The sequence below is a fragment of the Vigna angularis genome, chromosome 1 (genome assembly GCF_016808095.1).
Source record: "Vigna angularis cultivar LongXiaoDou No.4 chromosome 1, ASM1680809v1, whole genome shotgun sequence".
Taxonomy (NCBI): domain Eukaryota; kingdom Viridiplantae; phylum Streptophyta; class Magnoliopsida; order Fabales; family Fabaceae; genus Vigna; species Vigna angularis.
The window spans coordinates 55206800-55278262 of NC_068970.1; the positions used below are offsets into that span (position 1 = coordinate 55206800).

Sequence of the window (71463 nt, forward strand, 5' to 3'; positions counted from 1 at the left end):
CTTCAGCTAATGAACGTGAGAGGACTCAGCATTGCTCATGTCAAGAGTCATTTGCAGGTAACAACAAAACTGAGGTTTTGATAAGATTACAGTTTTTCCCTGGAAAGATATTTCATGTTTAATTGCCATAAATAATAATTCGTATTATGCTTTTATTCATTTTAGATGTACCGGAGCAAGAAACTCGATGAGGCTGGCCAAGGTAAGATCTATCTAAATCTTGCAAAGCATGCTAATGCAATTTAATCCTTTTTTTTATTAATTACATTAGAATCTTTTTTAGTAAATATTAATATATTTATTTATCTGACTTAAACTTTTTAATCACATTTCGATAAGCTTGGGATATAATTTAATTAGTGTGCTCTATTGTATGTCTCTCTCTCATGTTTTGTTGGATACCGTATCAAAATTCACAACTCTTACACTGACAATGTTAATCACACTTGTTATAGTCTCTAATAAGTTGAATAAATGTTTGATATAGCATTTGAATTTTAAGATTGATCTTTCACTTAATAATCAATATTTTGTAGTGAATTCTTCTTATACATAAATTTAAATAGATATTCTTATATTTAAAATTAAACTACAAAAATAACTATTTTATGCTTAATTATAAGGTGTAATATCAAATACTTTTTTTTTCTTGGAGAGAAAACATTTTTTTTTAAATAAGAAGGCTAAACTAAAGCACGATAATATTAAAAGATCTGCTGAAAAAATCTCTTATAAAATTAGAACAATACAAATAATAGATGAATGAATTTATTAAAAAAACACCAACCTTTTAAAGAAAGTAAAAGTTTTAAGAGTTTCACGTTAATTAAAATAAATAAAAAATGGTATATGATTCTTAAACCTGAAGGCTAGTTTTTAGATTGATTTTTTCTTCTTTACAATTAATGAGAATAATGTCACATATACTCAGACTTTGACATGCTCACTACTAATTCCATTTCAATTATCATGAAACTTGGTTAAATAATTCTATTATAATCAGTACATTCATTATCAAATATAATGCTCAACCGTTGTTTAATAATTAGAAGTTTTCAGCAACAATGTGTCATTTGGAAAAGGGATCCCCACTAGTTGGAAAGTTATAACACAAGAACAGAATAAAATTCTGATGAAGAATACAAATTCCAAATTAACACCCTCCTCTAGAAAATATAAATAAGGGTGATAAAAAAAACGGAGAACATGGAAACAATACTCACTCAGCTTAGATATCACACATTCATTAATGGGTTAAAACAAATTAAATACATTATTGATAAATTGGACATGTATATTGAAAAATATAATTCTTGAAAACATCAAGGAATTAAATGCATGATACATAGAAACATTAGTATGGAATTAATATACATGAACTAAATTTATATAGATAATTGTTCACAATGAAGAAAATGTTTACACTGATAGTAGTACTCTATTTTACAACACTAGGCGTCTTCTACAAATTTAAAATGGATGCAAATTTGACCATTTTCATTATTCAAACAAAGAAAATTGAAGTGTGATTTAGATCGAACCATTATCTGAATTGAAATTAACAAATTGTTGTGGACAGGGTGTCGTACTTGTATTCTTTTTATATTTTATTATATTTTTCACGTAGCAACTAGGATATGAAAACTAAACATTGGTGTCATCGAAGTTGGAACTACTGGTCTATGGAGGCAAAATCAACTACAGCATTTAAGTAATGCATGTTTGTGTACCCAAACAAGTAAGCACTAACGAAAAGAGAAAAAGAGATAGAGATAGACAGAGAGAGAGAAATATAGTTATACTTTAAAAGTTAGATTTTTAACATATAATGTTTTTTCAATAGGAAATGTGGCTATAAAATAAAATTGCATAGATAAATATAAATATTTAAATTATCTCAAATGTAACATACATGGTCATGAAAGTAAATCATACGATTCAAATATTATATCTGTTAAATTTAAATTCTATAAAAGTTATTACTTAATTAGAGTTAAACTTACTCATTAAGTAAGTGAGTATATTTCTTGAGAAATAAAGCTAGTCCTTAGGCTTTTCTTAACTTATAAGTATAATCTTTACTAGGAAATAGAAATGGTAGTTTAAACAATGTCAGAATTAATTTAATGCATTGTACTGAAACTATTTTATGCAGACATTGTATAGTTCAATATTTCCTATTCAAAACTATATTAATTTAACTAAGCAGAATGTTTATATTAAGAATTCAAATTTGCTTTAAAAATATTATACTTAGGGAAACTGATGGTCTTATTTTCATTATCCGTGTGTATTCATAATACGCCATGCTTTTTAAGAAGCTCAAAAAAAGCATCCAAAAGAAATTATTGAACGAAGTGATTTCAAATGATGTTGGTCAAATTTATTTTGGGTCTCTCTTTTCAGGAGCAGTTGAGTCAAACAAAGTTGTAAGGTAAATGTCTTAAAAATTATTTTTTATGGAGAAAGTTTTAATTTTGAAAATAGCCAGTTTTAGAATATTTTGATATCTGTTATCTCTATCTTTTTGAAATTTTAAGATTAAAAATCATCGTAGTACTGGAATTATAGGTAACGTGCTTACATGAAAAACCTATTTATAAATAATAAATTTTATCTTTATTTTTTATTTTCCCTTCAACTTCAAAGTAACATTAAAATCAAGATAATCCATATAAATGTTCTCTTATTGTGCTTCCTTCAATTATAATAGCATTGATTTCATTCTCTTTAATTTCAAGATAAAACAATAATATCATATTTCTTTTGAAGATAGAAAAATAATTTACAAAAGAGAATATTAAAGGAAAATTTAATTTTTCTCACTTTTTTTTTCTCAAACATTAAAGAAAAGAAATAGATTTTGATATATATATATCTACTAATGAAACATTATATTTGTGTTATAACATGGTGAACATCAAAGTAAATTTTATCCGAACATGAGACTTCTCTTCTGACAATGATGTCTTTATTTATTAAGTTTTTGGTCAGAAATTGTATGTTAGTGAGATTCTGGTTACCAAGGGTTGGATATGTTTTAGGTATTGTTATTTTAACTTTTTTACTATATATTCATCGACATTCACTTTGCAGTATTAAGTGAAACATACAAATCATCCCACGAACTTGGTCGTATTTCTCATGTGACCCATCCTCGTCAACATTTTAAGATGGGAAATGGTGGAATTATTCTAGCAAGTGATTACACCGATCACAGTTATTACCATGGTCTCTTGCATCCTTCAAACCTATCACACTCACATTCAAAAGCCATCGATTCAAGGTAACCATGCAAACATTTTAAGTCCTTTTCATTCCAAATGTTTTCCAATCTAATCCAATCTGCAATATATCTATCACCAGACACCAACAATGGTTCTTCAACAATCATCAACCTTTTAGAAAACCAAGTTACTTTAGCAACGAAGTTGGCTCAGCAACCTTACAAACGCAAGCAAGATCAATGTCTTCAAACCAAATTCAAGTAATGGATGCTACCAGCATTGCACCCATGAGACCAAGCCAATTTCTTGAAGAGAAAAGATGGCCTCCATTGGAAATCATGAACAATCACCCCTGGAAGAAAAGGTTACCTTCTAATACTGACTCAAAATCTGTTCTGCTTCATCAATTTGGCTCCACAACTTCACCATCTCTTAGACCAACTGAGTTAAACTTCCCAAACAAAACAAGAATCAGGGAACATCTATCTAACTCCGATGAGCATCGCAGCTATTCCAACGCTTTCAATCCTGAATTTGAACCTCCCTTTCGGATTAAGGTAACATCAATCGCATATATTTTCTTCTTGAAAATGTCATTTTCTATTTCGATTTTTAATCTTAATTCCATACAATTACTGATTTTTTTTAATCTTTTTGAAACATAAAAACTTGCTTTTACCATTTTTTAAAAATTGTTATAGACTAGAAACTAGTAAGAGAAAAGTTAAACTCTAAAATTTGAAAAAATCTATCACTAAGATGTAATATAAGCATTTTTTTTTTCTTACTAAACCATTGATAGAATTTGGTTTGATGAAATGCAGTCGAATCAAGAAAAAATGCAGAAAGAGAAGCAGTGGGTGCCTGATCTGCGACTGAGTTTAAGTCAGAGAGATGGCAACAGTGATGGGAAGAATGATCATTGCAGAGAAACCCAAGAAATCAACACGAAACTTTCACTTTCATAGAATCTATAGCCAAGTCAATGTATAATGCAAATACCACAGCCTAGCCGTTCATACAGTCTGAGTGAAGATATATATCGATACTAAAACAAAATTACACAATTATATATCGCTACAACACTGAATTGTGTGGGCTGGCAAGTACATAGGGTTTCTCCTCACACCCGAAAAAACCAATAAAAAATGGGATTTGAGTGTAAAATTAATATGGTGATCGTCGTGATTACGAGAGTGAGTTTGTAAGAGAGTTTTTTCTTGTGCAATATTTGGTTTGATTAGGCACAAAGTAAAAGGAAAGAGAGAGAAGAAAATAACAAATATTGCAACATGTTTTTGCTTTAAGTTTTGTGTGAATACATGCAGTGAATTAAGTTTAGTTCAGCAAGACTGAGAATATGGCAATCAGATCTTTAATGCAAGAGCTACTTCTACCTACCGAGAAGAAGATTAAAGTAGGAAAATGCATGGATTTAAGTTTAGTATTGAGTTGCACACAAGCTGAGTTTTATGATGAGCGTGGAATTTTTTTCCTTAGTAGTGCATTGTGATTTTAGTTTGTTGAATGATACTGTGTAGTATTCTTTTGAGGGTGAATATTACTGTGTAGTTGAGATTAAGTTTTAAGATTATTTTACGTTTTATAAAAGGGAGCATATTACTTGAATTATTTATTCTCTCTCTCCAATATATATAGCAAGGCAATCTCACCCATTCCTATGTCAATCTAAGAATTCAGTTGAATTTTATATACAAACGTAACATTAAACACTATGGGTTGAACACGGATTCTTAAAAAGAAATAAACATTTAGTCTTACTTAAGAATCAATCTTTATAAATAAAAGTCAAATAATGTTGAATTTATATCACAAGGTTCCTAAAATCATATAATTAATTTATTAGTGTCGACTTTTTGAAGATCAATATTCTAACTAGTCCGAGCTTAATTCACACAAATTCATCACTAACTTTTAACTTGAATTTTAATCAAAACAATTTAATGTCAGTCAAGATGATGGTAATACATTTTTATTTTAAATTTATATTCTAATTTAGAATTAATTAATAGATGTTAATTTAAATAAATATTACAAAAATATATTATATTAATGTTATTTTAATCAATACTAATTTAAATAAATAATAAAATTAGTATTTATATAATTGACACTAATTTAAATAAATATAAATAATATTAAATTATGACAATTAAGATGTCACTAACTTTATTTATTTTCAATATTTATTTAATTAATGTCAACCAATACAAATTTTTTTCTTTTTTCAAAATGTTAAAAATAGTTTTGGTCGCCTTATAATATGATATGATCTTAAAAGAAAATATTGAAATTAGTTTATTAGATATTAGACTTCTAACTAATCGGTTATTCATTAAACTTTTTTAAGTAAATGAGTCATTAAGAAAATTATTTACTGATATCTTACTATATATATGAGAAGATTTTGCTTTTCATCATATACAGTGTCTTTCTTTATGAGAGGATTTTGCTTTTCATCATACAGTGTCTTTCTTTATGAGAGGATTGTGTAAAATTTTATAAAATTGGGATCAATGTAATTTATTTAAATTTAATTTATAAGTATACTTTTAATAAATTGTACTTTAAGTTTTTAATGATATTTTAATTCAGTGAATATATAAACAATTTGAAACAAAATTAAAAATTGTATTACACTTCGTCAAATCTATAGTTTATTCTTTAACTATTTTTTGTGAGTGATTTCGTGTATGGACGTGTATACGTAAGTGTGTGACGTAAAATAATTATATAAAAAATTAGGTTTATATATTACTCATTTGTTCATCTTTACAGAAGAACAAAAATCAAGTAATACTGATGTTCTTATATCACATCTAATTTAAAACGGTATTTTATTAAAGTCCCAATGTTGAGTGGATAATTCTTTCATCTTGTTTATGATAAGTGACATAACATTTAATGTGTATGCTTGTTCTCTTAAGGGGATCTATATTCTTTTAGAGAATAAACTCTTACTTTCTTGCAAAAAAAGGGAAGTTGTATTGAATAGAAATAATTGCAAAGAAAATTTAAAACAATTGTAATTCAATTAATGAAGGCTCATTTAATATCTCATTTACATGTTTTGTATTATTCTTATTAATAAAAAGAATAATTAATCATAAAATATTTCAATGAGGAAATTCATTGGGAAAGATATAACAACATCTTAATCCAATCACACAAGGGATTAACACCCTTCTTTACCCAAAACCTTAAATCAATGGATGGTTTTCACCTTTATATAATGTTCTAATTTCTCATTTCTATCCAATGTGAGATTTAGACTTACACTTGTTCTAACAATCTCCCCCTTCAAGGGTGAATCTTTTCCAGATTGGTATACTTCCAGGTTAGACTCAACTGATTACAATGATCTCTGTATCAAAAGTCTTTCTGACAAAGACTTTCAGGTAAGCGTGTCCTATTAAAATAAATTGTAGTACAAAGAAGTACTCGAATACTTTTGCTGAAAAATTGTTAGTATTGTAGAACTTATTTTAGTCTCACATCGCTTAATATTGTGATATTGTTTTTTTATTTAGCTATACTTAACCAAAATATAAATATACTTCATAGTCGTAAACGTAATTATTTGTACTCTGAACCACACTTATGAGACATATGCAAGTCCAATCCAACAAAATAAAATAACATTATACATAAATTCCTCTAACCCTCCATGTTGTTGAGAAAAATACTTTTGTTCAAATTCCACTAGAGAGTTAATTCATGTGATCTATAAATGGAAATCCAGTTCATCAATGTTATAGAAATTATCATGAGCTTCTTTGTATTTTTCTTTTGGCACCATTCAAAATAGTCTTTTGAAAGGTCATAAAGATTCCATAGCAAATAGTATAAGAAAAGTAGCTTCTACAACATCAAGATAACAGCTCAAGGTGCATCTAAGAAAGGTTATAGTATTATTTGCTTCAATACCTCCTATAAGCTCTTGGTCGAGGATTTCTCTTTCCAACATATAATTCTCTTAATCTTGTTGTCTATGTTGACGTTAGTTGCTTAGATAAAAAAAAAAAGTCAAATAAGTTTTATGTTTTTCTAAGAAATGCTTTATTATTGTGGAAGACAAAGAAACAATCTACTATTTTCAAATCTATTATAGATAATGTGTCTTATCCTCAATGACCAATGAAACATTTTGGCTTATATCTTTATCGTAACATTCTGTGATTCAAATTTCCTCCACCACTATACTTTTATGTAATAATCAGTGATTTTTCTATCTTCATCTAATCCTACTCATAATCATGAACATTCAAAACATGTTCACATCAACCATCACTTCATCACAGTATTGATTCAATGTAATATCATCAAACTAGATCATATCAAAAATCATTACTAGTTGGCTGACCTTTTCACCAATGCATTGAAGACTTCATAATTTTTCACTCACGCACAAATGGGAAATATACAAAACCACATGTTTTCTCCCGCTTGAAGAAGGGTATTATAAATTAGAAGTTTTTATGTTTGTTAAATATCTGTCACAAACTAGCCGTAGTTGAATAGTATTAAGTACCATTCCTTTTCTGTATAAACATATCTCTTGTACCAATCTTTTCAATAAGTTTTTCCTTTTAACTTATTATACATAATCAAGCTTGTGATATGTACTCTAGCTCCCTAAATCAGAAATACTTTGATTTTCATACTTGGCAATGAGTTTAAGAAACTGGAAGAAAAGACAGATTAAATGCTAATAAGAAGATTTTTGCATGAAATGTTGTATGTAAAGAAGAAACAATTCAACATCAATAACAGCAATGACTAATATAATTTATATATATACATTCCCTTATATAAAATACCGGTTTTAAGATTGGCTCAGATAAAAAAAACCAAAGGTTCGTTAGTCTGAGCAAGCTGTCAGGAAGAACCACAAGGAAGACACTACAGTAGTGCGAATGAACCTCTGGAGGTTGCTTATCAAATTTTGAATTCACCTAAAGTACCACTAGTCCAAAGAAGCTTTGTTTGCTTTTATTTATCACCAAAAGTTATATTAATTCCTGTGCAAAATCTGACATGAAGAAAATGAAAAAGGTATGAGGAATCAAGTTTAAGAAGTCAACCAACGAAAACAAAATTCAAAAGAAGATGAGAACTAAGATATGAAAGTTTATGAGAGGCCAAAATCTAACCTATGCTGTCATGCAAACAAGCAATAGGAGGAGAACCAAATCCCATGAGGCTGAAAAAATAAAGGTCATAAAAAGCTTTGGATCATAACATGGTATAAACGCCAGCGTTCCACGCCTAAGATTTCGAATGATGAGATCTATACACGACTAGTTCCTGTAGAGAAAAGCTAAATGTGAGTTTTCATTCTTTTGGTAACTCAACCATTGATTAAGGCCTCGAGGGATTAAAGAGTTTACCTTAGAACAGGTTACTTGATCATGATTCACGTTCGAAGATTTCACTATTGTTTCCCACTTAGTATAGCTTGATGCTCTACTAAAACCCTGTCTTTTAGACTTGGATTGTGTACCTTGATTTTTATGAGGGAATGAATTCTTAGAAGAAACTAGAGGCAGGGCACGACAAAGCCAGGACTCAGAAGGTGACTTTGGCAATGGAGGGGCAAGAGGATGCAGAACGTATTCGGTGCCAACATTTCCTTGATCATCAATTGCTACAATTTGTTGGTTGTTGATCTCTGCATCTTTGTCAAATGAACCTGGCACAAGTTGCAAGGACGTGGATTCTTGATTAATTTCTTGATCAGCTGTCATTCTTTCAGCTTTATCTTCTTTGGCCATGAGATATACCATTCTTGGTAAAGTTGAAGAATTGACATCCACAGAATTCAACTCTTGAGAACCCAAATTCTCGTCCAAAGCATGTAGATGTTTAGTATCTCGAAAAGAATCTAGTAAGGAATTTCTTTCTTTTCCTGCCACTGTTGCGCTTCCTAGTGAACGTGAACTAGAGCATGACGATTTTAGAGTACTCGCAGTATCTATGTACAGTGTCTTTTCAACAGTAAAGCTCCCAGAACTTGAGCTTCTTTTGGCTCCTTGTGATAGCATGTCTTGAATACTTGCAGATCCTCTGCTAGGATATTTTAATTTGTCAGAAAGATTACTATTAGCTTGTTTGGAATCACTGAACGATTTCACTCCAGGAAGGAGAGGTTGAGATTTACTTGGAAAAGGAGATATGTCAGTAGCACTAGCAGCTCTTGAACGACGAAAGGGAGAGAGCTTATCCAACTGTTTCATTTCGCCAGAGTAAGTATACCTGCTTGATTCACTGGTCCATTTTTTCCTTAGATCCTGCTTATTGGGTGATGCAGCTCTTGAGCTTGATTTCCTCATATTAATAGCATCCCAAGCCTGCAGCAAAAGTTCATGATTCAATTACCACAGAAGTATGCAATGGATGAACAGGGAATAAATGTTATTTAGTTCATACCTTCTTTATAACTGGAGCTGGTCTGTGAGAGCGAATATGAGAACTTTTATCAGGTTTTCCAACCTCATAGGCAGAATACAATGATAACTGATTCCCCATTTTTGTCCCGGTCACTGGATTTAGCATGCACAATGAATTTCTAACACATAATCGAGGAAGCAATCCGCAACCTTTAGATGAAATATTTGCATAATCATTAGTTTCATCTCCACTTTCCTCTTCCTCATCTTCTTGACATTGACCATTATATGGTACAATGTCGGTGATATATCTATTAACAAATGACTTCTTTTGCTCAGGAACCAATTTGATGAACTCCCTAGGTTGTTCAGCCAGAACAGATTGTTTTCTAGAAGAAATATATTGAGGAGGCTGGATTGTCACAGCCTTTGCTGCATGTAAAAACCGGCTCATCATGAAATCATGAGCTTGTTTATCGGTAGAAGAGGCTCCACACATATTTGAATCCAAATTATCTAAGCCACTAACACCACTTACACTACAATTCATGGACAATGGCTCAGTAGGTGACAGTGTTTCAAGGGCATCAGAAAAAACATCGTCATCATTATCATAGTCATCGTTATCTTCCACCTTTTCTGTTTTCACATTTTTACCTTCTCTGTCCCATTGTATTTTCTCACTAAAAGAATTTGATGTGTTTGGGGATCTAAAGTTATTTGCAACATTAGTGTCCTTTTTCAATGATCGTTTGGCATGATTTATGGACTTTCCAGGAGGAAGAGTTGGGGTTGGGACAATTGAAGCCTGTTCAGGAGGTTGAAGTTCAGATCCATCATAATCCTTCGACCTTCCAGGAATATGCTCCCAGTTGAAAGGCACTGCAACAGGGTCTGTTACCTGATCCAAAGTGGTGTCTGATTCACAGAGTGGAAGTGTTTGTGGCTTCTCTAACATCCTTCTAGTTGTTTCAGTTAAGGATGGAGGTGTACCAAAAGAGCGTCTCACCGACATAAGAGGAGCATCAATGTTCAACTTCCTTTCATCCATCATGTTCCACACCAACATCAACTGAACACTTTCTTTCTTTCTTTTATGCAATCACTCTCATTAATAAGTTCAAGAATCACGGGAATATCACATAATACTAATTTCAGCATAAAAAGGATGCGATATCCAAATCCTTCTATTCGATCAAGAAAATCTGGAAAATAGAAGATGAAAGAACCAGATCATTACACTTTAAATTACAATTTAAACAGAAAATTCTCTGGTTCAAATTTTCATCCAACGGTACTTAAACCGAGACCAGAGGAGCACAGTGATGCAACCAGTAAGAAAAATTTGAACCAAAATGAACCCACGATAACAGCTATAGATAACTCAAATGACTTTCCAAATTCTCAGCCTTTAACCAGAGAAGAAAATTCCGTAATGGTCTATTGAGCGAGTGAGACGGGAAAAACAAACATTCCACTGATTCTAGTTATATAAGTTTTGATTTTTGTTGCTTAGGAAACCAATGGGACAATAAAACTCCTGTAAAAACCCCACTTTCCTCTTCTGAATAAGCGAAATATATAAATATTTAACAGTCAAAATTCTTTAAAAACAAGAGAGGCAACAAAGTATGGTTAATAAACGAAACAGAGAAAGCAAGACAATCTTCATGGATCATTATATGATAACAAGCATAGCTTAAGGTCCCACTAGAGTAATAATTCAAGTGCAAGAGAAAAAACAATGAAGAAAAATGATACCAATTTAATAACAGCATGAAACATGGGAGGAATTTTGAGTGGAAGGCAATTTGAAGAAAGTGTCTGTAGTGTGTATTTTTGTCATGTTCATGTGGCGTTATGCAGCTGAATTGGCCATATAAAACTGAAGAAATGGATAGCAGGGAATCGTCAAATAAGTAGTGAGTGAACATCACTTGGTGAGAGAGTTCAGTCGGACGAAAGATGAAATGAGTGAGTAAGTGGGGGGAATGAGTAAGCACAAAGGAAAGCAGAGATAATGACAGAAAGATTGGGTATTTGCTCTTCTTTTGCTTTCTGCGAAATTTCGGATTTTACAATGTGTCTGTAAGATACTGACCAAGATAACGTTACAGAATGGACTAAATATTCCACTACAATGCTGTTACACTTTTTTTCACTGTGATACAGTGCTGTTCAAACCACGCGCTTCCTTTTTCAACTACCTTCTTTCTACTTCGTCAATTGCAATTTTATTTTGATTTTGTGTAAGCAAGTTTTTCCTTGTCGCTTTCATGCAACACACTACACGTGGCTTCAACGTTAAGCTGAAGAATCCCCTAAAGTAATTTTATTTTAAAAATCAATGATTAGGGGCATGTGTATAATTTTAAATATATTATAATTTTATTTGACAAATAAATATTTTTCATTTATCCACCAGCACTTTAAATATTCCATTATACTGCTTTTTATATATTTAGAAATTTGAATCATAAAATTTTGTTAAATTTTTAAAGTTTCTTACATCGAGCGAGTTGTTTCTTTTTGTCCTCTTACCAAAAAGGACACCATTAGATTAAAGATTTACAATTTCAAGTTTAAAATAATAATATTAAACATGACTCATAAATAAAATATTAGAAAATGGATTTCAAGCCTAATTCAGTCTCACAAAATCGGCTTGTAAGGTGAGATTTGTATCTCACTTATATATTATAATTTGGTCTTATCTCTAGTCGATGTGAGACTTCCAACACACCCATTCACGCTGAGATATAGACATCTCGTGCGTGATACTAAAAATTAATGGGTGGTTCGATAACGGCCCGAGAACGGATGGAAACATAAATGCCCACTTAGAACTCGCTAGGATACGCTCTAAACATGGCTCGGATACCATATTATAAATGGACTTTAAGTCTAACTCAACCCCACAAAACCGGCTAGTAAGGTGAGGTTTACACCTCACTTATATATTATATTTTGGTCTTATCTCTAGTCGATGTGAGACTTCCAACACACCCCTTTACGATGTGAGACTTCCAACACACCCATTTACGCCGAGGTATAGACATCTCGTGTGTAATAGTAGAACTTAGGTGGTCCGATAACGACTCGATAGCGGATGGAATAGAAGAATAGAATGCCTACATAGAACTCGCTACAATAGGCTCCAACTATGGCTTTGATACCATATTAAGAAGTGGGCTTTAAGCCTAACTCAACCCTACAAAACCAGCTTTTAAGGTGAGGTTTACACCTCACTTATATATTATAAATTGGCCTTATCTCTAGTCGATGTGGGACTTCCAACACACCCCCTTCACGCTGAGGTATAGACATATCGTGCGTGATAATAGAAATTAATGGGTGGTCCAATAGCGGTCCGACAACAGGTGGAAACAGAAATGTCTACTTAGAACTCACTAGGATAGGCTCTAACCATGGCTCTGATACCATATTAAGAAGTGGGCTTTAAGCCTAACTCAACCCTACAAAACTGGCTTGTAAGGTGAGGTTTGCACCTCACTTGTATATTATAAATTTGCCTTATCTCTAGTCGATGTGAGACTTCTAACATAAAATTACTAACGAATAATTTTATAATAATATTTTAGAATTTTTGTAATTGTCATTGATAGACTGATGGAGACTATATAATGGTAAATGAGATGACTTTATATTGATCAAGTGTGACTCTATGGGCAACTTTGTTATTAAATCTAATGGTCAACCAAAAACAAACAACTCATTTGATGTGGCATTTTTTAAACTTAATTATGAAAAGAAATAGTTAGCTTTACACGTAAGTTAACATTATTTATATTCTTCATTATATGATGTTTTAGAAAAAAAATTAATCCGAAAATTAGCTCTTATTTATTAAACCAATTATGCTTTAATTTCTTTTCAAAATTATTCTTGAAGGACTACAAAAATGACACAACATTATTATGTTTAGTGCATTTATTTATAAATTGTAAAATAAAAATACTTGAAAAAAAAACAATGTAATACCTACAGTCAGAAAAAGTATGACCACATCATATTTTTAGGCCAAGCTATAAATTTGTCAATGGCCTCCCTTACTAATTAAACCTCTAAAGTTTGTAAAGGCACTCAAGCATTAAGATCTTGAGCTTTAACAATTGGCACATGCATGTAGTCGAGCTTTAGAGAAACACCATGGATTGTTTCTCCTCCTTCAATTTATCGTCATATTACAACTACTCACAAAGGATCTTCATCAACATATAACTCCTACTCACTTTTTTTATCAATATGATATGTAGTACAACATAAGCCTTTTGTGCTCACTCAATGTCGGTCAAAAACTTCAATTGCTACTTCCTAAGTTTATTATTGTTACCTACCCATGGACTGAAGCTTTTCTTTTGAGTCTTCGTTCTAACTATTCTTGAAGATTTTGGTAACACCTTTACTCCAAGGGTGACATCTTTTATTAAATTTTTCTTCAAATTGCATCTCCATCTTCTTTATGGCATATTGACTTAAGGATTTGATACTTCGTTGTGGTAGACCAAAGTAATCTCAAAGTCTAAATGAACAATTTCAAAGTAAATATAAACAAATTCTGGCTGTAAAAAAATTTGTCGATAAAAATGAAATTGTGTCTTCTTCCTCCTCTTCCTCTTCACCTTCTTTTTCCTTTTTTCTCTTCTTCTTCCTCCTTTCCTCTTCACAATGCCTCCATCATGGTTATGATTGTCATCGCATCCACCTCTGTCACCTTCAACTTATCCTTTTCCTCATTTCATCCTCATTTTTCTCTTCCTCCTCCTCCTCCTACCCTCCTCCTCTAACTCTGGCAGCCACTGTCGTCGTACCTTTGTGTCACCACTAAGCAGCCGCCACACCTCCATTACTCCCATCGACTCTGACCCCCTTCACTTCCTTTTCTCCTCCTTATCTTCTTCTCTTCTTTTTCACACCCATCACACTACAAAAATGACATATAAAATTGGTTACATAGGACATATTACATCTTTATAAATTAATGTTGTCTAAGACGATGTAATAAGTGAACACATATAACATCGATTTCTGAGAAGCAATGTTATATGTCTTGATTTCTTTTTTAAAAACAGCAAGATATTGCGAAACAAGCTAAGGTTCAAGCGACTACGACTAGGGTTCAATGTCAGCTAGCGATGGAATTTATGGTTCAATAAAAAAGTAGTGACAACGACTAGGGTGTTGTGAAACCTCTTTTGTAACACAAGAACAACATCGTGGTGTGTAGAGCCTACACAGTGAAACGAGTGTGAGGAGGGACGATGAAACTAAAACTAGTGTTGACGAGATAAAGTCTTATCAACAACGATAGAGGAAAAATGCTTCTTGCATGCACCTCCTCCGCACAACAGCGATGACAACTCTTTCGCACGACCGAGGTGAAGACTAGGGTTCAACTTAAAGTAGTGGTCACATCTGCTCACACTATGACACCTTCTTCACACCAAAATAATGGCATGGTGTGGAGAGTTCTCAAAGCTAAAGGGTGGCGTTAGTGAAACTAGCGGGAAGAACGAAACCAACAAAGTTTTTCTAAACAGTAGGAATAAAGCTTTTCAACGGCGACGAGGGCTCCGTTCTTCTAGAATGCAACTACAATAATTGTGGGTTAGGGCAAGAATGGAAGGCCAAAACGTAAGGCTTAGTGGAGGTTCTTATGAAGAGAGAAAACGAAAATGAGAGAGGCATGAGAATGGACAAGAGAAGACAAGAGCAAAAAAGGATGAAAAGTTGTGGAAATGAAAGGAAAGAGAGCACAAATGCATTAAAAGGTATATTACATCAATTATGTTGAACAACTGATGTAATATCATGTTTTTCTATTAAAAATACATATTAATAAAAAAAATTCAAGAAATATTACATTGATTGGACCTAAAAACCTATGATTTTCAATATTTACAAAAACTATCACCGTGCAATTTCTCACATAAGTTTTTTAGGAATGATGTAATATCTTGTTATAATATCTCTATTATGCACTAATGCATCTTTCCTTAATATATAAAAACTTCAATCGGACTTGCGAAAAAAATTCATTAATAATTGAAATTATAAGTTATTGACAAAATGTATCAACATAATTAACCATTGAATAAGTTATAGATAAGAATATTTATCGTTAATACAAATTCTAATTTATCGATTGATCTTGTCAATGGATTTGTTATTGACATATTCATTATCTTTAAAAATATTTATCGATAATTGAAATTTTAAAATTTATTGATAATATTTGTCATTAAATTCAGATTTACTGACATATTTATTTTTGCTAGTGAAAATCTATCAATAATTTCAAATAATCTTATAATGTTTATCTTTACATATTGAAAAAATGAGATTAGAAAAAAATGATGTGATTAACATAAAAAAATATTATAATAAATAACTTTTATTGTTTTTATAAAAATGGTGGATAACATAAATATCTCATCAATTGTGATGATAAGAACATTCCTTCAGGGATTACGTCGAAACCATTATAGAGTTATCCAATATTTGGATTAATAGACATAATATTTGTGAAGGGTAAGATCTAAAATCGATTTTGACAAAAAAAAAAAGTTTATAAAACCTAATTTACATCATACCAATGTTTTTCTAACTTATCTCAAAAGAATTAATATGATTGTCTTTAAATATTGCATACATCAAATTTAATTTAACCTTAATTACCAAAAAAATTATTTCAATAGAATGTTTCACACTAGTGCAAAAAAGACCTTTAACGTCACCCTTCAGACGTCTGATCCTCAAATATCCAACGTAAAAAATGACCGGTGGCATTTTTCGTAAATAAAACAACTCTTTAGACGCCGGATATGGAAGGGTGGCATTTTCCGTTTAGACGTCTGATCCCGCCACTCCGACTTCTGAAGCACTTTAGACGTCTGTTAATTGGGAGAACCGACGTCTAAACCCTAAATCCAGAAATTTAAAAAGTTACTTTTTGACTCCGTTTAGACGTCTGATTCCGCTACTCAGACTTCTGAAGCACTTTAGACGTCTATTAATTAGGGGAACCGACGTCTAAACCCTAAATCCAAAAATTTTAAAAAGTCACTTTTTGACTCCATTTAGACGTCTGATCCCGCCACTCCGACTTCTGAAGCACTTTAGACGTCTGTTAATTGGGGGAATCAACGTCTAAACCCTAAATCCAGAAATTTAAAAAGTTACTTTTTGACTCCGTTTAGACGTCTGATCCCGCCACTCCGACTTCTGAAGCACTTTAGACGTCTGTTAAGTGGGGGAACCGACGTCTAAATTTTGGCATTAAAACACCGTGAACGCGAGACAACCGTTACGCGCACTCATTGTCCATCATCTTCGTCGCGTTTTCTCTCTACGGGTTACGCTTTTCAGGTTCGTTTTCTCACTTTTGCACCGTTTTAAATTAATTTTACTCCGATTACATCACTCTTTGATGCATTATCTTTCATTTGAACCGATTAAAATGTGTTTTCGTTGGATTTTGGTGCAGTTAATCTCGTGTCTTTAGGCCGCGATTTCTTGCGTTTTGTACTCCTCTAATTACCTCCAGTATGTTTTTAAAACCATCCAATAAAAAAAATTACAATACATTCTCTTCAACTAAAATATAAAGTTGTAAACTCGAATCACCATGAGTCAGGAGCAACCTCAGAGACGTCTAACCTGTATGGATCGGACGTGTATATAGACGTCAGACCTATATAGGTCCGACGTCTATAGAGAGGTCTGACGTCTATAGAGACGTCTGACCTAAAGGGTCCGACGTTTCATTAACGTCACCCATATAGACGACGGACAGAGATCAGACGTTAAAAGGCCAAAATAACATACGTCTAAAGTCCTTTTTGCACTAGTGTCATTTAGTTTTTCATCGAATATATTTTTGTTTTTAATATTTTAGGTTTGAGAATACAATTTTAATAAAAAAAAATACACAGTATAATGTACATATGTGATTAAAATTGATTCGATTAAATAACAATAAGTTGTATGGTTCCTTAATTATAAAAATGTTAGGCTTTCCGTATGTTCAACCACATCTATCACGTTTGTCTCATTTCAAGAAGATGGATAAACATCAGATGCAATTAGTTGCACTACTATAAACTCTCTAGATTATTTATTAAATGATTTAAATATCTCTATTGTCACTATAACAATATAATGAATAGCCATTAAGCATACTTGATCAGAAAAATAATTTTCCTATTTATATTTATTTATTTGGTGCTAAAAATATCATAAAAGAATACTAATTATAAAAATAGTGATATATGACACTCACAACACATTATCAACTTAGTTCAAAATCACATTGTTGTGACAATAACATGATTGTTGCCACTTGAAATAGCTTTCATTGGTATTTATTTGATGCTCAGAATATCTGACTTCTCATTCACGGGTTTGGCCGTATAGTAATGTACTCGGAGAAACGCCACCCATTCTATATGCCTTTTCACTTCTTTCTCCGCAGGAAATTATCTTTTAAAAACCAAGTTTTCATATATCATGAAAATTTTACTTTAATAATGAAATATTATACTTAAATCAGGCGACAAAGACACCAAGAAAAATGTTGTTTAAGATTTTGAGTCAATTGTATAATGATTATATAAAATAAGTTGATTGTGAAAATATCATAACTCTTTTCTCTGCAATTATTTGCAAAAGAACACACGTGATCCACATTAGTTTCTGTGTATTGTCTTCAACGTTTTATTATCACCATTATATATATAATATCATTTGGAGCCTGGCTAGAACGAAAAGATAAGATGACACGAAGGGAATAAAACTACATATATGACAAATTTGGTGGTATATGAGAAGAATGATTAATAATACGTACGTCTTCATTCAAACAATTTGATCGGACCACCTAAAAATCCATCACAAAAACCAAACGAATTAAACGTGGGTATCAATAATTCACCAAGGTGTCACATGAAGCAATCTCATCACGACTCACTATATATGTTACTCAGATACACAAGAACTGTATGATTCAACACAGTTGCTTACTGGTTTGTGAGTGATGAGTTTGAAGATGACCAAGTTGTTTCTTCTTTTCCTCGTCCTGGTTTCCTTCACTTGTCTCTCCTTTGCTTTTCCGAGTGACAAGTTGGACAGGTTTTCTTGGGAGGAAGAAGTGTTGCAACTGTTCCAAGTGTGGCAGAAAGAGCACGGTCGTGAATACAGCAACCCAGAGGAGAAGGGAAAAAGGTTCCACATTTTCCAAAGGAATCTGAGGTATATCAATGAGATGAATGCAAAGAGAAAGTCAGGGACGCAGCATCGTTTGGGTCTGAACAAGTTTGCCGATATGAGTCCTGAGGAGTTCGCGGAAACCCACTTGAAAGAAATAGAGATGCTCTCCAACATGGAGAGTAGGAAGATTCAGGATGATGACGACTGTGGAAACCATCCTGTTTCTGTAGATTGGAGGGAGAAGGGTGCTGTGACCGAAGTTAGAGATCAAGGAGAATGCCGTAATTAAGACTTCACCTATATTAACATAGCATCGTTCAAAAATTGTTTTTACATATTACTACCATTTCCTTTCTTTAGTTTCTTCATTTCACTGCATATACGTAGTTTGTAGTTTTGAAGGTAAGAGTAAATGTAGGTATTGTATTTTCATAAACTTTTATCTCTTCAATATTTTCATTTTGCAACATGCTGATTTATCATGTTACACTCTGTTATCAGAGAGCCACTGGGCTTTCAGTGTGACCGGGGCCATTGAAGGAATAAACAAAATAGTTACTGGGGATCTTGTCACCCTCTCTGCACAAGAACTTGTGGACTGTGACCCTGCCAGCCATGGCTGTGCTGGAGGCTTTTACTTCAATGCATTTGGTTACGTTATCGACAAAGGTGGCATCGACACAGAAGCAAATTACCCTTACACAGCCAAAAACGGTTCTTGCAGGGTCTGCTTTACACTTTATTTCTCCTAGCAACCCTAGTTTGCGTTTACAAAATTAAAAAAAAAAAGGGTAACCATAAATTAATCCAGACATTCCGCTTAATTTAAGGTTTTTGTTTTTTTCTTACAGGTAAATGCGAACAAGGTTGTTAGCATCGATAACCTTCTAGTTGTGGATGGGACAGAAGAAGGTCTGTTGTGCCGTGTTAGTAAGCAGCCTGTTAGTGTGAGCATAGATGCAACCGGGCTTCAATTTTACAGTGGTGTAAGAATATTTGTTTCTCATAATGGTTGATTAATATTGTGTAGAAAGATTATGCGAATTTGAAAATTTTGTTGTGGTAGCTAAGTTGTGAATTATTGTGACAGGGGGTGTATGGTGGTGATAACTGCTCGAAGAATTCAAGGTCTGCAACTCTAGTGTGTTTAATTGTGGGTTATGGTTCAGTGGGTGGAGAAGATTATTGGATTGTGAAGAACTCGTGGGGTAAAGAATGGGGAGAAAATGGTTACCTCTTGATCAAAAGGAATGTCAGTGAGGAGTGGCCTTATGGTGTATGTGCCATCAATGCTGCTGCTGGTTATCCAATCAAAGAGGTTTCATCATCTTCACCTCTGTTATCTGCAGCCATATAAGCACAAAACCTTTGCATATTACTACTTCAGTATTTGCCCTTTCTCCAAAAATAATAAGCTTTATGAACTGCAACTGTGTGCTAATTTGGGTTAAGGTGCTTTAATAAAACAATGGATGCCTTTGGTTTTTATTTCTTTTCTATCTTATTTATTTTCTTTTGGATAACCAAAAACTTCGTTAATAAAAATATCAAGGTGTGTTCCACTGGCAATGTTAATCAAATTTGTGACACATACTAAGAAAATTGAAAGAAATTTGTAACACGTTGTTTAGAACGTTGATGACCGGATTAGGCTTAGTGCATTTCACTCCACCCCTCTTATTTTCGGTCACACAAAACTCACAATTTGAAATAGGATGAGTTTCTATCTCATATTTACTTTTATGAAAAAGAATTGTTTTTATTCCTATATCCAAATTTAATGAATATTAAATTTTCTTTCATCCACATCTACAACAGGTAACATGTATATACTATATTCATTTTCTTACTATTTCAATATCAACTAATTAATTTTTATAAAATAATAAAAAATTATAGTGAAGGAAACATAATATTATCATAATGTTCAATGTTCAATATTAAAAGGATGATATAATGTTTTTTTCAATATCAAATATTTATATATAAAATTATAACTGAATATATTTCAAATTATAATACTAAATAAAATTTAATGAGAACCAAAATATTATTAAATTTGCAAATGTTAATAAAACCTAATTGATAAAATTTAAAAATATTTAAAAATAATATATAAAAGGCAAACAAATATTCAAATAAAAAAAAATATTTTAAGAGTATGTTTACTTCAAATTTTTAAATTATAATGAAATCTCTTTTCTTATACAATAATAAAAATTATAATAAATAATTTGATCAAAATCACACAGAAGAAATATTAAATTAATAATAATTGAAATTTAATATAAATTACTCATCTTTTAAACTTTATGTACGTTAGATGGTGATAAAAAGAATTCATGACAATTAGATTAAATTATTATATTATGGTAAATAAAATTTATTTAAACACTTACAGTGTGATAAAATTAAATATGAGCTAGAAAATAAAAATAATTTTATGAAAAATGTCAAACCAATAATTTAAGTTATAAATAAAACAACAAATAAAAGTAAAAAAAAACTATTAGAAGCAATTTAATAAATCATTAACTGAAATTGTACAAAGAAAAATAAATGTAAAACTAAGAGTATGATAAAATGAAAAATATCTTAGAAATCTAATAAAACTTTTCAAATATCAACATGAACTGTTGAGAGATAACAACAATTGTTTTAGCGTAAATGAAAGATTTATGTTATTGAACGCTTAAATTGAGAGTGTTAAAGATTTTCAATGTGAAAAGAAAAGATATATACAAATATTACAAAAGAGTAGAAAATAAAATTTGGGTTATAAAACATATTCTTTAACATACAAAAAGGAAACAATACCTCTTTTGACATATAAAAGATGAACAACTTTACTAGCAACAACAACGTTCAATCACTTAAACATATACAGTGAAAGTTCTCACTCTAAACACACTAGGTTTTCAAAATCCTTTTTCACAAACAATATAGTACAAATCTCTTAAACCTCCAAGTAAAAAGTTATATTGAATCTAAGTTTAAGTTAAATATTTATAAACTCATATTTTAAAAATTAGATAAGAAACTTAAGAGTACATTTCATAAATATACTTGATAATTGATTATTAGTAATTGATTATTTCATAAATTATTTCAAAAATTATTTTATCGTTGTGATAATATATTATTCAATCTATTAATTGTTATAATCGATAATCAGTGATAATCGATTATCTCAAATATATTTATGAAAAATAAAAATTTTCTTGAGTGTTCTGCTGCTTAAGTTTTGTCTATTAACTCTTGAACTACTATTTTAAATATAATATACATATTATTATTTTAAATCCTAAATTATTCAATTTTCAATGTATCTATTGAATAAGGGCATTCTTTAAATCTTTATCCCTTCTTCATTAATCATTATTCTCAAAACTCTTTATTAAAGAAATATTTTCTTTTTACTCATAGATGCCACCTAAAATTTGAAGTGACAAGTGAAATGACATAAACTACAAATCGAGAAGCAAAAATGTTTGATATTTTAAAATTTTAAATTATTAGTAGAAATAAATTTTTTTCTGAATGGTATAATGATGTGGTTAGTTTTCATTTAGCGTTTAGCTTTAGAAAAGCTAAGGCTACGAGACTATATATATTGATAGGCTCAATGTTAATTGAGTCTTTAACTCGGATACTAACTCGAGTCATAGGTTTGACAATGGGTAAACTTAAAGGTTTTAGAATTAGTTAAATTTTGGAGGTTACCTATTAATATTATGGTGATTTGGAAGTTAAGGAGTAGCTATGCATGCAACCCTTGACAATAATGAACAGTCTTAGAATTAAAACACTAGTGCAGAAAAGGTCTTTGACGTCACCGTTTAGACGTCTAACCTCCAAATATCAAACGTAAAAAATGACCAGTGACAATTTTGTAATTAAAAAGAGTAAATAGATGTCTGATATTGGGGGTCTGACATCTATAGTCTATTTAGACGTCAAAAAACTCCATTGGATGCCAAAAAGATATGTAAAAGTAAACAAAAAATGAACTTTTTATTACTATTAGACGTTTGGGTTGGGGGGTCTGACGTCTATAGTCTATTTTAGACGTCTATAGTCTATTTTAGACGTCTGTTATGGGGGGAACAAACTTCTAAATACTCAGCCCAAAAATTTAAAAAAGTCACTTTTCGATTTCATTTAGACGTCTGATCCCGCCACTCCGACTTCTAAAGTCATTTAGACGTCTGTTATGGGGGGAACATACTTCTAAGGTTTAATACATAATTTGGTCCCTACTTTTTGGGGTTTGGTTCAAAATGATCCTACCTTTTGAAAAAGTTCAGTAAGGTCTCATATTTTGTTTAAAAATGTTCAATTCGGTCCTTTTCGTGGACATTGTTAAAAACATAACGATGTTGATGCCACTATGGCAAAATCTAAGTGAGGTGTTATGTTGGATGATTACGTGGCACTATGAAGTGAAGTGTGGGTTCTTTTATTAAAATCAAAGAAAATTCCAATCTAAAACCCTAACGTTTTAAGAACCCTAAAGTGAAAATTAGAATCAGAAACCCTAAAGTGGAAATTAGAATCAGAAACCCTAAATTGGAGAAAAATCCCCAATCTTTTTATGCATGATTACGTAGACCACTGACAAGGGAACGTCACTGCCTGAAACTGAGCTCTGCTGTGAATGTATAAGGGAGCTTCTGTTAGGGAAAAGAAGAAATAGAGTGCCTCGCCAGACCTGTAAGAAAACCAGAATCAAAACCATCATCACTTCGAACGCAACCAAAAATCATTATGTTTCCAATGATCACCACTGCTTGCGAGAGCTCCACTAGTAAAAAATCGTAATTTTAACTCGCATATTACACTTCGGTTCCAGCAAAACCGAAGCGTATCAAAACACGGTGGCAGTTTCGTAATATTTAGAGCACTATATGCCTCGGTTGTCAAGTAACCAAGGTCTAAAGGAAATACTGTCTCGGTTATCAGGGTGAACCGAAGCATAAATATTATATTAATTAAGTCTTTTTCTGGTGGTGGCAGAGATACTACCTCGGTTGCTAGAAAGGACCGAGGCATACAAAGCTTTACAGCCTCGGGGCAAGAAGGACCGAGGCATAAAAGCCTCTCTTATATGCGAAGGAGGTCATTTTTCCCCAAATGTTCATCTAAGAAAACCTCGTGAGACTGCCTTCTTTCTCGCGTCGTCCAGATCGGAATGTCACCCGAATAGACGTCAGATCGGAATCAAACGTAAAAAGCCTAAAATAACAGACGTCTAAAGTCTTTTCTGTACTAGTGAAAGAAACATTATGATAAAAAACAAAGAAGAAAGGATAAAAAAACTTGAATGTTCTAACTTATCGGCCTATACACCTTTAGCTAGAACAATTTAATATTTGGATAATTTAAAATTTAAATATTAAAAGAGTTTTCAAGAACTTAGGAAGAAGAATTGGAAATCATTACCAAAAAAGAATTATTCTTTCTGACATAACAAGTTTATGTAAATGAGCAACAATCGGCACCCTTGAAACGCCCTGTTGGACCAGCCGTGCATATTATGAAACTTCCAAATATCATATCAATCAACCATTGTTTTTGTTGACTAGAATAAAAACAAATAAAAAGGAAAAACAAATTCCAAAACTCCATGTCACTCATAATGACTCAATTTTAAGATATTTTTGTTGACTTGACCGCTAATTTTTATCTGAAGGTTCTTAATGGAAATAAAAATGTGAATACATTTTACATTGTTAAAAATTTTGGTTGAACTAATCTTGCAAACACTTAATAAAACTTTAAGCTTCAGAAAAAAAAAATGTAAGTAAAAACGGGGTGTTAACAATAATCCCTTTTTGTCATATATCCTTGCCTTGCTAAGCCCATTTTTCTTGAGGACCACAGCCCAGAAGCAAGAGCCACCGTGATTAATCATGAATCGCAGCACGAGGTTACGAGGGTACTAGGTAGATTTATTAATGTTTACAATGACAGTGATATTTTATAATTAAATGGTACAATCATTAGACTAATTATATTAATTATATTAGGATGAAGTATAAGTGTGTGACTATAGGGAATTTTGGTTTGAGGGACAGCGTAGGGTGATAACTTCATCTACTTAACCTATCATCCAAAACGATTCCAAGTTCATCAACAAAGAATCACTATATACACAGGCAAAAGGAAGAAGCCAAGATCACGTGCCAGAGATGACATTTAGCACCTGGAATTTGTGAACCGAACTACTCGTCAATTCAGGGATCAATGCATACTTTTAAACCACTCTCTGTGCGTATTTCTTTTGGTTGTCATTTTCTGAAAGAGGAATTTCCCTACCAAATTTCGATCTCCTAATAATACCATTTTTCTTTTTATCTCATGTAAATTAATTTTGTAGTATTATTTCACATGTAGTGCTCTGCTCTTGCTTATTGATTTGGATGGAGTGCTCTGCTCTTGCTTATTGGCTACTTAGAGCTATCTTTCTTATTACATATTCTTGTTAACGTGTTGGAATAAATTACGTTGTTGAAGCTTGCCATTTAAAATCACTAATTGAGGGACCAAAAAGCTTTCGTAACTGAGGTGAGTACTAATTTAGTGGAAGACCCAGAATTATTGAGTCAAGTCTTTTGTAATCTAGTATTTGCATGTGACTTGTTTTAGAGAATAGTTGTAATTGGTGTTTGACTCTTCTCCATACACAATCTATTGTTAGCCAATGCAGTTTTATTTATCTATTTTTCTTATGTGCCCAAATAATCAATCTATTGCTCATAGTCCAAACAGACAAGTCACTCTTGGTTTCTCAGAAAGGTGAATCATTATATCAAACTATAATTATTCTGTGGCGATTACTCTGATTAAAGGAGGCATTATTAAACTATAGGTACATACTAATACATCAAATAATTTGATTTTACGTTACGTAAGGCTGGCTAACATGGTGCGAAGTATTGTCAACTCTAGGTTTGGACATGTCATTTGTGAGGCACTGTGGTTGAGCTGAGAAAAAGTCAGGCATATGGCATCCCATTTCAAACCAAACCCAAGTCATCTTTAAAACTCTCTTTCAGATTGAAGATCAAAATTTCAATTTTACATTATCAATTCTCACACTTCCCCCTCAATCAAACCATACCCAACAAAAAAACATCCCATATTCCATAGCAGCTTTGTCCCGTAAATCTCAGAACTTCACGCTCGCCAATTACGCATGGCACCAAAAACTTAAAAAAAAAAATTGGACAAGTCAAAAATAAAATAAAAATTTCGCAATCACCTATTGAAACTTATTTTTAGTTTTTGAAAGACAATCCCATCCCTCTCTCTTTTCAACTTCCGTTAAATTATATTATCTGTCAAGTTTCACCTTCCAAGTCATGTTCAATCGCCCTTAACTCTCCTGGACGCTGCTACTTCCTTTCCACTTCCTCTATATCCACTAGCCGCGAACTTTTACAACATTGGAGCAACAAACCAACCTCTGTTTTTTCTTTTTCCTTTCTTTCTAGCTAGAACAGGAAAACCGAAACAAAATGAAGCCCCTTTGCAGATTCTTGATTTTCCTATCGCTATTTGCTCTGGTGGAATCTTCATGCAGCAGTGAAGAGCACGTTTTGGTGTCAAAGGCTTTCAAATCAGTCTCTGGCTTCAACGCTTACTCCTGGTTTCAAACCAACTGTTCACAAGCTCACATCACCAGAATAGTACTTCCATCACAAAACCTCACTGGTACAATCTCCTGGGGTTACCTCAGGAACATGTCCAACCTTCAGGTTTTCGATCTCTCAAGAAATTCTTTACAGGGCCACGTCCCAAGCTGGTTTTGGTCAACTTCATCCTTATTGGAAATAAACCTCTCCGGTAACAGGTTCGGAGGGAGCATTATTTTCCACTCCTCCAAACCCACAACACAAAACACCTCGTTTTCAATTTCATCCATTCGAACGCTCAATCTCTCCCACAACAGGTTTACCAATTCAATCCAACTTTCTGCCTTCCAGAACCTTAAAATCCTCGACCTTTCTAACAACAACCTGCGAACACTCCCCTCCGGACTCCAAAACCTCTCCAAGCTTCAACACCTCGATCTCTCATGCTGTAATCTCCAAAGCGACGTAAAACCAGTTTCCTCTCTTCACTCACTTCGCTACTTGGACTTATCGAACAACACCTTCTCGGGAAATTTCCCTTTTGATTTCCCTCAACTGGCCACCCTCGAATTCCTCAACATCTCCTATAACAACTTCACCTCATCAACTAGCCTAACCAAGTTCATCAAATTCGGTAAATCAGCTTTTATTCACGCTGGCAACAACTTCACCTACGACAGCACCGCGGCCAAAACGACCAACAGCAGTAAAAACTCAGCGCAATCCACCCACAAGAAACAACAGAAGCGAAAATCCAAAACGCTGATTGCTGCAGCGTCGTCTGCGGGATCAGCGGTTGTCCTAATTCTGTTGTCCATTTGGGTACTCCGCATTGTAATTAGGAAGAGGAAGCAACGCGCCAAGAGGAGCAAGTGGGCGATTTCCATGCCGGTTCCACATGGTATGAACGAGGTGACAAGCAGAGTGGAGAAATCAGGGCCGTTCGCTTTCGAGACTGAATCGGGGTCAACGTGGGTGGCTGACCTGAAGGAACCGTCTTCTGCGGCGGTGGTGATGTTCGAGAAGCCGTTGATGAACCTTACTTTCAAGGACCTCATTGTTGCCACGTCATACTTCGGGAAAGACTCGCTGCTGGCGGAGGGAAGGTGTGGGCCCGTTTACAGAGCCGTGCTGCCGGGGGACCTCCACGTGGCAATCAAGGTCCTGGAACACGCTAGAGACGTTGATCCTGATGATTCGGTCGCCACGTTCGTTGACCTCTCAAGACTGAAGCACCCCAACTTGTTGCCACTCTCCGGTTACTGCATTGCTGGTAAGCGTGCCGTACCCCACACTCCGTTTCAAAATGTTTTCTTTTTAAATTTTCGTGGCTATGCGCTCATTAATGGCTTTCACGGGTTTTAATTTTCTAAGGTCTTTGTCTGTTCTGTTCCATAACATGTTGCCTTCTGTTGTGTCATTCTTTCCTTTCTTTCTCCTCCAAATATAAAATCTATCGTGTCTCTGGTTATGATTGCGCGTGGTAATTCGTGCGCACTGTACTTTCTTCCGCAGGTTTAAATTTTGAGTTCCCACAATTGCCCCATTCGTAATGTACTTACCCTAAACTTTTTCTCGTTGTCATTGTCTAAATTAGGTTCTGTTGTCTCAATGGACCATTAAGTTTGAGCTGAATTTTTAGTTTGAATCCACGTTTCAAGACCTCGCCAAATTTTAGTTTGTTTCTTATCTAGCTCAGAGAACATGACATAATTTATAAGGGAAAGGGAGATGTCAAGCTACCAGTTATAGTACTAGCACACATTAGTACCCATTCCTTTTCAATTTAGAATAATACCTATTATTATCATTTTTGCATACTTTAGAAGAAATTTAAGTATTCTATAAGTATATTTATTTTTTAATTGAATAGTTATATTTATTATTATTTTGGTGAAATTTTCAGGCAAAGAGAAACTGGTACTGTACGAGTACATGGCTAACGGCGATCTTGGAAGGTGGCTACACGAGCTTCCAACAGGGGACACCAATGTAGAGGATTGGACAGGCGACACGTGGGAGATTCAAAACGGCGCCGTCGACGACGGGTCCCCTGAAAAGATGGGGTGGCTGACACGACATCGTATTGCGGTTGGGATAGCGCGTGGTCTCGCGTACCTGCACCACGCGCGTTCGAAGCCCGTCGTACACGGCCACTTCGTCACCTCGAACATTTTACTCGCAGACGATTTCGAGCCCCGGATCTCCGATTTTGGATTGCGACACGGCCGGAACTCGAACGGAGGCACGGAGGCAGACGTGTACTGCTTCGGGGCGGCGCTAATGGAACTCCTGACGGGGAAAGAAAGCACGGCGGAGAAGGTGGCAGCAGCGAGGAAGGCGGTTAGGGAGGGGCAGGGCGTTAGGGTTCTGGACGAGAGGCTCCTACTCGGTGGTGACTCGGTGGTGAGTGAGATGGTGGAGACTCTCCGAGTGGCGTTTTTGTGTACGGCGGAACACTCTTGGAAGAGGCCCACAATGCAGCAGGTATTGGGTTTGCTGAAAGACATTCGTCCTCATCAACAGCAACTCGTGACGAGTTGACTCGTCAACCCTAAATTTATTTTATTTAATTTTTGGGCGAAAAGAAAAAGTTGAAAAGGACAAAAAGATGGGCAGGAAGAAGGGGAAGCGGAGAGAGTAGTTTAGTCTTTTTTTCTGGGGAGGGGGCAAAGGAGCAGGGAATCCCACTGAGGAGTTTCTATAATTTATTCGTTTTCTTCTTTTCTTTATGTGCTCTCTTCACTTTTAAAATATACATATTTTTTACTTTTTTTATTTTATTTTGTCTTACCCTCTTTGAGTTTGTTTCTTTTCTTTTTGCTTTATTCTGTTGTTGATTTATTTATCTTTAGCTTAGATTAGGAATATCCTTTTAGCAGACGGAAGCGAAGGGTGGTTTTGGTTAGTTACGTGTTCTTGAAGGGGACCGTAGACGTAAACATACGTAGAAACTTCATGAGGTGCTTTCATTCTTGATTTGTCAATACGAAGGGCTGATTTATGGTGGTGCTGGTCATTGTCCAAGGAGTTACTATAGCCTCACTTTTTGTTTTTCAATGATTTCTTATGGAAAATTATATGGGAGGACAGCCTTTCCTGACATTTATTATGGCCATTAGTCAGAATATTTCGTCTTCATGCATATACGTAATTGGAATATTACGTGCTCAATCAATTAAATATCATTAATGTGATGATTTTTAAGATAATCAATATAAAAAGTTAATAAATTCATCAATTATTCTCGCTTCCCATCTAACGTCATGCTAACCAATTGCTGAACCATCAAATTGTAAACTAACTTGCTTTTTTTATTTATTATTATTATTATTTATTATTGAAAACTGAAGATTATAATGGTTGTAAGAAGAACAATATATTGAGACATATATCACCTATCTTAATATTTAATTTATTAATTGTCTCGGTGGATATTTTTGGGGACCGAGAGACTAACCTGCTGACGCGTCTGAGCCGCTCGCTCGCCTCCAAACTCCAGCTGTTGGTCGATCGGTGTTGGCGCAAGCCGATCGGTCTCCTTCTTGACGAGGGTGGATATACCTGCAAAAGATACTCCGACGCTCAAGTTAGGCGTGTGATTTTGAGGAGTCTCGGCTCTTAGTTGAATGTTTAGTGAATGATTTTCACTATTGAGTATTGGAGAGTAACGTAGAGTAAATAAAGCCTAAGTGGAACGTACCTGGCTTTTGGCCTTGGCTTTGTATTTATAATTTACTTCATGGATCCTGAGCTGATATATGCCCAATAAAATATAAACAGAATAAGATATAAACAGATTACCTGAATATCCGGTTGGTTGTTTGTAACCACTCGGTTAATATTTTATACTGTACACTATGCCCCCAAGTCCGAGTTAAGCGTTTGGCTTTAGCCGTGGTTAACTATAGGACTGATGAGTTTGAGGGAGGCTGCGTTTGCGGAATTGAAAGCGTTTTACCGCTCGACCTTCAACATTAACCGAGCGGGATTTACCGCTCGTCCTTCAACAGGGACCGAGAGGAATTTACCTCTCGGTCTTCAACATTAACCGAGAGGGTTTTACCTCTCGACCTTCGACATTAACCGAGCGGGATTTACTGCTCGTCCTTCAACAGGAACCGAGAGGGATTTACCTCTCGGTCTTCGACATTTATCGAGAGGGTTTTACCTCTCGACCTTCGACATTAACCGAGCGGGATTTACCGCTCGTCCTTCAACAGGAATCGAGAGGAATGTACCTCTCGGTCTTCGACATTTATCGACAGGGTTTTACCTCTCGACCTTCGACATTAACCGAGCGGGATTTACCGCTCGTCCTTCAACAGGAACCGAGAGGAATTTACCTCTCGGTCTTCAACTTTAACCCAGGACTTACCGTTCGTCTTTGAGAGGGCTTTACCTCTCTCCCGAGGGGGATTTACCGCTCGATCTTCGACCTAGGAGTGTTTCCTAGGGAACGGGCTTTACCGTTCGACTTTGAGAGGGTTTTACCTCTGCTTTGAGCTAGGAGTGTTTCCTAGTGAACGGAATTTACCGTTCGTCGTTGAGAGGGCTTTACCTCTCTCCCGAGGGGGATTTACCGCTCGGTCTTCGACCTAGGAGTGCTTCCTAGGGAACGGGCTTTACCGTTCGGCTTTGAGAGGGTTTTACCTCTGCTTTGAGCTAGGAGTGTTTCCTAGTGAACGGGATTTACCGTTCGTCGTTGAAAGGGCTTTACCTCTCTCCCGAGGGGGATTTACCGCTCGGTCTTCGACCTAGGAGTGCTTCCTAGGGAACGGGCTTTATCGTTCGGCTTACCTCTACTTTGAGCTAGGAGTGTTTCCTAGTGAACGGGATTTACCGTTCGTCGTTGAGAGGGCTTTACCTCTCTCCCGAGAGAGATTTACCGCTCGGTCTTCAACCTAGGAGTGCTTCCTATAGAACGGGCTTTACCGTTCGGCTTTGAGAGGGTTTTACCTCTCTCCCGAGAGGGATTTACCGCTCGGTCTTGGACTTGATCGTTAATTATGAACTTTGCTGACGAAATTGGCAATTAGTGTTTGTAATAGGAGACTTCCCCTTCGTTAATTGAATTCCATGAAGTCCGTTTATGACTAGATCTTAGTATGCACTTGCATAGTTGATGACGTGGATTTTGATATATATTTATTCAAGATGTTCATTGCTGAAATTCTCATGATGATATATTATGGTATATAACCGTATAATAAATGATTCGGTTATCAGATATTATGAATTGCACTGAATAAATAACATAGATAATAAACAAGGTATCAAAACCGTCTTGAGATTTTATAATATTGTTGTTGATAGTTATCTCTAACACAACAATTTCTTTGACTATTTTAATCATGCCAGAAAATGTTTCGGTTATAATAATTAAATAACTATATTTATAGTTATATACCAAAAAATATTTATCTTGTTGACGACGTCTCACATAGAGATGATGATTCATCTACTGTAGTTTTCACTTTGTCGAAAGTTTCTGGTGTTGATCTGAAATAGTGATGTCGAGACTGAACGCTCGTCTTGGTTTCTTGTGGTTTCTAATCATCTTTCTGGTGCTTTGTTGTTCATCCATGCTCCTCGTGGTCATCATTGGGTTTGACGCTCGGCACCACGGTGGGCGCCAAAATGTCTCGGTGGATATTTTTGGGGACCGAGAGACTAACCTGCTGACGCGTCTGGGCCGCTCGCTCGCCTCCAAACTCCAGTTGTTGGTCGATCGATGTTGGCGCAAGCCGATCGGTCTCCTTCTTGACGAGGGTGGATATACCTGCAAAAGATACTCCGACGCTCAAGTTAGGCGTGTGATTTTGAGGAGCCTCGGCTCTTAGTTGAATGTTTAGTGAATGATTTTCACTATTGAGTATTGGAGAGTAACATAGAGTAAATAATGCCTAAGTGGAACGTACCTGGCTTTTGGCCCTGGCTTTGTATTTATAATTTACTTCATGGATCCTGAGCTGATATAAGCCCCTGAATATCCGGTTGGTTGTTTGTAACTACTCGGTTAATATTTTATACTGTACATTAATAATCTTTTAAATTATTTAGAATATTCCTATTTGTAAAAGAAACATTATCTAAGAACAATATTTAACATCCATGATTGATAAAATAAAGGTTTAATAGGTTCGGAGGTCCCTATATTTGTGGGTTCGTTTCAATTGGGTCCTCCAATTTTGAAAGTGATCAATTTGGTCCCTAATTTAACAAAATTGAGTCAATAATATCCTTTCCGTTAAATGCAATGGACGTCATTAACTTTTTAAACATGTGGTATGTTGAAGCATCCTTCAAATAAAACTGTGCCACCTGCAAATAAAAGGATGCCTCAACATGCCACATGTTTAAAAAGTTAACGACGTCCATTATATTTAACGGAAAAGGTATTATTGACTCAATTTTGTTAAATTAGGGACCAAATTGATCACTTTCAAAATTGGAGGACCCAATTGAAACGAACCCACAAATATAAGGACCTCCGAACCTATTAAACCTAAAATAAATTCATTGTATAATAACCATCAATTATCAAGAATGTCATCTAGCATCTTAGTATTATTTTGTTTAGTTATTAACTAATGATAATCTAACTAAAAACATTTGAAAGATGTTCTTCTAGTATATTATGTGTTCAAATATATTTAACTTATTTATAAGAAGATTGTGCTTATAACCGGTAATGATCAAACTATGTTCCATTTCAATGCTAAATAAGATAAAAGACTTGATTTTTTTTTTAATACTTATGTTAAACAATCCTATAATAAATTTTTTTATAGTCAAAATTCCATTTTTAGAACAATTCCATTCTACAAAATTATTTGAATTTGAATTCCAGGAAAGTTTTATATAATAAATATTATATAACATTCTTTATTGGTAACAAAATAGAAAGTCTTTTTAGATTGAAGACACAAGTTAGCTCTAAAGAGGACATTCACTAAAATATCTTTTTTTCAAATAGATAGATTGTACAACAAACAATAATAAGAGTCTCTGTTAAAAATTGAGTGTCTTTTATCCAAGACAAAAAATTATCAAAATCTATCTTGACTCAAAATTTACGACTATTTTTATGCTAAAATTAGTTATGTTTTTTGACCGTGAGAGTTAACGTTTTATTTATAGGTAAAATAATTATAAATTATTTTTGTTCTCTAAAAACAGGAGAATAACCAAAATAAAGATTATAAAGAAAATAAATTTCTAAAATAAAAACCAAAATAAAGATTACAAAGATAGTAAATATTATTACAAAAAAATGTAAAATATCGATGGACAAAATCCGTCGAAAAAATCAATATCCGTTGCTAATGGTCGATGGTTTACCGACAGTCAAAAATATTTCGATAATTTTGTTGTTGGTAACCATTATTAACATATATAAGTCGTATAATCGTCAATAATTACCGATGACCTATATCCGTCGATAATTACAAAAAGATATAATTATCAGTGATTATCAAAGGATATATTTGTCGATATATTTGATTTATATTGAATTGAAAAAAAAATACAAAATTTTGTTACTCTAATTTGTATAGATTATAAATCCAATTTATTTTATTAAATATAGATTAAATTAATTTATTTACGTATTTCTAGTTATATATATATATATATATATATATATAATTGAAAAGGGTGTATTATATAATAATTTAGGTTGTGTTTGCTTCAATTAATTTACTGTTGAAGAAAATTTGAAAGACGGATTTGCAAGTAAGTATTGTGTTTTGATGCAATGATTTGAGAGGAAATGAAGGCGCAGATTTGCAGGATTAAGTGAAAATCTCATCCCTATGAAGAAAGGAGATTTGTGTAACACCCAAATATTTTAAAGGGTATTACTGATAGTAGAGACTAAATTAATTTGATATCTCATATAAACAATCAAACTTTATTTCAATTACTCCAAAGTAAAATACCAAACTTACAAACTTTAAACAATATAGTCTTCACCATTGAAATTTCAACTTATAAGTTTTACACAACATAATCTTCCCCATACAAATTTATTCTTTTTACAAAAATCTCTGAAAGTTTTTCCCCGCATCTCTCTCATCTCTAAGCTTTTTCAACCTCATCTGCAACATTATCTAATCACATATAACATGAGTTATATGATCATAGTACAAACAAATAAGGGTAAGCCAACCATATCATAAAATCATTAAACTTGTAATAAAAATATTATAATCATGTATTTCTGCAATTGATAAAATATCATTATTCCGATGTCATTAATTCATCATTATCAAAATCATCTTTCTCATTTCCATAAATCTTACAAGTGTACCATGCTTACTCATGAAGCCTTATGGTCAGACCGCTCTCTGCCTGCTTCCTTAAGCCTCACTTATATATTATGTCTTACTTTCTGAAGCCTTATGGTCAGACCCCTCTCTGCCTGCTTTTATAAAACTTACGAATCATATGTTTATGTCAAAGCTTTATGGTCAGACCACTTTCTGCCTGCTTTTATAAACCTCAGGTGTTACTTTGCTCATACCAAACTCTCATGGTATAACTCGAACATACTACTCCCGGTAGTAACATCATTTCATAAGTAATGATTTCTCATATCCACCCCAACATTTCATAAAACCAACAATTCATACCCTCTTATCCACCTAACTCAATCATGTTCATTCTTTAATCATGAATTCATAATAACCCGTTTTGGTATCAATAAATTAAACATATTGTCATATATCATGCTTCATATTATAAACTCATTTTGCCCATAACGAGTATAACTCAACGCATTTTCACCAAACAAAGATCATGGATCAACCAAAATATATCAACATATCTTAGGAACTACATATTAAAGTCTGGGCTCAATGTAATAAAATATATATGAAATTTTTACCATGATAATATTATGCATCTACAATCAACTTGTTTTATTTTATTTTCATCCTAGTATAGATTTTTCTTTACTCCAATTGGTCACCGGAGAGGACCCAGATGTCTGAACGCATCAAACTCACCTTCGACGCCAGCACATATGACTAGTCACAACTGACTGGATCAGGCTAGGGCTGCTCTATGATCAGGGATGTGCCAACTCAGGTTTTTAAGGTTCCTCTATCCTACCAACAAAGAAAGGCCCTCAATAATTAACAATTGATTTATTTAAATTATCTACCATGTTCTCTTATGCTCTAAATTTGAAATGCCAAATTTTAATGTGTTCACTTCCTCTCATAGCAACCTCAAACAATATCTGTACATCTATTTAATACCCATATATAAGCTATTTCAGAACCCTTACTTCAGACCTTCCAACAAGATCAATTTCAGCCAACAAACTCATTCAGAACAGATTAAATTCATCACATCACAACATGTACAATTTCACAGTTTCAGTTATCATACCCAATATAATAAAAGTCATAAAATAGTTTCACAAGAGCACACCAGTTCAACATTCATATGCAAATATTTTATAAAATAAATTCATACAAAAATAATTAGCTTCCATTACCATCAAAATAATATTAATATAAAAATTTAGGGGAATCAAGAAGTTGAATCTGGCAGAGCCGGTTAGATAACTTCTCATCCTTCCAGAAAGATGCAATAAAAAAAATAGATAAAACAATAAAATTTCTGGGGAAACAAGAAGTTGAATCTGGCAGAGCCGGTTAGACAACTTCTAATCCATCCAAAAATACAATATAATTAAATAACACGAACAATAACATGTCTGGGGAAACAAGAAGTTGAATCTGGCAGAGCCGGTTAGACAACTTCTAATCCATCCAAAAATACAATATAAATAAATAACACGAACAATAACATGTCTGGGAAACAAGAAGTTGAATCTGGCAGAGCCAGTTAGACAACTTCTAATCCTTCCAAAAATGCAATAAAATAAATAAGTAAAGCAATAAATAGTTTGGGGAAACAAGAAGTTGAATCTGGCAGAGCCGGTTAGACAACTTCTAATCCTTCCAAAATACAATAAAAATAAATAAGGAAAGCAATAAAATGTTTGAGGAAACAAGAAATTGAATCTGGCAGAGCCGGTTAGACAATTTCTAATCCTTCCAAAATAAAAAAAATAAACAACTAATAACATACAAATGGCATAACATAATCAATATCACATTTTACAACTATCACACTTGGATATCATCATAGAAGCATACTCTTATTTAAATTTCAAGATCATACAGAAACAAAATACTCCATATTCAAGATTTAAGATCAGACAAAAGCAGAATATAGCATATTCAAGACTCAAGATAATACAAAAGGAAATACTCAAAGTTAGCTCCCCTTACCTCTATTCCAGACTTAGTTTCCTCTTCTCAAACCGTTCTCCGGAAACTTCCAGAATTTCCCCTCTTCAACTAGAATTTCCTCCAACTCTCTTCTCTCACAATTTCTCTAGAATTTTGGTGTAAATCTTTAGCCTCCCCCCCTTGGCTATTTATAGCCAAAAATTTTACTATTCATTTTTACTATTCAAAAATTATTTTTTATTCACCATTCTTATCTCTGAATGATTAATTCTACGTGGAGTGTTCTCTTCCACAATTTATTTTAATATATATATATATATATATATATATATATATATATATATATATATATATATATATTAACCATTCACTATTCACTATTCACTATTTACTATTTACTATTTACTATTCACTATTCACTTTTCTTAAAAAAAATCCTAAATAAGTTATCAAAAATTTGAAGCTCTCCCTCTAGAATTACTATAATTTTATATCCAAAAATTTACATTTTTCTATCCATTAAAATTATTATTACTAATAAAATGCTAAAATTTACTATTATAAATATATATATATATATATATATATATATATATATATATATATTTTTCATGGGTCTTACAATTTGCGGGAAAAATAAGCTTTTTACAATATTAGCCTCCACTATCATTGTCCGATGTGCAATTGCGGAAAAGAAAGGATAATTGCTTCTTGATCGGTTCGAGGGGGATGACTTCCAGAAGACACTCTGATGTTCAAGTTAGAATTTTTCTTTGAAGGTCTAAAGTAATTCGATTATGAAAAAAAGTATCATTTACCTATTCAACCTCTATTTATACCGTTTAAAAGAATCTGACAAATTAATTTACCTCTTAATGGTCATTAATGTCAACCTTAACCACTCATCAAATAACAGTTACAGTATTGATTGTACTTTAACTCTGCTCAACTACTGTCGTGACCGATCGGCTGTTTTCATACCTGAGTCATTCGGTCCATTCGACTCAACACACAGTCATGCCTGATCAGTCAACTCTCATGCTATAGTATCATAGTTGATTCCATACATATATGAGAAACTATGGAACCCTTTATGAATACATACTTACGTGGTATTGTTTGTGGTTTTATTTTATTTTTTTGTGTTGTTTAATCCATGCAGTGATCTATTTTCTTAGTTTTAGTAATAATAACAAACAATAATATTAATCGTAATAATAATACTAATACTAATAATAATAATAATTAAAACTTTGTGCACGTAATCAATACTGTGAGAACTTTTGATAACTCATGAATAGTTAAAAAATTTATTGTGTATAAAAAGAAAAAAAAATAACTCTCCTAGAAGCTAATAATAAAGTGACTTTGTTCTTCTTTCTATATGGGTTCTTTTTCTTCCATCATCAGGCACTAAACTGACACAGAGAGGGAAATCGCACGTAAAGACCCCTAAAAGATTTCTACCCTCTTCGGTGAAGATAAATGTAAGGAAGCAAAATATCAATTTTATGCATCTACCCGTTTCTTATATTATTTAAAGCATACAAAATTAATTTTAAATTTTGTTCGACCAAACAAGATTAATTATTTTTCTTCCTTTTTATTTATATACTCCCTTTTCTATTTCTTTTTCTCAAATTTGCTCCCATTTATTTTTCAAGAAATGAAAGAAAACATAAAAGGAATTCACATGCATGTTTGAAAAGGTACGAAGTGCTTCATATATGGAAAACAACCAGTTACACTTCGCTGCTGTGTCGTGACCTCCTTCGTACTCTTGTGTTTACTTTACTACTTTTTAGCTTTGTTGTCTTTGTAATGTTCTTTTCCTTGCAACTGAGGAAGTGGTATTCAAAAATTTTCTTTGACGCTGTTGGAGATCGCACCATATAAATACAATTGAGATGTAATTTTTATCTAATAAATTAGTTTTATAAAAATAATTAGACTTTTAAACGTTGAATTTTTATCATCCATTATCATTTACTTAAACTCAATTGGTAACAGATTTATGCCGGCAAATTACAGAACAGAAACATAAGAGCAATTTGATGAACGTTTCAAACCTACGAGTTTCTGTACAATGTTTTAAATGCGATGTTGAAGAATACAATCAAACAATATATTTGATAATTCTTTAACTGATGCGTTTTTGCAACTGTTTTAATGAATCACAAAAACAAGATTCCATATCTTTTTAAAAGACATACCAATGTCTGAGTTTTTTTTACGAAAGATACACCATTGGCTGACACATTAAAGTGAAATTCAGTTATAGATTTCTTTTGCCTTTTTCTTTATATATACACATGTACATGTTTCCAAATACCTATACAATCTGACTCGTTCTGAGAATTTTACATTACCTTCATGAATCATAGGACAGAGTTGCTTTTCTATGAGCTTATCACCCGAATAAAGTAGTTCCACAAAGATCATATTTGCTTTCTTCATCTGTCATCTTTTAAGTGCCAATTCCATCACCTCAGTGTAGGTTTCTCTTTCAAATCGGATCAAAGTTATAAATTAAACGTGTTGTGATTCATATTGAAATTAAAACTATTTTCAATAATTTTACTTTTTACATTCAAAACATGAATTTAAAACTCTAACGTCAAATCATCTTTAAGTTGGAAGTGGGCACTGAAACATTGTTAAATCCAATGACTCTGAATAAAGGTTACATAACACTAACTCAAGTTGGTCTGAATTCTATAACTGGAAGGCATACAGCAGAACCATAAAAACCACTATATTCAATTTTATTCTCACATTAAAGTTTGAGCTGAGCCACTGAACATGTTTGATGATGACTCGGGTGTTTCTTGCACATGTTCTCGAAGAATCTATGTTACTGAATACGGTAAACAGTAGAATGTAAGCAATTTGAGTGCGGATTTTATTTTAAGATACATTTCGTATAATAGAATTATTATTCTTTTTCATTTTTAAGAATCGTGACTTTTAGGAATTATTATTATTTTTAACTAATTATAATTTTTTTTAAATGACTGGATTTTGTTTCATTGGTAAAAAATATTGATGATAATATTTACGTCATTTTTTTCAAAAATCCAAGCCAGCAAATATTTTTACTAAAATAAATATGTAAGTAAGTTATTACAACGTTAAATAATGTCATGTGAATAATATGATATTTTTTCAGTATGAAAAATATTTTAATTTAGAAAAGTTAGATTTCTAATTTTTTTATTAGAAGTTTCCTTTTTGGAAAACCTATTCAAAATCCATTTCTAGAACCATAACTTTGAAAGAATGTTATTTTTTAAAATTAGCCAGTGTATTTTCAACTACATATTCCTAAAAGAAAAAGTTAAAATCCTTATTTTTCTTCACATTTTTTCAATTTAGTCTTAATATTTTTTTTAACAAAGATTCTATTTTTTGTCAATTTTGTTTAATTTATTATTTTTACTAAAGTCGTTTAAATAATTAATAGATAGTGAACTGTGTATGATACATGTCAGACTTTTTTAATTTTTTTAATTTTTTTTAATTAATTAAAAAATGTATGTGTTTTAAGCTAACATCGAGTCATTTGACAGTAGCAGTGTCATATGTCAAGGTCAATGATACCGGTCAAGGTCAGTGAGATGTGCTAGTATCAGTGCCACATGTTAATATCTTATATTTAATTTGGTTTCTACATTCATTATTTTTGTCCAATTCCATACCATTTTTTTAAAATAGAACAATTTTGTTCCTTTCCAAACTAAAACCAAATTTAATTTTCATATAAATATTATATTAATTTTTAAGTTAAATTATTTAATTTATTTTTAACCTAGAAATCACATACAATATTAAATAGTTTGTGAGTTTTGACCTTTTAAAATTTTAAACTAATGGTGTTAGTCCTAACTTCTAAAATTTGTATTCTAATTTTAAATCAACTCCAACATTAAACTAGAAATATTTAATAAAATTGTGAGTAATTTTAATATAGTGGTATTTTGTGTTAGTCATTTTAGAGAAGAAATAAAAGAAATTTGAAACTAATGAAATGTGAGAAATCAACATATTACTTCAACTCAAAACCTTAATTTTGTTGTGACAAATAGGGAGACAAATCTCCTTACTGAAGATGTGGAAGAAGAGTGTGGAATCTTGTTGATGGCAAAGAGCTCAGATGTAATGGACATGGAGAGTTCGATCCCAACAATGAATGAAGTGATCTTAGTGAATGGTGCGACAAATATGGAGAAGGCAAACCTACAGAAGAAACTCAAACAAAAAGATGAAGAGATTTAGCAGATAGTGAGACTTCTGGATGAAGCTAATAAGATAATAAATAGAGGGTTGAGCTTAAAGAGCTGAAGAAGGCGGATGTTGATGAGAAAGAGGAAGCATCTAGTGTTCTTGAACCAGATGAAAACGAGAAAGAGGAAGATGAAAATGTTGAGAAGAATTAGGGTATGGGAAGCTTATATACTGAGACAACAAAAAATATGATGAGTAAAATTTCAGACAAGATGAAGAAGTCGACCAATATTGCTAAAAGGTCAACCAAGATTGTTGAGAAGTCACCTTAAGTCAGAAACGAGATGGTCAAAGTTACTGAGAAGTTAGGCAGAACAAAGAATAAGTCAACCAAAGCATTAGAGGTTCAGTTAAGGTGAAAGAAAACACGATCAATATGAAGAAAATGAAGAATACAAATTTGATTAAAAGAAGCAAGCTTGATGTGGGGTGATGCACATGGAAAACCGAATAAATGATGAAAAATTTAAAGTTACGGGGGAGTTTTACAAGGATAAACTTAAATTTTAGAGGTTTATTAATAATTTTGTTTGAATCTTATTTTATTAGTTTTGGATATAGTAATATTTAGTTTGATTTTGATAGAGATAACATAGGCATAGGTAGTTTTGATTTTCCATTTATTTAGGTGCATTATTATTTCATTTTGTTTATATAAGATAGAAATAGATTAAGTAGATTTTATTTTGAGTATGTTGATATTTTATTTTCAGTTTTTGTTATTTGTACTTTGCTCAATGTCCTATTTGCACCTATTTAAATGTTGTTAAGGTTCAATGAAAATTACTACAGTGAATTGAAGAGTCCAATTATTTATGTGTGTCACAATTTTTTTAACATATATGTATTCTGAAAATTATTTCCAAAAATATATTCTAAAATACACATCCGAAAATATGCTAAAAAAATAAATTCCAAAAAAGAAAATATGGGGTGCTTCTCACATAAATTCGTTTCTTTCTTTCTTCTTCTCCACTCCACGATACACACACCATGGACATCATCTTCTTCCCCCATTTTCCCAACTCCATCTTCTTCTCTACATCCTCTTCCTTTCTCCACATTCTACCCAAGTCTCTCTTCCCTCTTCTTCTCCTCACTATGGTTTTAGTCACACCAACACAACAAGAAGTTCTTAGAGTTTTTGCTTATACATGTTTTCTATTTTTCCAAATCTATTTCTCAGATGGATTGTGTTTTCTCTTTTTTTATTAATTATTTTCATGAATGAGGACCTATGAATATAGGTGTTAAAGTGAATCAATTTGGTTCATAGTTGGTTCAATACGGATTGAGTTAAAAATGAATTAGCACAACTTAACTCACTTTTTCATAAGTTAAAAATTTTGTAACTCAGTTCAATACACCATAGGTTGGTGGATCAGTGATTGATCCACTTAATAATCTTTTGTTTTTTAAATTATTTTATATATTTATTACAATATAATCAAATCAAAGTGTATTAACTTGACTTATAATTTTATAACAATACAATCAAAATGTCATCTCTTTTATCAAACATTTTTATGATGATGTAGTAGTTAAAAACTAAAGTATAAACTTACATCTTGAGAAACAAATAAATTAAACATTCAAACTATTTAGGGTTAAATATGTTTTTACTCCTTCAACTATCAAGCGATTTTGTTTTTCGTCCCTATTTCAAACTTTGTACGATTTGATCCCTCTCCTTAAAGAAATCATAATTTTTGGTCCTCCAAAACAAACGGCGTTAAAAATTAGCTGAGGTGGCTAACGGTGTATGCCAAGTATTTTTTTTTCTGACTGAGTCCGAATCCCGATGAACGGAAGGGCGCCGAGCAGCGGTTGGAGGAGATGCAGTACGCCCCACAACATCCGGTCAGTCTCTTCCAAATCATCGTCGATACCAACCGCGACATGGCCGTTCGACAAGTTGCCGCCATCAATTTCAAGAACTTCATCGCCAAGAATTGGTCTCCCGATCACCACAGCGAAATATCCATTTCACCCTCTGATAAGCTTCTCCTCCGAAATCACATGCTCCTCTCTCTCCCTCAGCTTCCTCCTCTCCTCAGGTACACTACACCTCCCACTCTTCTCACTATTCTTTCTCACTTTCTCCTCTTTGCATCATTCTATTCTGTTACAGGGTGCAGCTCGGTGAGTGCCTCAAAACAGTCATCCATTCGGATTATCCGGAGCAGTTTCCTCATCTTCTCGACTGGATCAAGCAGAACTTACAGGATCAACAACAAGTCCACGCCACTTTATTTGTGCTGCGGATTCTTTCAAGAAAATACGAGTGAGTCAGTCTGTGTGTTTCGCTTCTTCTTCTTGTTCTTGCTATCGTGTGAAAAGTATCCAACCATCACTAATAACAAAACCCTCATTCTCCCTCTACAGGTTCAAGTCAGATGAAGAGCGGACGCCGGTTTATGGCGTTGTCCAACATACTTTTCCTCTGCTCCTCACTATAATTAACGCCTTAGTCCAAATTGCCAATCCCTCAGTCGAAGTTGCAGACTTGATCAAGCTTATCTGTAAAATTTTCTGGTCCTACCATCATCCCCTTGTTAAAAAATCTAAGCCATCTAGACAACATCATTTCACTGTACCCATTTCCACTGTACAAGATAAAGTGCATTTTGGCACAAAGGAAGGAAGCGTATTAATGTCACAAAAGTACTATTAGACCACAAATTTTATACATACTATTGGATTCAAATACCAGGCAAAGGGGAATAGGAGAAGAAATCGATCATTGAAATTGAAACACGAGCCCCATTCATCAAAGCATCAAACATACAATAGGCATCTTGTTCGATGAATTCCTTAGATAAAACAATGCCAAGTTCACCTTCTGCCCCATAAGCGTCACTTAGCAACACGACGTCAGTGCGAAACAACTATCAGAGCTTCTTCGGCGTGTCGCGACTCTTCGTTGTCCTAGATCTCTCCTCCACTTCTTCTCCGACAGCTCCTTCTTCGCCGTGAAGGAGCCCCTTACAACGTTTGAGGTGTCATCCTCGTCGATTGTGAATGAGAGAACGGCGGTGGAGACCCAGAAGAAACAGCTGACGACTTCCTGGGAAACAAAAAAATACCAACGTGGCAAACGACACATGGCTAGACGTTAGCCACCTCACCCGATTTTTAACTCTGTTTGTTTTAGAGGACCAAAAATTATGGTTTCCTTAAGGAGAGGGATCAAATCGTACAAAGTTTAAAATAGGGACGAAAAACAAAATCGCTTGATAGTTGAGGGACTAAAAACATATTTAACCCAACTATTTAAACATTATTGAATATCATTCTAGTATTTAAAAATATCAAATTGTCAACCTACACAATTAAAGTTAATAAATAATTATAATAAAGAATTTGTAAAAAATGATAAAAATTTAATAAAAATGGTTTTTGGTGGGTTATAAATCAACCTACTTGCAATTCAGGTTGAATTCATTTAACCTATAGATTAAGTGAGACGGATTCAATTTGATTTTTTGAAAAGAAAAAAAAAACTATATTTTCTTCAATTTAATGTAACTCAATTTATAGTAAGCTGCATTGATTCACATGTTAAATTTCATTTTGACATATCTAAATATGTACAAATGACTTTAAATTGTTTACACTTTAAAGATATGCCATTAAGTTTTTGAAAATAATATAAAAGCAAAACAACCTTATAAAAAAAAACTGTGATTTCATGTGAGAATTTCAAATAAAATTACGTTAGACACCATTATAAACTTTAACAATCTATGCGTGATATCGAAAATCCTTCATTCATATTCATAATCATTTGTTTTAACGTGTGCCAACATTTTTCTGGAGACACGCTGGAAAACTGTGAAAAATATTTCGGTATAAAACAAGCCAAATATTAGCACATTAGATCAATATTTCGTTATTTAATATTATATATAACTAAACGATCTAATAAATAATCAGGTTTGTCTGTTTTATAGCTGTAGAATGTGCATGTGTGGTGTCCAGGTAAGTTATAAATGAAAGAAGTAAACAATAAAGGGTGGTGCTCCCTCCACCACCATCCCTTCTCCTTTCACCTCCCCACAAGATTTTTAATGACAAAATTACTCTTTAATTTTTAACTATTTTACTTTTAATCTTAAATCTCTTTCTCTCTTTGACCAAAATATATTAAAATAATAACTTTGATGGAAGGTGAAACAAAAGCTGAAGCCTCTCTAGGGGTGAGTATCCCCATTGTGTGTGTTGCGAAAGAGATGGAGGCACTACTCTGAATTGGGTCTTCCCCGCAGATTGGAGAAGGAGTTCCTTGGGAGCTTACCTTTGTTATCAGTTGCAGATGGTTCCTTCATATGAATTTATATGAAGTGAGTTGGAGAAAGAGTATACATTGCATTTGATGATGACTACGGTCTTCCGAAAGATTACATTTTTCATCAACTTATAGATGAGATTCATCCAGGCACGGGGTTGGTGGTTATCCTCTTCCAGGATTTACAGGTGACAGAGAGATATGATGGAGGGAATGGAAGGCGTCAAAATAGATGGAGCGGTGGCCGCTAAGGATGGTGGAGATCATGCGACGGGTGACGACAGCGCTGTGTGCCAAACATCTCGCGTGAAAAGGGTGGTCCGACGACGACTAACGGTGGAATTGTGGAGGAAAATGCGAGTAGTAACAGCGGCGTTAGCAGGAGCTTTCTGGATGAAGCATTGGAAGGCCCACTCGAAGGCGCTGCGGCTCATCTTGGAGGCCTTATCGGCGGCAGAGACGAGGTCGGCGGCAATGGCCAGAAGTGATCGGAGATTTCGTCGACTGAGGAGAACTCCCTATACATATCGTATCTTACATCTCCTTTGGTTTGATTGTGTGATGTGATGCGATGGGAGGAGGCCGCGACTATACAATTCGAGAGCACCGAGACACATAGGTTAAAGAAAACCAACCTGAGGGTAGACCAACGAACATCTGCACGCACCAGTCACTACCAACAAACCACCACCGTACCTATCGCCACACCACCGCACCACAACATCGCACCACCACGAACGGAGAGGGAAATTTGGGGTGAGAAGAAACGGATCTCACTGAAAGAGAGACGAGAGTGAGACAGAGAAGAAACGAATCTCAAAGAGAGAAAGAGTGAGAGAAGGTTGGAGGGTGGGGTTGCGCAAAAGTGAAAGTGAGGAATGATGTAAGGTTAAAAGTAAAATGAGTAAAATTTAAAGGGTAATTTTGTTATTAAAAATTTTGTGGGGAGGTGGAGGGAGCAACAGCCAACAATAAATCGTTTAGGTGAGAGATTTATTTTAAACAAAGCATTCCAACCCTCGATCAGCTTCATACTACTTCGAGCGTTTCTTTCTTTCTGTACCCCAATTTTTGTTGCAGTTTCATTCCCTTGCTAAAAAATGAGTTGCATGAAATTTGGGTCATATAATTTTAGTTCAGGATTCGGATACGAAATCTTGTTAGTTAAAAATTTCATTAGATTTCAAAATCTAATAAATCAAATTTTAAAATTCGAAAAAAAATAGACATTTAAATGTATTTTAAAATCAAGTAAAAAAATGACACTTAATCCACTTTTGAATTTTGTTAAATAAAAAAATTCACACTTAATCTAATCTCAAAATCTGGTAAAAAAAAAGTTCACACATAGTAACTTTTAATCGAATTTTGAAATAAAAAAATCTAATTTCAAATATAAAATCCGGGTGTACAAAATCGGATTGGAGAATCCGGTTTGCCTTTGGAGTGAGAGATGGTGTTGGAGATATGTATGGCTTGTTTGGAGTGATGCGTTTGGAGTGGGTCCTAATGGTGTCGAGGGTTACTTCAATCTCTAATAAAGTGTTGTCCCATTTTCATCTTCTTTCCTGATGTTGTTCAAAGTAGGTTTTCCTTAGTCAAATTACACCCCTCAAAAAACTTAATCAGATTTTTTGTTTTGGTTCATGTTATATCTTTCGGGTTTTTTTATGAATGTTATCCGATTTATTATTACGAAGAGAAGAGAGTAAAATGAAAAGAAAAAAAGAAAAGTTTAGAGGTGCAGGAAGAAGTGTCCTGCTAATTCAATTATTTCTCCAATGGGCTTCACTCCACTATTTAGAATGGACGGGTATTCCACCCTCTACCACCACCACTTATTCCTTCCACTACTACCTCTTACTCCCTCCACTTTCCCAATTTATCTTATTTTCAAAATTACCCTTCTATTTTAACTTTTTTACTTTTTACCTTTTGGGAGTTTTTAACATATTTTAAAATCCTAATTTACCTCTCACATTCACTCCTGCGGTAGCTGCACCCCACCACCACACCACATTTTTCACTATTCTTCTCTTCCCATCTCCGTTCAAGGTTTTCTTCTTCCTTTTCTTTTTTTTCCTTTCAACCTTCTCTTCCCCACTTCCGTTTTCCTTTGCTTTCTTCCATTGTTGCTGTTGATTTGGAGAAGTGCAAAGGAGGAGCATAGATCTAATGGTGGATCTGGTTTTTCATCTCCATCCCAGGTTAGTTTAAATTTGTATATCTGTTTATCATGTGCTATTGTTGTGCTTGGTTTGTCTCTCAGAGCTGCCGTGTGTAGTAAATATCATTACTAAACTATAAAAAAATACAATTCAAAATAATTAAACTAACAATAATTAAATTTTTTTAACCACAAAAAAATTAAACAATTACACTAATTCATTAAAAAAAATTAATAACATTTCCATTTAATTATTATTACATTAATATTAATTACAAATACAAATTTACTATAAAAAAGTTAAATACAAATACATATTTACTACCTAACTATAATTAATTTAATAATATTTACCTCATCAATTTTAGATATATATGAACATGAATGACACAATTAAATAAACATGAAGAAAATTTATAAAATATTAAATTAATAATCTAAAACGTGAAAAAGAGTTAAAAATATATCAAATCTATATATTCAAATTATATTATGGTTTAAAAAAAATTAAGAAAATATATATCAAATATATATATATATATATATATATATATATATATATATATTCGAAATATAAATTCAAAAAAGCTAAAATAGTGAAGAAATAAAAAATACAGAACTGGAAGGCCAAAACAGATGTGGGATATCCGTTTGGATGTCGGACATCCGTTTGGATGTCGGACATCCGTTTGGATGTCGGACATCCGTTGAAGGCCAAACGGATATCCCACATCAGTTTTAGCCTTCGCGGCTCTGAGAGACAAACCAAGCACAACAGCAACACATGATAAACAGATATACAGATTTAAACTAACCTGAGATGGAGATGAAAAACCAGACCCACCGCTAGATCTACGCTCTCCTCTACGCTTCTCCAAATCAACACCAACAATGGAAAGAAGCAAAGGAAAAGGGAAGTGGGGAAGAGAAGGTTGAAAGAAAAAGAAAGAGAAGAAAGAAGAAAACCTTGAATGTAGATGAGAAGAGAAGAAGAGTGAAAGATGTGGTGTGGTGGTGGGGTGCATCTACCGCGGGAGTGAAAGTGAGAGGTAAATTAGGGTTTTAAAACATGTTAAAAAATTCCAAAAGGTAAAAAATAAAAAAGTTAAAACAGAATAATAGTTTTGAAAATAAGATAAATTGGGGAGGTGGAGGGAGTAAGGGGTGGTGGTGGAGGGAGCAACACCCCTGATATTAATTACTTGGCCCACATTCTTCATATTCCTTCACGCTATTTCTATTTACACTCCCCTTTTGCTCTCGTTCTATTGTAAAAAAACAATACTTCCACTTATAAGTTGGAATATCCATCATGTCATGCATCTTACTAGCATGATATCCAATTTTACCTCTGTATGTACAAAATGAAGAACATGATAAAAGCATTTATCGAAACAACTAAATTCAATTCAATTGCAAGAAAACAAAATCAAATTATTTAGTGGTAGGTTTTTCTTTAATGATTTAAAAGTGTTTATTAATACACAATTTAATACTACACAAATAAAATAGGTTGAAAGTGGAGAATTTGTTTATAAATTGAATGTAATTAAAATAAAATTAGCAATGACATATTTGGTCATCATTTGATTAGAATAGCCTTATATGTGCTTACTCGATTAGTAATAACATATTTGGTCAGCATTCACATGCAACTCCATGGAAATTAGTCACCCCTTGCTTTTCTTTGTTTAAGTTTCTTTGATTTCCTAAACCCTCCTGAACCCAAAAGTACAAAAAGCTAAAGTATGTTGGTGTAATCTTAAATGACTGGATCTTTATTTCTTGTCGATTGGAATATACGTAGGAATTGTGCCTTTACACTTTGGAGATAACTTGGGCCACTTTTCTTTAATAACATAAAACAGAAAATGTGTTCGACATAAATATTAAAGTGTATTATTTAAGTAAATGAAAGGAATGTGGTGTAGAAGTAAAAGACTTTTTATTAAAAACGTTCTAACTTGGGAGTATCATTTTGCTTTTCTCCCTACCTTTTGGTCCCATAAACTACCCTTACTACACTTTTTTTTTCCAATCACTTTTCTCTATATGACATGGAAACGCATTATAGTTACCAGGAGATGGTTGCTTATGTTCCTAAGTTTCATCCTTCAATCTAAATTTCTTTTCTCTTTCCTTTTATAAAGCACATTCTACCTTAATTATATATATATATATATATATATATATATATATATATATATATATATATATATATATATAGACACACACACACTAGTGGAATTTTAAATTTCAATGATGTATTTTAATCTTCATCCTTCAATTAAACTCTCCAACAATAATACTCGTCTCTTATTCATTACAATGTGAAAAAGAAAATGTTAAATATCCCTTAGATTTTTAAACTTAATAAGAATTAAAAAAGAAATTCTGTCCAAAATTTTGATATACTTTTGACATTAAATTTTAAAAATAAATAAATATATTCCTCTTAATTCGGTTATATTAAATTTATTTAATATATTAAATTGTGTTTTAGATTTATGTTTGAATTGTTTACATTAAAAATGTCAATTTAAAACCTTATTTAATATGTAAAAATATTTAACGTTAAAAAAATTATATTCATTTATTTTTAAAGTTTTAAAATTAAAATATAATAAAATTTTAGAAAATAAGAAATTTTAATTTTATATCTAAATTTTAAAAATAAAAATATATGTAACATAAAAATTAGTGATGCATTGTTATGTTAAAGTAAGAGTGTTCATCTTCAATGTCACTTCATGGGTTTAACGAGGTACACCTACCTTTACATCAAATTACACAAATACAATATATGTACACCTAAGAACGTGAATAGACATAAGAGTATTAGTGAAATATCTCATTATCTTACCTTTCTTGTTCTTCAAGTTTGAGCCTCACATCAATATATAAAAGAATCAGACATCTCATTCACAACTCTTAAAAAAAGGATAGAAATAAGTTAGTAGAATAAAAATAACTAAAAGTAAAAAATCAAAGATATTTTATTATAGAAGAATAAGTGTATTATACATGTTTGGATACATCTCAACCATGAGGAGATAAGACCTTGGTGAGTACATGTTGACCTACTAAGTCAAGATTGAGGGCTTATCTAGTTGTACCACCTCAAGTTATTTTTGAGATGCAATGATGTGGAAAGCTCAAATGCCATTTATCGAAGGTATGATGAGAAGAGAGAAGGTCGGAGGAACTGTGATAAGGAAAAGAAGAAAGAGGAATCAACTCAACAAGAGGAAAGACATGTTGACGCTAGAAGGTTTGGATTTTTCTGGGAGCAATCACATGGGGGTGGATATCTATTAGCGACCCCTTCAATGCAGAAGCCAAGGTCCCCTGTCCTTACTTCTTAAAATTTGAAACACGTCATATGTTGGTGTTTTCTTCACATGGTGCACCATTACTCCTACAACAAGTGAAATATTTTAGAATTAATCAAAATTTACTTTATACTTAGCCTTAAATAATTAACTCACCAGTTATCATTCAAAGGACGGGGAGATAGGTATATTTTAACTATTTCCCTAGTTGGCAGGCGACAGGAAAGTTAATTTATAATAATTAAGGTTCTTTTATCATCATCTATCATGTTATTCCTCAACCACTTCTAATACCTAATCGAATTGTTGATCATCCAATAAAAAGGGAATTTGCGGCTACCATTCTCATCATAAAAGTGAAAACGCCCCTTATTAGTAACCACAAATTTGAAGAAACCAACCTTACATTTTTTTTTGAAAGACTAGGAATAAAAACCCAATAAACATGTCCTCGATTGCCTAATCAATGAAAGCCAAGTAATTGAATATTGAGGACGGGTACTATAAAATGTAAGAAACACTAAGGTGTAGGGTCTAACCCTAAAGATTTACATACAAACCAAAATGCCTATAGGAAGCCCTAGTTGTTTGGGTGTAATTGGGTATACGGTACATTCAAAATGCATTACACCCCATTGTGAACTCATCAAAGGGTACAAAAACATGTAAATGAATGAAGAAGGCTAGGATGACCATCTCGTCCATGACAAATATAATATATTGCACTCGTCCTCTCAAAGGTCAATATGTCTTCGAACTTGGCACCCTTAAAAGTATACATGCTTTCCTACAAGGATCTTAGTATAGACGACCACCTAAACTTTGACGTCTACATCTTAACCCTTGGATCTACCCAATCATATCCACCCCCAGCTGACCACTTAGACTCAAGTACCTCATCGACAGGTTCCTCCCTTGTCTAATAAGCACTTCTTTACTCACAGGAGATAACACTCGTGAAGTACCACATACTAGTACTTTACTCTAGGTTATCCCTAACATACATATCGAAAACTGCCAAATGACAACATACCTAATGCTATTAAAAAATTAGACCACTAGTTACTCTCGAAATATATATATATCGACACCAAGAAAGAGAAGTGTTACAAATACTTAAATAGTTAAATGTGCCTACTATTTATAGATTTTATATGACTCTTCACCTCCTATGTCTTCAATCTTTCAATCTCAATTGTTACATCCACTTGTATTTGATGGTTAAGGAGTCATGACTGTTGGACTCTTTTAGGTGTGACACCCATCAATCAACCCTCGTTGAGACTGGAGGGCTATTATTCCTATAAGGTTACATTGCCAAAGAAATACAAATTTTCTTTGCAAACATGACAATGATGGAAGACTGATATCCTTTGCAACAGAATGAGAACTAAAGGCCGACATCCTCACAAGCAGGACAAATCCTGATATTCGGCATCAACGAAAAATTTCTACATGTCTTCAACAAGTTTGGAGGGCTAGTGTATTGTACGCATCTAGATACATATTGACCATGATGACATAAGACCTGATTGTGTCCATGTACCCGACCCACGCATGTTTAACCGGAATGAAATCATGACAGTCAAACTAATTAGTTATAATAATCTACATTTAAACTATGGAAGAAAGAATTAATCTAAGATTAACAGGTAATTAGGTCACATGGCTTAAACTCATCCAGGTAAAGACTTATGCTAATAGTATAAATAGTACATTGTACAAAGTACGTTTATTATGTTTATTAATAATCGTATTTATCACCATATGATATACTTGACTAACTTAAACATTATAATGTCTTCTGTAAATACAATCTTCATTTAGACTGAAAAAGATGAATATCTTTTAAAAGAACAATTACGTGATTCATGAAGCTAGAAATGCTTAAAATTAAAAATCTTTACATAATATATTTAGCTATATAAAAACAATAAATAAATAATAAAATAAATATAATCATTTCTATTTTACTTCATCATTCTAATCAAAGTTGTCGAAAAAAAGAATTTAGACGGTGAGTCTAGTGAGAAAGATTGGTTTATACAAAATGATATCATTCCAAAAACAAAGCTTTTTTTTTTAAATTATCACTAGTAAAAAAACTGCTTTCTAACGCGCCCTATAGGCATCGGTCTTACGAAAATCGAAGCAGATGAAAACGCGGTGGCATTTTTGCAATTTCAGCGACCTTATAGGCCTTGGTTCAAGAGGAGCCGAGGCACAAAGTGTATATTACCTCAGTTGATATAAGAACCGATGTATAATGTATCGCATTTTTTCGCTAAATCGTGTGAAAAACATCTACGACATCGGTTGCCCTTGGACCCGAGGCAGTAGGGCCTTTGCAAGTTTGAACGAAGCTTTTATGCTTCGGTTTTGTGTGCACCCGAGGCGTATAGTTCATGTTTAGGCATCGGGTCAAGTGAATAACAGGGGCAATATGGTTTGATTACCTCGATTAAGATATAATCGAAGCAATATTGCTTTAATATTTTCACAATTAACCCTACACGCATTGTGTTTCTTCGTTCTTCTGCTATCGCCGCTGCATCCAAAAGCTTCGCTGCGTCCAGCTTTCTTCTTCCTCTGCATCTCCACCATTGTTTTCGCTGCTTGTCACGCCTCCCCCGCTCCTGCTCGTCGCGCCTCCGTGGCGGCGCTCGCCCTGCCTCCGTCGCGTTTGTGATCGCCTCCTTCACTCCTCCATTGCTCGTTCATAGCGGTTTGTACCTCCATCGTGGTCTTACCTTTGTTGCGCCGCGTTCTCCACCACTGCTCCCCTCCCTTGCTCGCGTTAAGCAAACCGACGTTGTTCCACCTATTCAATCTGCGAAGAAGCCTGCCCAGCCTAAGGAGTCGAAACCCAAACCTTAGGATGAGCCGAAGAAAGTGGCTAAGCCAGAGCCAGAGAAGCCCAAAGAAGAGGCAGAATGTAAGATCCTTGAAATTAGATACTAAAAAAAAAATAAAAAAATTAGTGAATAGTAAATTGTGAATAGTAAAAAGTGAATAGTAAAAAAAAAAAAAAAAATATTTTTGGAAAGGATAAGTGTTACACGTAGCTTTGAGATCAGAATTCACCAATTTGCAAATAAAAAATTATTTTTGTAATAGTAAAATGAATAAAAAAATGAATAGTAAAAATGAATAGTAAAAATGAATAGTAAATTTTTTTACTATAAATAGCCAAGGGGGGAGGCTGGAAATTTACATCAAAATTCTAGAGAAATTGTGAGAGAAGAGAGTTGGAGTAAATTATAGTTGAAGAGGGGAAATTCTGGAAGTTTCCGGAGAACGGTTTGAGAAGAGGAAACTAAGTCTGGAATAGAGGTAAGGGGAGCTAACTTTGAGTATTTCCCTTTGTATTATCTTGAGTCTTGAATATGCTATATTTTGCTTTTGTCTGATCTTAAATCTTGAATATGGAGTATTTTGTTTCTGTATGATCTTGAATTTAAATGAGAGTATGCTTTTGTGTTGATATTCAAGTGTGATAGTTGTAAAATGTGATGTTGATTATGTTATGCCATTTGTATGTTATTAGTTGTTTATTTTTGTATTTTGGAAGGATTAGAAATTGTCTAACCGGCTCTGCCAGATTCAATTTCTTGTTTCCCCAAACATTTTATTGCTTTCCTTATTTATTTTTATTGTATTTTGGAAGGATTAGAAGTTGTCTAACCGGCTCTGCCAGATTCAACTTCTTGTTTCCCCAAACTATTTATTGCTTTACTTATTTATTTTATTGCATTTTTGGAAGGATTAGAAGTTGTCTAACCGGCTCTGCCAGATTCAACTTCTTGTTTCCCCAGACATGTTAATGTTCGTATTATTTAATTATATTGTATTTTTGGATGGATTAGAAGTTGTCTAACTGGCTCTGCCAGATTCAACTTCTTGTTTCCCCAGACATGTTAATGTTCGTGTTATTTAATTATATTGTATTTTTGGATGGATTAGAAGTTGTCTAACCGGCTCTGCCAGATTCAACTTCTTGTTTCCCCAGAAATTTTATTGTCTTATCTATTTTTTTATTGCATCTTTGTGGAAGGATGAGAAATTGTCTAACCGGCTCTGCCAGATTCAACTTCTTGTTTCCCCTGAATTTTTATATTAATATTATTTTGATGGTAAGGGCAACTAATTATTTTTGTATGAATTTATAAATATACGAATGTTGAACTGGTGTTCTCTTGCGAAACTGTTTTATGACTTTTATTATATTGGGTGTTATAACTGAAACTGTTAAATTGTACATGTTGAGATGCGATGAATTTATTGAATGAGTTTGTTGGCTGAAATTGATCTTGTTGGAAGGTCTGGAGTAAGGGTTCTATAATTGCTTATATATGAGTATTAAATAGATATACAGATACTGTTTGAGGTTGTTGTGAGAGGAAGTAAAAATATTAAAATTAGGCATTTTAGATTTAGAGCATAAGACAAAAAGGTAGATAAATTAAATAAATAAATTGATTAATTATTGAGGGCCTCCCTTTGTTGGTAGGATAGAGGAACCTTAAAAACCTGAGTTGGCACATCCCTGATCATAGAGCAGCCCTGGCCTGGTCCAGTCAGTTGTGACTAGTCATATGTGCTGGTGTCGAAGGTGAGTTTGATGCGTTCAGACATCTGGGTCCTCTCCGGTGACCAATTGGAGTAAAGAAAAATCTCTACTAGGATGAAAATAAAATAAAACAAGTTGATTATAGATGCATAATATTATCATGGTAAAAATTTCATATATATTTTATTTATTATTACATTGAGCCCAGACTTTAATATGTAGTTCCTACGATATGTTGATATATTTTGGTTGATCCATGATCTTTGTTTGGTGAAAATATGTTGAGTTATACTCGTTATGGGCAAAATGAGTTTATAATATGAAGCATAATATATGGTAATATGTTTAATTTATTGATACCAAAACGGGTTATTATGAATTCTTGATTAAAGAATGAACATGATTGAGTTAGGTGGATAAGAGGGTATGAATTGTTGGTTTTATGAAATGTTGGAGTGGATATGAGAAATCATTACTTATGAAATGATGTTTACTACCGGGAGTAGTATGTTCGAGTTATACCATGAGAGTTTGGTATGAGCAAAGTAACACCTGAGGTTTATGAAAGCAGGCAGAAAGTGGTCTGACCATAAGGCTTTGACATAAACATATGATTCGTAAGTTATATAGAAGCAGGCAGAGAGGGGTCTGACCATAAGGCTTCGGAAAGTAAGACATAGTATATAAGTGAGGCTTAAGGAAGCAGGCAGAGAGCGGTCTGACCATAAGGCTTCATGAGTAAGCATGGTACACTTGTAAGATTTATGGAAATGGGAAAGATGACTTTGATAATGATGAATTAATGACATCGGAATAATGATATTTTATCAATTGCAGAAATACATGATTATAATATTTTTACAAGTTTAATGATTTTATGATAAGGTTGGCTTACCCTTATTTGTTTGTACTATGATCATATAACTCATGTTATATGTGATTAGATAATGTTGCAGATGCGGTTGAACAAGCTTAGAGATGAGAGAGATGCGGGGAAAAACTTTCAGGGATTTTTGTAAAAAGAATAAATTTGTATTGGGAAGATTATGTTGTGTAAAACTTATAAGTTGAAATTTCAATGGTGAAGACTATATTGTTTAAATCTTGTAAGTTTGGTATTGTACTTTGGATTAAATGAAATAAAGTTTGATTGTTTATAAGAGATATCAAATTAATTTAGTCTCTACTATCAGTAATACCCTTTAAAATAGTAGGGTGTTACACAGAAGAGGAGGCACCCAAGCCCAAACCCAAAAATCCCCTTGATCTTCTTCTTCCAAGCAAGATGATATTGGATGAGTGGAAAAGACTCTACTCAAACACCAAGACCAACTTCCGCGAGGTTGCAATCAAAGGTATTATGATGGCTTTCTATGTTTTAGTTTTTTGTTTCTCTGCATCAACAGGTAAGAGGAAAGCAAGTGCTCATTATATTCTAGGGTGGAGTTTTGCATTGAATGGGGTTGCTCCTCCATTAGATTATGCACTACTTCCAAAGCCACCACCAAAGGAGAAACACTCACAGTCTTTTCCTTGGATCAAGGTTATAATTGGCATGATGTCTCCTTTGACATTTACCTTGTTGTGCCTTTTTCTTTATGTGACACTCTATAAGAGATACACGGTATTTGAAACTCTTGAGGACTGGGAAATGGATTGTCCTCACAGGTTCAGATACAGAGATCTTCACTTAGCAACAAAGGGGTTCGTAGAAAGCCAACTAATTGGAGTTGGAGGCTTTGGTTCTGTTTACAAAGGGGTGTTACCCAGAACAGGAACTGAGGTTGCTGTTAAAAGGATCCTGAGAACTCCAGCCAAAGGAATGAGGGAATTTGCATCTGAGATTGAAAGCTTAGGAAGATTGAGGCACAAGAATTTGGTGAACCTTCAAGGGTGGTGCAAGCACAAGAATGATCTCCTTTTGGTTTATGATTACATTCCAAATGGGAGCCTTGACTCTCTCCTATTCAGTAGAAGCTTTGTTTTGGATTGGGATCAAAGATTCAGAATTCTCAAAGGTGTAGCTGTTGGGCTGTTGTATCTGCATGAAGAATGGGAGCAAGTGGTGATCCATAGAGATGTGAAATCTAGCAATTTTCTTATTGATGGGGACTTTAATGCTCATTTAGGTGACTTTGGTCTAGCAAGGCTTTATAGCAAGACTACTTTTAAGGATTTATAAATACCGTAGAGGTTAGATGAATGGTCTATTATTGTTTTCGAAACTATTTTTCAAGAAAAATAATATTTTAAAGATGGAACTACCAGTTTATTATAATAATCTTTTGCGTAATCACAACATTGGTTCGATCTTTTTTAGTTTGTACAAACTGAATTGTCATTATTTTACAAATTTTACTATTTGAAAGATATTTTAGATTATTTTATTGAGTTTCACATTATATCATTTGAGTTATTTCTTATTACTTTACCACATTATATCATTAGATTCTTTCCTGCAGTTGCTCGGCTCAATGGTGACAACGCATTGTACCTGTCTACTCCCATTGATAAAGAGGTGGGTGGTATTATTTTGGGGGCAAATGTCATGATTGAGATAATTGGCCTTGCTGACATAAAGTCATCATTGAACTTACACACTACTCCCACCCATTCTCTCTCTTTTCTATATAATCCCAACCCACACGGCCCCCCTTTCCACTCCTCCACATCTCCCCTGCTTTTCATCATCATCATCATCCCCTTCTTACTCTCTCTCTTTCAACTGCACCTCAATCCCACTCCCTCGTTACCCAACTTCTTCAGCAGCTAAAATTTATAAAGCTAGAGATGATGGTTCAAAAGGAACATTTGGGTTTGAGTCTAAGCCTCAACTCCCTCGTTACCCAACTTATTCCAGTCTATTTGATTTCTCCTCTTTTTCCACACTCCTTTTCCTATTTTATACGCTTTTTTGTTTCACGTTGCAGGCCCGTATCGACCAATGGATTGATTTTTCAACTTTGGAGATTGATTCTAATAATCCTTAAATCCTGCCGTCTATGAAACTAAAAAAAAAAAGACATACGACCTCGGTTCAAAGGGAACCGAGGTGAAATCCTCCACTTTTTGCCTCGATTCACAACCAAGGCATAAAGTTGTGGACTTTTTGCCTCGCCTGTATATGTCTCGGTTCAAGAACTGTTGCCTATGGACAAAAATAATCACTGTCGTTTTTCTTGACTGTACTAGTGTATAATACTCTTAATCACAAAATTTTATATCAAAAATTTATAAAGTAGTAATATCAGAGGATTCTTTTTCACATGTGTATATTGGCGTTATTAAGGATGATTGTATGGTTATGGTTTGATTACCTTTTGTGTTAATATCAAATGGTAAAACTTGAAATACTTATCAAAAAAATTATTTAAAATGATAGATGCATGATGATTTGGATTACATAATAATTTTTTAAGAATAGGATTGAAAATATAAGTTGAATTGCGCTAAATTTAGCCTAAATCAAATTTTTATGTATTGAGAATGTGAAAAAGTTAGAGAATAGTTTGATTCGATACATTACCTTGATTAGATTATAAATTATAAATATTTTTTATTTTTTATTTAATAAAATATAAAATTAATTAAATGTCAATGGTATGAATTTAACAACATATATAGAAATAGACGGAAAAAAAAATATTTGCACAACGTTTAAAATACTTATGACACTATCGACAACGAAGAATAATTTAACTACATATTCTATTAGCAACGAAATTTATGATAGAATAGCGGAGAAAAATGTTTTACACTATAAATGTGTAAAAACATTAAACTTTTTGAGAGAGAGGGAGAGTGTGTGTCAGAGTTTCTTTATAAATTTGAGAATATTTATAAATTAAGTTTTTTAAAAAATTGTTTATTTATAAAGTATTTATAATTTTATATTTTTTAGTTGTATTTTTATTATTTACTAGTGGTTATTTTAGTTATATGTTATTTTAGCTTATTATTTGATTAACTTCTTTTTATACATTAAAAAAATAGATACGTTAATCAATATAAAATGATATTATAAATAGTTTTTATTATTTTTATTAAAGTTATATTGGATGAGTTTTTCAAATTTATAATGATTTTAACGCAATCACCTATAATGATTAAGAATCTGTATCGATACCACCTTGGAGTTCGTTATATATATATTTTTTAGGTCTTCCAAAAGAGCTCACTGTATATTAACTTGCTGAAGAGAAAGATGGTTGCAGAAACGTTGGAGAAGAAGGTTAGGCCTGTTCTTTTGAGTGGATTTGAGAGGATGAATTTGAGGGGATTTGAGAGGATTTGAAGATAATTTTTTTTGTCGTTTATTTGAGTGAATTTGGAGATAAATGAGAGTGAATTTGGAAATAAAATTTGTGAGAATTAATATAGAATTGTATTGACATGACAAATTAAAAAAAATTATTTTCAAATTTATTTTTGTTTACCTTCAAATTCACTCAAATAAACGACAAAAAAAATTATTTTTAAATCTTTTCAAATTTCCTCAAATCCATCTTCTCAAATCCACTCAAAAAAACACAACCTTAATGAATGAAATGTAATGGTGAAGGGGATCTGGGCTCCAATATCAATGCTAGTTGTCTTCACATAGGAAATGAGAGACGTTGGAGATTGTTACTACTATCTTCCGAACCAAATTACAATTCACTCTTCTTTAGTGCATTTGATACAGACTAACTGTTATAAGCCTGCATAAAGCTTCCATCTAAGAAAATGACCCAACGATTAAGACAACCAAGTATTAAAATACGGAATAGATTCTATTTTTTTTTTATCTATATATACTATTAACATGCTAACTATCACTACACATTAACATCTAATTAAATTCACACTTAATCATACTTCACCATTTACAGCATATTGAAAATCTAACATATACAAATAAAATATAAGATCACCAACCCAAAATTTATGTGAAACAAGATGAATCTACAACCAGTAAATCATTTTTTTCTCAGTAAAATTATCTATTATACAAAAACAAACATTTCATCAAATAAATTTGACTTCAATTTAAATACTTTTTAAAATTTTAACCTAATTTTTTTAATCAAATAGTTTATTTGATGTTGTAAATGTAATTTATTATAATATTTGAATTATTTATATAGTTTAATATATTTCTGTTTTAATGTTAATTGAGAAATATAATTATAATGTTAAATATTTTTTAAAAAAATTGATTAAAATGATTAAATTTATATATTTTAAAGTTTGAAGACTAAATTAGACTAAGTAAATTGATTTTAATTTTTATTAAAATTAAGAGACTAAAAATGATATTTTAATTTGCCTTCACGCACGACAATAAAATACATTTTAGGATGTCCACGTCCATGTTCTTTTTTACAGTCCTTTTCCACTTTATGCTTCTGCTCATGAAAGAAATACTTACATTGGAGTAAATTTCTTTACTTAGTAAAATAGAAGATCGGGATTTCCATCCATGCTAGTTCAAATTTTAATTAAAATGTACTTATGATATTTTTAATGCATAATTTTTTGTTGATTTTTATTATATATTTTTAAAAATGTATACATAAGATCATTGTATATAATAACTCAATTAAGGCATTTATACATAATTTATTTATATTTTTCAATTTAACATGCTTTTGGAAAAACAAATTTAACTATGTTTATTTAATATTCATTTAAGATATTTATTAGTTATTGTAATTGTTGCTTTCAATATTACGAGAATAAATAAGACATGCCTTAATAATTTGATGTTCCATCATGATATTGGCTTTGAAACAAGGAGTATCTTTAGCACCAATGTGCTGATGAGTGTTTGAATACAGAGAAACACTTCAAGGATAGGGATTGGAAGGTGAGAAACCCTTCAATAAGTTTTTACAAGAAACATTTTAGAAGAAATAAAGGGAGCCTATAAAATGAAATTATTTAGGAAGACTTAAAAGAGCTTCGATGGAGACTGACATTATAGAATATAAATTTTTTCTGTAAAATTTGAAAAACAAATAAAGTTTTAAATAAGCCGAAAATGTTATTTCTAAAAGGTTATAATTTATCTAGTTTTCTCTAAAATGAAGTGGTAGTAAATATAAACTAACTTCACTTCTTTCACTTACATGATGTAAACTTTGACCATCAAGGAGTTCATCATTCTTAATGGATTTGTTTTTCTTGTCTTAACTAGGAAGCTTTTCGAACTCTTTAATGTATCAAAAAAAGTTTTGACTTCCATAGAATTTGTTAAATAAAGCATATTAGAAGGAACCTTGAGATTGTCTATCATTAAAAATTATTTAGATAAAGTGAGTCATGTTACGAATCAAAGATTGTTCATTAATTTGTTACCGTTATTTATATATAATTGATTAGTCTTTTAGATATTGGTATTAAATATTTGATTTGTATTTTTTTAAGTTATATTTTGCATTTATAAATATGACTTTTTCTATTAGATTTTGTATCTATGAGATTTAGATATTTGTATTAAACATTAGTCATCTTTTTCTCTTATATTCTTTTATTTTTATTTCTTTATCTCTTTACTATGGGTTTTATTTTATAGTATGTTACATTAGTACAATGTTTTAACCATTTGAATTGGTGAGTACATTTTCTCTTTAATGGCAATACTATTATGCGTGTCTTAATCCAGACTCCTTTTAATTCTTTTCTTATTTACAATGTTATTTTATATTCTTATTTTTGTGATAAGAATTTGTTTGACTTTATTAATTTTTATCTCTTTCTTCTTAATATTATTTTTTTATTATGATTATTATAATCATTATTTATATGTGATTATTTTTTTAATATTTAATATTTTTATATTAATTTTATAACATGAAATTTGATTATTATTAATATTGTTTTACTAGTTCTAAACAATTCAAATCTTAAAACATTTAAATTTGCGGTCCTTTACATTAAGAGGAAGAACTTATCTTTAATATTAAATATTGAAATACATTTAGATGTAATAGATCTTACTGATGTCATTCAAAAAAGAAATAAAGCATTTAAGCAACTAATTTACTCCTACAACTATAATATTATGAAAAAAAAATTTACAAATATTTTGAATAATTTCATGTCTTATTGTATCTATAAATAAGACTTTTCTTATTAGTAATAAAAAACATATATATATATATATATATATATATATATAATTAGTCTTCATTCTATTTTATACTCTCTACTATTTTATTTTATAACACATCAACTGAAATCTTAAATTTATTATCCTTTACAATTCATCAGAGAAGCTAGATAAAACCTGTTCATTTATCTTTTAGACTTCGTTAGATTAAGAGAGTAATACAAAACCTTACATTCATAAGGACTTCAAAATGCGCCAAATGAAGTATCCTACACAGTCTTTTATATGGTGTGATATTTAAAGCATATATATATAAATCATGTAATAATAACGTGGCTTAAAACATTCTTCTAAAGAAGTATTATTTTATAAATGTAGAAATTACATTTTTTTTCTAACTGTGTCATATTATTTAAAGTATTGTTTGGTTTAAAATTAAGTAATTTTACATGTTTTTGTCCTACAAAAACACTTCAATAAATTTAGTCAAAAAGATTCCTTAATTTAAAAAATTGCCATTTTATTACCAAATTGATTCAGATTTAAATTGAAGAAATTATTGAGTGGATTAGGAATGACAACGAGACAAATAATAATTTCTTCTGTCATTTAATTCGTCTAAAAAATTGTATTATGTTATTTATTCTGTTATTACTATATATCTATGAAAAAACATCTATGATTTTTTTTTACATTCGTAGTATCCAAAATACCTACCGATATTTTTATATATTTTTTAATTTTAAAAAAAATATTTAAAAATATCTTTAAAATATAAACTTGGTCTTTTTCAATAAAATAATCAATAAAATATTAATGTAAATAAATTGATCTTGATTAAAATAAATTTAAATTAGTTGTGTCAAAATATAAATTTTAAAAACTTATTTTTTATATAATAACTACAATCTCATAAGTTAAAATAAAAAAAATAAAATATATGAAATCATCTTTTTATCAAATAATTAAACAAGATTTATAACCATCTTATTAAAAACGAATAATTAAATACTTATATCTAATACATATAGATATGTATTAAGAATATTTATTTAATATATCACACAAATTTTATCAAATATTTGATTACACAACTTTTTTTGTTATCCTAGAGTGACTTGAATGTCATTTATTTTATAATAATCTCGACCATTTTATGAGTAACACATGCGTACATTTTCAAATTTAAAATGAAATCATTAATATTTAATTATATATCATATAAAAATGTGTTGGAACCGTATAAATAGTGATTAATAACTTGTTGTAAAGTTGACAGGAAGAGTGTTTTAATTTCCAATACAAATCGACAAGAGTTGCCATTACAGTTACGAAATTCGAGATGGGGACAATAAATGTGTGTTCATTTAAAAATTCGTTAAACATAATTCATATTTATTTCTGATACTTTAAAAATACTACTTAAATTTATTTAACATGTTTACGTTAAAACTTTCCCCTTTATCCTAACGACGAAGGAAACTCAGATTAACATTTGCCATTGTTATCTTTCTATCTGAGACCCTTTAGCATTAGGTTACATCCAAAAAAATAATTAGTTGTAAAGTTTAATGGGAACAGTGAAGCAACGGTAACATTTGAGTTCAGTTTTTTGGAAGTTCCTTAAGGGGCAATGTAGGAATATTGAAAAGTTAACGGAACCCTTTGATATATATAACGTAAATAAACCAAAAGCAGACATAGAAAGATAGCAACTGCTAACAAAGTTGAAGAAGAAAAGGCCTTAGTGCTCAGTGCCAGTGAACTTTTTTCTCTTTTCGTCTCTTACTTCTATGATCTGTTGTTGTGTGCTTCATAACATCATACATTGACTCTATCAGTTTCATTCCTGAATCAATTAGTTTCCTCACTTTTACTTTCTAACAAGGAGGATCAAAGTGAGTCTTTGTGAGTTTTTGTCCTCTTGGGTTGTTTCTACTTCTTGTGTGCTTCAAAAGCAGAAGGATTTGGAAGCAAGAAAAGAGTTACAAAGTGGGTAGTGATCATGGCAGCTATAAAGCCTGAGGAGATAAGCCACCCACCAATGGACCAACTTCAAGGCTTAGAGTATTGTATAGATTCAAACCCATCTTGGGGTATGCAAAACCAGCTTCAACCTTTTCTCAAATTGCATTATTAGTGTTTTGTTTTGTAGTTAGTAGTTACTCTTCACTGTGAGTGATATATTGTGTTAAACTGTTTGCAGCTGAGACAATAGCTTTGGGTTTCCAGCATTACATTTTGGCCTTAGGAACTGCAGTGATGATCCCTTCGTTTCTGGTGCCTGTGATGGGTGGAAGTGATGTAAGTTGTTTCTATGTTCAACTGTTCTAGTCCTTTTAACTACTTGAGTTTGTTTTGTTGTTTTGATCGATAGATACTGGTGAAATTCTTTTGATGTGTTACTAGCAAATCTACACCAAGGAATAGTTTTCTTGAAGTTATGATTGAATGGTTTTGTTTTATGTATTTGGTTTTGTTGTGCAGTAAAATGAATTGGGGTGGATCCCACATAAATGAAGTTAGGTGGCCCTAAAATGAAATTGGCAATATAGAGAGAGAATTGACATTCATATATTGACTTGTTTGTTCAGGATGATAAAGTGAGGGTGGTACAGACCCTCCTTTTTGTTGAAGGAATTAATACACTACTGCAGACACTCTTTGGAACAAGATTACCAACAGTGGTAGGAGGATCATATGCATTCATGGTCCCCGTTATATCTATAATTCGTGATCCGTCTTTTGCAATGATAGAGGACCCACATTTGGTCAGTGCATTTCTGCAATCTCTCTTTCATGTTTTGTCCCTAACTCAATTGTTAAGTTGAAGTTCATATTACCTTTCAAGGATTTAACAATATCAAAGTTTAATTAAGCTTATTCAGTATTACCTAACTAGAAAGAACATCTTTACAGAGAAGATAGCTATACACTTTTAGTACACCACCACCATATTTACTGTTAAGCTTATGACAGGACGTGGGATCCGTACATGGTGGTGAAATTTGTCTTCTTTGCTAGCCATTTATTGCAGGAAAAATAAACAAACTTTAGAATAATAATATGCAGGATAAAACACAAATTCGTCTTAAATTTGTTATCTTCGTTGCCTTAAACTAATGCCCTCGATTCATCTCCAGAGATTTCTTAGCACAATGAGAGCAGTCCAAGGAGCTTTAATAGTAGCTTCGAGCATACAAATAATTTTGGGATTTAGTCAAATATGGGCTATTTGTTCCAGGTAATTTATTTTATGTAACATACAAGTATATTTTTGAAGAAAAATATGGGCTATTAGTGTGAAACTTTGATAGTTGTTGATATATCTGATAATGAATGTCCTTTTGCTTTATCTTCAGATTTTTCAGCCCACTTGGAATGGTTCCAGTAATTGCCTTAGTTGGTTTTGGATTATTTGACAGAGGCTTCCTTGTGGTATGACACCGAACCACATGTTGCTAGTACTATTTTTCAGGATATCTTATTGTGAAATTTAATAGTATTTTTCATTGCTCATATTGCTGTGTGTCCTTTCTCAGGTGGGGACTTGCGTTGAAATTGGAATTCCCATGCTAATCCTATTTATAGCCTTATCTCAGGTGCAAAATTATAATATTGCAGTTATCTCACACAAGTAAAACATTGCATGTTCAAAGATAGCAAGTAAAAAATAGAGTCTGAGATATGTAGTGTGTCCAAAACCGCCCGGTCACTGACCTAATCACTGTGTTGTTTTGCAGTACTTGAAAAATTTTCAGATAAGACAAATACCTATACTAGAGAGATTTGCTCTACTAATTTCCACAACAGTGATATGGGCATATGCACATTTATTAACAGCAAGTGGAGCATACAAACACCGTCCAGACTTAACCCAACATAGTTGCAGGACAGACAGGGCCAACCTCATTTCTTCTGCTCCATGGTTGGTAGTACTTGTCAAGAGCATCTGTGTTGAACATCTGCAAACACATACTTTTACTGTTAGAAAATAACCATGTTCGTGAATGCAGCAAAGAACATGTTTAATTAACTCTTGAATGTGTTGTGGCAGGATAAAGATTCCATACCCTCTTGAGTGGGGTGCTCCTACATTTGATGCTGGTCATTCTTTTGGAATGATGGCTGCTGTGTTAGTCTCATTAGTTGAGGTATTGAGGCCGCGAGTGCAAAAAAATAAAGTCTTATTATTTACGTTGACAATTTATAAAATAAAAGCAAATATAGTTTAGTAAAAAGAGTTTTTCTTTTGTTGTTTTTTCAGTCAACTGGGGCATACAAAGCAGCATCACGTCTAGCAAGTGCCACACCACCTCCTGCTCACGTGCTGAGTCGTGGTATTGGTTGGCAGGGAATTGGAATTTTGTTGAATGGCCTTTTTGGAACACTCACTGGTTCTACAGTTTCTGTGTAAGTGGTATTCTGCATGAAGTGAATCATGCTTTTCTTTCACTTTTATGGGGCACAAATTGATTCTTGTAGGACTGTGACAGAGAGAATGTGGGGCTTCTAGGAAGCAATCGTATTGGCAGTAGAAGGGTCATTCAAGTTTCAGCTGGCTTTATGATATTCTTTTCAATGTTAGGTGAGTGGAAAACAACACAAATGTTTAAAGTAATTTCATCATTTGACTTAAAATTCATATTTTGCTTATTTCTTCAGGAAAATTTGGAGCTCTATTTGCATCCATACCATTCCCCATGTTTGCTGCTGTGTACTGTGTTTTGTTTGGTATTGTGGGTGAGTAGTTTTACTTTCTCTAGTTTTACTTTGTGATTCCTTCCTCTGCCTTTGTGAATGACAATTGCTAATTTTGTTTGTACAGCATCCGTGGGGCTATCATTTTTGCAATTCACTAACATGAACTCAATGAGGAACCTCTTTATTTGTGGAGTTTCCCTGTTCTTAGGTTTGTCCATTCCTGAGTATTTCAGAGAATACACTATCAGGGCCTTTCATGGCCCTGCTCATACCAATGCTGGATGGGTGAGTTCATTGTTTTATCTCCCTCGTTATATTAGTTAAGTAGAAAACTAACAAGTCATTGTTTTCATGGTTTTGCAGTTCAATGATTTCCTTAATACTATATTCTTTTCTTCTCCAACGGTTGCATTGATTGTTGCTGTGTTTTTGGACAACACTCTTGACTACAAGGATAGTGCCAAAGATAGGGGAATGCCATGGTGGGCTAAGTTCAGAACATTTAAAGGAGATAGCAGAAATGAAGAGTTCTACACCCTCCCTTTCAACCTCAACCGTTTCTTCCCTCCTTCCTAAGACTAAAGAGGAAAAAGCATCATTTCCCAAATAAGGGTTTGGGGTGAAAAGCTACGAAAGAAACCTTCATGTATGTATCTATAATCTATGTATTTTCTGAGAGCAGAAGTGGTTCTTGCGCTTTCGGTTTATTTATTTATAGTATAGTTGAGTTGGGTTAATTAAGTTCAATTTTTTTCACATTAATACAAGAAAAACTTTATTTGTTCATTATTTTTTCACATATTTCTCATTATTCTTTTAGAATTCAGTTATTATCTGTAATTATTATTTATGGAAAAATATATAGTTTTTTCTTTAAGTAAAAGAAAAAATGATTGTAAAGTTGTAGAAAAGTTGAGGGAAGAAGTATGAATCTGGGTTGGGAGATTTGGCATATTTAGTTGCTACATTTTAAATTCTCTCCTTTTTGTTGCTTACAAAAATTTATATATGTAATGTGTTTTTAATTAATTTATATTTCTTTGGTACTCTCGTGTTATTGCCTTTCTTTCAAGATACTTTTAAATGCTTTAATTTATTAAACAAAACAAAATATTGAGTTTCTTTTAAAATTTCAAACAATTCTTTCACACTCAAAATTATATTTAATTTTTGAAACTTTTATTGATTACAAGACAAATGCGGTATTAAAGTATTTAATTAAAACTTTTATTGATTATAAAACTATATATATATATGTCTTGCTTTAATTTAATAACTTTATTAATTAAAAAATATTAAAAAAAATAATGGGTTTCTTTGAAGCATCACAGATGTGCTTCTTCTTGTGAGGGGTGGTTAATTTTCTGTTATTTCTGTTATTTTCCGCTCTGTTATAAATAGGGATAAAAAATATATTTCCTTATACCACCGCGTTGAATCGTTTCAACTTTCACGGCAAAGCCGCTTTTCCATTCCCTTTTCCATTCTCTGGTCTCCTCTAAAACAAAAGAAATACCTTATGGACTCAGTAGAGGACGTCGAAAAAAAGAAGAGAAGAATGTTACTGGAAAAGTTGAGGAAGATCACTAGTAAAGTCCAATCAATGAACAAGGAGCGGGAGAAGGAGGAGGAAGATTTGAAGTCGGAAACAAAGAAGAAGTGATCATCATAACCGTCTGCCTTTCTCTTTTAGTATTTTCATATACATGTATTAGTTTGCTTTTGCAATGAGTATCTATTCAGAACTTTTGAAATGAATAAAAACAATACTTTGACACTCATATTGCTATTGGATTCCCTTACTAAAGATTTTCTCCCTTAGGCTTAAACGAGAAGACCCATTTGGCTCTGTTTCATACATATTATGTACATACATATTCTAATGAAAAAATTTATATTCCAAGTCTTGCTTTAATAACTTTATTAATTAAAAAAATTGATTAGATGATACTAATTATTATTAACAATTGTTTGCACGAAACTTGCTTTAATAACTTTATTAATTAAAAATATTAAAAATATTAAAAAAATTAGATATCTACGATATTAATTATTATTAATAAGTAATTATTGTGCCTCTATTTCTTTCACATGGCATATATAATAAAAATATATATATAACTTATCTTATAAAATTAATATCATGTAACCTAAATTAATTGTCCATTGAACTTGCAATGATTTAAAATAAACAAAAATAATGTTATTTTCTCAATTTAAACAAAACACTTCTAATATGAAATTTAAAATTGTGTTACAAAATAATTATTAAAAGAATTTGCTTTCAGAATTTAAAATTAAGGATCTCTAAAAATATAGAATAACAATTGCAGACACTTTCGTTATTATCTTTAATTAAACAAAATATATTCAAAAATACCAATTTAGAAAACATATGTAAAATATATAACTATACAGTGTTTATATATATATATATATATATATATATTTATAAACTTCTTTTTTCAATTTTTGTGTTTTAACAAAGGTTACTAATAAAATGTAATCTTTCTTGTTTTCTGTTTTATTGGGATGAGACGATGAAAAAAAGTAAGAAAGTGAAAAAAAAAGAAAAGAAAAGGACCGAGTCAAATTATGTCTATTTTATCTTACTTTATTTCTTTTATGCATGTTTGTGAGAGAAGCTTTTATGGTTGACATTAACTTTCTTAGAATTCAACATTTTCAGAAAAAAGTCATAAAATGAATTAAATTAAAAAATTAACTTGAAAAAGGTAAGAAATAGAATTAAAAATTTAATTTTTGATACAAGAAAAATAGACTAAAAAAATAAATAAATATATTATGTTATAAAAAATAGAAAAATAAAATCTCATAATTTTTTTCCTTTTTTTATTAAAAAAAAACATTCCTTACCAAAGATAACTATCAAAGCAGAAGAAAAAGCTTAGACGGTGTTATACGAAAGTATGTGGGCAGATATTTTTTGAAAATGTGAAAAGCCCGTTAAATATCTTGTTCTGGGCAGCTGCACAACACCAGTAGCTATAAAGGCCAACTCTGAAGACTTTCCTCTCGAGCATGTTCTTACTTTTTCACCATCTCACAACCTTAACATTCTCTCTTACTTCATCTCAGACCATAGCCACAAGGTGCTTGCCTTTTCCCTTTCTTTTATGCATCTAATTGGATTATCGTTTTGTGCTTAGAAAGTTTATTCACACCTGAAGAAAAAACCTTCTAATTTTGATAATTTGGGATGACAAAAGCAGCTTAGGAGTTATCTGGGTTTTCAATTTTTTCTTACCCAATTTTTCTTCTTTGATCCTTTTTCCTTTCTCACGTGGCTGACTCAGACACGTTTAGGTTTTCTTTTCTGTAGAAAATTGGATTCCCTTACTGAAGATTTTGTCCCTTGGCTTAAACGAGAAGACCATTTGGTTCTATTTCATCTTCATCTCTTTTTTTATATAATGTTTGGTTTATTTATTTGGGACCCGGAGAGTTCTGCACTGGGTGTGTAATGATAAATATTTCCTATGTGATCTTGACTTTATTTTTATGATCTTATGTTATTTAATGGATCTTCTTGATTCCTTGCAGCTCATTACTCTATTTTCTGGTTAATTTATTAAGATTCAATTATGTTCTACTTTTGCCGCAGGCTGTTAATGTTGTATTAAGTTGTTTAAGTGGTAAACTTTTACATTCCCTCTCACTTTCAATTTCATCAATTATTGCTAGTTTCTTGTCCTAGGAGTTCGTGCTGTTATGTTTATTGTCTTCAACCTTTTTATCAGCTTGTTTCTTTAATTTCTCAAATCTAATATCAATCTTGCTCTGTCTACCTACCCTTTTTACTTTCCTTATGAAAACATCTATGGGGCTTGGATTTTGAATAACCGTTATTTTTTTCTCACAAGATTTTGAATAACTGAATTGCAGTACGATTAATCTTCCTTTAAACGGCATCATTTTCAAAATACATGCAAAACATTTGAAATAGCAGAATTTCTTATATCTTGTTAATAGATGTAGCAATTTGACAGATGTCCACTTCTGATGCCAATGTGAATGACTCCGTGACTGGTCACATTATATCCACTACAATGGAAAGAAAAATTGGGAAGCCCAAACAGGTATTTTTGAAATGAACCCCATCTTTCCTGTAACTTATGGTATTAAGATTTTCTTGCCAGATTATGAGTTTTTTAGGTAACTTGAATTTGTAAATGTTGTGAGATTTAGAAGATTTCATTTTTGATCCATGCTAAAACTTTGAAAATTTAAT

At 32.5% G+C, this 71463-nt stretch overlaps 8 protein-coding genes across 23 annotated transcripts in view; 7 read left to right on the plus strand and 1 right to left on the minus strand.

Annotated features, from left to right (window-relative positions):
• The window catches only part of LOC108339257 (two-component response regulator ARR18), a 7068-nt gene extending 2231 nt beyond the window's left edge, over positions 1-4837 (plus strand). The window contains exons 3-7 of the mRNA XM_017576399.2: positions 1-57; positions 166-202; positions 3097-3286; positions 3367-3784; positions 4052-4837. The exon at positions 1-57 is cut by the window's left edge and continues 20 nt beyond it. Of these exons, the coding sequence (XP_017431888.1) occupies positions 1-57; positions 166-202; positions 3097-3286; positions 3367-3784; positions 4052-4195 (846 nt within the window). The 3' untranslated portion in view covers positions 4196-4837. The remainder of the gene's footprint in view (positions 58-165; positions 203-3096; positions 3287-3366; positions 3785-4051) is intronic.
• A 3167-nt stretch (positions 4838-8004) lies between these two features.
• LOC108322162 (uncharacterized) lies at positions 8005-11718 on the minus strand. The gene is made up of 5 exons (XM_017554198.2): positions 11399-11718; positions 9678-10842; positions 8639-9598; positions 8402-8555; positions 8005-8280 (listed from the first exon to the last, which is right to left on the minus strand). Exons 2-4 carry the CDS (start codon positions 10704-10706, stop codon positions 8517-8519), a joined length of 2028 nt encoding a protein of 675 aa, XP_017409687.1. The 5' UTR covers positions 10707-10842; positions 11399-11718; the 3' UTR covers positions 8005-8280; positions 8402-8516.
• Positions 11719-18647: 6929 nt separating this feature from the next.
• Positions 18648-20353, plus strand: LOC108337678 (ervatamin-B). Its single transcript, XM_017574256.2, has 4 exons — positions 18648-19146; positions 19367-19590; positions 19717-19851; positions 19956-20353. The coding sequence occupies exons 1-4, from the start codon at positions 18693-18695 to the stop codon at positions 20220-20222; spliced, it is 1080 nt and encodes a 359-aa protein (XP_017429745.1). The 5' UTR covers positions 18648-18692; the 3' UTR covers positions 20223-20353.
• Positions 20354-25764: 5411 nt separating this feature from the next.
• On the plus strand, positions 25765-29280 carry LOC108324264 (calmodulin-binding receptor kinase CaMRLK). Its single transcript, XM_017557207.2, has 2 exons — positions 25765-27775; positions 28409-29280. Exons 1-2 carry the CDS (start codon positions 26386-26388, stop codon positions 29044-29046), a joined length of 2028 nt encoding a protein of 675 aa, XP_017412696.1. The 5' UTR covers positions 25765-26385; the 3' UTR covers positions 29047-29280.
• Positions 29281-42928: 13648 nt separating this feature from the next.
• LOC108340386 (importin beta-like SAD2 homolog) lies at positions 42929-43844 on the plus strand. Its single transcript, XM_017577741.2, has 3 exons — positions 42929-43114; positions 43189-43341; positions 43443-43844. The coding sequence occupies exons 1-3, from the start codon at positions 42957-42959 to the stop codon at positions 43729-43731; spliced, it is 600 nt and encodes a 199-aa protein (XP_017433230.2). The 5' UTR covers positions 42929-42956; the 3' UTR covers positions 43732-43844.
• A 12855-nt stretch (positions 43845-56699) lies between these two features.
• On the plus strand, positions 56700-58404 carry LOC108326003 (lectin-domain containing receptor kinase VI.4). Its single transcript, XM_017559206.1, has 4 exons — positions 56700-56769; positions 56821-57543; positions 57877-57932; positions 58345-58404. The coding sequence occupies exons 1-4, from the start codon at positions 56700-56702 to the stop codon at positions 58402-58404; spliced, it is 909 nt and encodes a 302-aa protein (XP_017414695.1).
• A 5820-nt stretch (positions 58405-64224) lies between these two features.
• Positions 64225-67997, plus strand: LOC108345102 (nucleobase-ascorbate transporter 2). Its single transcript, XM_017583678.2, has 13 exons — positions 64225-64603; positions 64714-64811; positions 65102-65278; positions 65651-65751; positions 65870-65945; positions 66050-66109; positions 66251-66435; positions 66565-66661; positions 66775-66920; positions 67004-67095; positions 67173-67250; positions 67336-67496; positions 67575-67997. The coding sequence occupies exons 1-13, from the start codon at positions 64513-64515 to the stop codon at positions 67785-67787; spliced, it is 1575 nt and encodes a 524-aa protein (XP_017439167.1). The 5' UTR covers positions 64225-64512; the 3' UTR covers positions 67788-67997.
• Positions 67998-70140: 2143 nt separating this feature from the next.
• Positions 70141-71463, plus strand: part of LOC108345113 (shaggy-related protein kinase eta) — a 5171-nt gene continuing 3848 nt past the window's right edge. For 3 of the 16 annotated variants that reach the window (XR_008249924.1, XM_017583696.1, XM_052879102.1), the window contains exons 1-3: positions 70141-70324; positions 70555-70612; positions 71222-71311. Coding sequence is in view for 12 of the 16 variants with exons in the window: in XM_017583696.1 (XP_017439185.1) it covers positions 70254-70324; positions 70555-70612; positions 71222-71311 (219 nt within the window). In the remaining 4 variants the exon portion in view is untranslated. Of the gene's footprint in view, positions 70325-70528; positions 70613-70775; positions 70868-71204; positions 71312-71463 lie in introns of those variants that run through there. The other 13 variants (XM_052879106.1, XM_052879112.1, XM_052879109.1 and 10 more) reach the window with 13 other exon arrangements.

Coding starts and splice junctions, on each gene's coding strand:
- LOC108340386 (XM_017577741.2), top strand. CDS start 42,957: ATGGCCGTTCGACAAGTTGCCGCCATCAATTTCAAGAACTTCATCGCC. Junction 43,115..43,188: donor CAGCTTCCTCCTCTCCTCAG/GTACACTACACC, acceptor ATTCTGTTACAG/GGTGCAGCTCGGTGAGTGCC. Junction 43,342..43,442: donor ATTCTTTCAAGAAAATACGA/GTGAGTCAGTCT, acceptor CTCCCTCTACAG/GTTCAAGTCAGATGAAGAGC.
- LOC108337678 (XM_017574256.2), top strand. CDS start 18,693: ATGAGTTTGAAGATGACCAAGTTGTTTCTTCTTTTCCTCGTCCTGGTT. Junction 19,591..19,716: donor CCAAAAACGGTTCTTGCAGG/GTCTGCTTTACA, acceptor TTTTTCTTACAG/GTAAATGCGAACAAGGTTGT. Junction 19,852..19,955: donor GGCTTCAATTTTACAGTGGT/GTAAGAATATTT, acceptor TTATTGTGACAG/GGGGTGTATGGTGGTGATAA.
- LOC108326003 (XM_017559206.1), top strand. CDS start 56,700: ATGATATTGGATGAGTGGAAAAGACTCTACTCAAACACCAAGACCAAC. Junction 56,770..56,820: donor CCGCGAGGTTGCAATCAAAG/GTATTATGATGG, acceptor CTGCATCAACAG/GTAAGAGGAAAGCAAGTGCT. Junction 57,544..57,876: donor GGACTTTAATGCTCATTTAG/GTGACTTTGGTC, acceptor TCTTTCCTGCAG/TTGCTCGGCTCAATGGTGAC.
- LOC108324264 (XM_017557207.2), top strand. CDS start 26,386: ATGAAGCCCCTTTGCAGATTCTTGATTTTCCTATCGCTATTTGCTCTG. Junction 27,776..28,408: donor CTCCGGTTACTGCATTGCTG/GTAAGCGTGCCG, acceptor TGAAATTTTCAG/GCAAAGAGAAACTGGTACTG.
- LOC108322162 (XM_017554198.2), bottom strand. CDS start 10,706: ATGTTGGTGTGGAACATGATGGATGAAAGGAAGTTGAACATTGATGCT. Junction 9,599..9,677: donor CAGCTCCAGTTATAAAGAAG/GTATGAACTAAA, acceptor CTTTTGCTGCAG/GCTTGGGATGCTATTAATAT. Junction 8,556..8,638: donor ATCAAGTAACCTGTTCTAAG/GTAAACTCTTTA, acceptor TTTTCTCTACAG/GAACTAGTCGTGTATAGATC.
- LOC108345102 (XM_017583678.2), top strand. CDS start 64,513: ATGGCAGCTATAAAGCCTGAGGAGATAAGCCACCCACCAATGGACCAA. Junction 66,436..66,564: donor CTCATTTCTTCTGCTCCATG/GTTGGTAGTACT, acceptor GTGTTGTGGCAG/GATAAAGATTCCATACCCTC. Junction 66,662..66,774: donor TGTTAGTCTCATTAGTTGAG/GTATTGAGGCCG, acceptor TTGTTTTTTCAG/TCAACTGGGGCATACAAAGC.